This window comes from Calonectris borealis, chromosome 3 (genome assembly GCF_964195595.1).
Source record: "Calonectris borealis chromosome 3, bCalBor7.hap1.2, whole genome shotgun sequence".
Taxonomy (NCBI): domain Eukaryota; kingdom Metazoa; phylum Chordata; class Aves; order Procellariiformes; family Procellariidae; genus Calonectris; species Calonectris borealis.
Window position 1 is genome coordinate 121545429 of NC_134314.1, and position 51932 is coordinate 121597360.

Sequence of the window (51932 nt, forward strand, 5' to 3'; positions counted from 1 at the left end):
CAGGCAGTGCCATGGTTTGAAGGTGCTCCCCATTGACTGCCTGACGGTAAATGCTGCTGAGGACAGCGGGACACAGGAATCCCTCTGTCTGCAATGTCAAGTACATTTGCACCTTTCCCGTCTTCTACCTGACGCAGAGAGCCCTGCTCAGCCAGATAGGGCTTTTCCCAAGGCCAGCTGTGCCCTGGCTCTGTTTTTTGCGGCTGAGCAATGTCCCCATCAAGAGCTGCCCCTGGGAAGTGGGGAAGAGGGATGGCTGCAGCCTGGCTTTGGGGACAAACGAATGGGTTAAGCACAGCTGTGCAGAGGCAGGAGCCAGCCCGGGAGATGGTGCTTGGAGTAGGAGCTGGTTCCCAAGCCTTCTCTGCTCCCCAAACTTTCTGACTCACATCCTGCGTCTACCACCATGGTGTGCAGATGCTGTCCCTTGCTTCAGGCATGTCTCAGAGTCACACCAGAGCCCTCCTGAAATCCGGAGTGAAGCACTGTTCCACTCCAAGCGAAGCATTGTCAGGCCCGTAATAAACAGCAAACTCTGACACTTAACACATTTAATGTTGTTTGCCCAGTTTTGAAAAGGAAATATTATCTAAGCAAGCGCTCCTCTGAAAACTAGAGCCACTCACACTCAGTTTTGTTAGGTTTGGCTGGTTTGACCTGTGTAATACTGCTATCACTTCCGGAATACAACATTCTGAATCCCATATAAATTGTGCATTTTACTGAATGAAAAGCTTCTCTGTGTGTTTAAAAAGCCACCCCCCCCCAGCTCCTTCTTGTGATAGAGAACAAACAAGGAAAAAAATTCCTAACTCCCTAAATTGGTAGAAAATTAGCACAGTCATAAAAGGTGTATGTGGCTTTAGAAATGCAGCTGAAAAGGAAAAATGAATAAACCTGCCACTCAGAAAGCAGAAGACAGAGCTGAAGAATGACTGCTGCCATTTCAGCTTCCCGGCCCTTCTCCCCACCATGCAAGTGCAAAAAATAGCCTCAACCCCCTGTGCAGGCCGAAAGGAAGCGCTCTTCTGTGGCTCTGTTCCTGCAGACACTGCACTCGGCAACGTACTGCTATAAAGTGCATGACTAGAGGATATCCTAAATTAATTTACATAGATATATAAATATATGCATGTGTGTGTATTTTGTATGAAATATGAAACCAGTGATTTCTTAGCCAACCCCTTAATTTGTCTGAAACAGTGCAGGCATAATGGAAACTGCCCACACATTTTTCCATTAAAAGTTACAAAGGGAAGGGAGGGGGGAACTGGTGATAGAAAAACACATGCTCTCTCAGCTGTCACATACATGCCGTGCGGCCAGGCAGCAACATACACTCACACCAGTTTGCTGGAAAAAGTGTCATCTTTATTCTGGTGCTTACGGCTGGTCGTCTTCCTGCTCGTGCCCTCCCTCCTAAGCGCTCTGGGCTCTGTGTGTGTGTGGAGGGGAGGGACGTGGCCGTGCCTGTGCCTCTGCAGGTGCAGGCAGCGAGCTTAAAGAGACCCAAGCTTGTCCATATCTGTTTTGCAGGCTTCCTTTTCTGGATTAAAGAGAGCGAGCCTTGCTATGCCATTGCCCCTCACGTGGTGTCCGATGACAGTGCGGGTGACTGTATGCAGCCTGCACAGTCACTTTGTTTGGGCAGGTTATCAACAGGCTCGCTGCCCTGCCAGCTTCTCGACCCTGCTAGGAATGGCACTCGCCAGGTTTCCATGTAGTCTGTCCAGCGTGAACGTGAGTAATTTTCTCCAAGGAATCGGATGAATGTGTGACTCTGTGCTACTGAGCGTAAGCCAAGGCAGTGCCGCCCAGCAGGCACCCACCGCAGCGAGCCACACTGGCTGCTGGGTGGCTCCGGGGGCACCCTGATGGAGAAAGCAGGAAGGGGAGCAAGGGGAGGCCAGGGATCTGGAGGACGGCAGATCCCTGGGCCGTCATCACGAGGTGCAGGTGCTCCCTCATTGCCTTCCTGCTGCCGACCAGGGAGACCACCACAGGTAAGAGACTGCGGCGTTAAGGCTCTTTGTGGCCCGGCAGGGGCCTCCCCTTGCCAAAGGCTCACATATGTACTGCACTCCTCCGCCACGAAGGTGCAGATTCTTCAACTGGGAAGGGTTACTTCTCCCCCTCTCCCGCCTTCGACTGGCCTGACCCCACTCAATTGGAAGTGTCAGGTGCATCAGTTATTCATTGCAACCAACCCGATCTCAATGAAAATGCTATATATGGAAAAGGCAGTCCTATGAACTCACTAGCATTTTTTGAGAGAATGCGTTGTGTTGACAGTGCTAACCATTTTGCACAGCGGGGGGGAAAAAATGCAGCTGGTAACTAGTGCAGGACTGTGGGGATTCATGAATGTGTGTATGTTTTTGTTTTTTGCTATATTGTCCTATAACCCGTATGCATCACTGCGGGTTACATTAGTGGAATTTTGCTGCTCAGCAGCTGTCCGGGCCATGTGAAGCCAGGCCCACTCATCCTTTTAACCATCAAAGGTACACATTCAATCCATTTACGGCTGCCTCGGGGCGCTGCTCCACACATCTTTCTCAGCAGCAGTGCCAGCTTAAGGCGTTCCCGCCAACTCGGCTCTAAAGCTGTGCGGTAATCTGTATCTGTTGATTGATCAGGGTTAAAAATAACTCGGATGGCTTGACTGGTTCCTTTTGCTGCACAAACAGCTGTGCTTGCCCAGGAGAAAGGTAGTGCAGAGGAACGAGAGGCCAGGAGGTGAAAACACTCTACTCTGGCTTTGCTGATGAGAAATAGGTAAATGGAACTGCTCGGATACGGAGAGGTTGCTATCAAGTCTGTATTTTAAGTTTCCTTTTGGGAAGCAGGATGGCTGCCGGTGGGGGACTCTCTGAGGTTTTCTCAGCATTGAAACCACGAGCCCTGTTTACTTCTGCTTGTTTCAATCCCCCTCATATCTTTGGTTGGGTCTTCCAATATGCCCGTTCTGTGGTAACTCAGAAACATAACAACAGCTTCTTCTAACTACTGGCCTGTGCCTAGGAATGTAAGACCACAAACCCTTCCTCAGGTCTCACTCTAATATGAAGAGTTCTATATTTAAGAGACTGAGCCAAATTTGGCCACGGTAAACTCCAGCACCTTGCTAAGGACTACTACACAACGTCATTCCAGGCACAATTTTAAGTCATTGGAAAGGAGATAAAGAAAATAGAAAAGAAAAAAAGCAGCCCACCCCTGAATAGATCATAATTTATTATAAAATAGGACTGACTTTGTTCTTAATAAAGACCATTGCTTAAGACTGCAGAAGTGTGAATACTCTCTTGATCTGTGCTCCAGAAAGACTGGTAGGTCCTTATCAGCGGTTATTAATTAGGCTCCCTCAGGGTTTCCAGCCTTGGCAAATTATGAGTGGTAACACTCAAAACTTTGTGCGTCCTTTCATTTATTAGAATAATTTTTCCTCTTCCCCGATGCTTTATTTGTTATGTTCAGTAGTAATGGTGTAGTAGCATTTCTCAATAGCACCTTAATTTACTAATCCGTAAACTGCAGGGATGTGTTTTGTATTTGAAGAATTGTGACCGCCCTCTCATCGCCCTCCCAGAGAAACCTGAGACTGTTGTTCCCCCCACACTGCTGAGTGAAGTAAAAGGCAGAGCTTTCTCCCCCATGTTGCAGAAAATACCTGTCTTCCCTATTAAGTGACTGAGCCTGGAGTTGCTTATGCCTTTCATCCATCTGCTGTCAATTTAACTGGCTCCGCTAGCTAGTGGCTCCTTCTTATGACCTTGCAAGAATTTACAAAACCTGGTTTCTATAAAAATTAAGGGGCGATCCCCATGTTTACCCTCTTGCTCAACTAACCATGCTTTGTTACTACCAGCTAGTGCTAGAATATATCCACATCTCCCCCCACCTCCAACTCAAGCCTGCATCTGGGACGACCCGATGACTTGGCCAAGATTTCCAGCTGCTGGAGTTACCTCAGTGGATCCGTTGCCGTGGCATATCTGCAGTAGCTTTGCCTGGACCGCTGCGTTTCTGGAAGCCTGGAGCATAAGTACGGTGCTGAGGCTCTGCGGCCTGTCAGACTAGGTCTGGCAGATCCGGGGAGAGCCTTCGCAGCGTACGCACCACACGTTTGGTCAGAGTGGGTGTCCAGGGCCCAGGCTGCTTTTTAATCCCCTGATTTGCACCACCTGGGCAGACCAACACAAGCCTGACGCTTCCCTGACTCAGTGGACTTATCATGCATATGTTAATCTGGGGAGACTGTGCACACGTCAGTCTGGGAAGTCGCAATCAACCAGCACCTGAAAGGCCGACAGAGCTAGAGAAGAGATTTATAGTATTTATGTGTGTATGTATATAGCAGAAGGCATTGTTTTTTGTGGCTGTCTTGAATCTTTCAGCTAAGATTGACTGCAATGCAGGATCGGCTTTACCGCTGTGTGAGGTTCCACATGCAGTGCACATATGTGTATCAGACCACATAACCGAAAATAGGCTTTTCTCTAGTAACATTTAGCCTTCGTTTTCCAAATGAAGACATTGACTTGCAGCAAGACAGCCTTTTACAGGATGGAACTGTAAGTATTTATTTACCCAGGGTGTAATTTTTTATCTTTCATAAGAATGCAGGTATCAGCTGCTTAATTACAGGATTATGTACGTAAACTTGCGCTTTATAAAAATTTGGAAGTAAAACCTTCGCCTAACAACAGCCTTATTCTTGGCAATCAAGTTCCATCTACAGAAACCTTTCATGTTAGAGACATGTCCCACATGTGAGTTATTGTTACAATTCAATAAATACTTTACAAAAATAATGCTAGCTTTTTAAAAAAATTAAGACATTTTAACTCACCAATAGTTCCTCCCAGACATCTTCCTTAAAGAATAGCTTCTTCTGTAGGACACTGTGCACGATAAATGGGGGGAAGGGGCTGGTTGCATGCCTTATCTCAGGGAACTTAGAAACATGTATTCCACTTTTTGTGTTCTTTAAAAAAATAACCTACTTTCTTTTCTTAAAGAAACAAGCAGATCTAAACACTCTTCACATTAAAAATCAGGAAGTAACTGTGGTTTTTTTTCTTTCCTTTGACATGGTTTCCTTCTCTGGCCTCGCTCCTCTAATGACTTATGGCATGCTTAGTTTACAGGTAGCTGCCCTGAAGATCTGCTCCCCAGCCCAAGACGAAAGCCCTGACAGCTGTAGCTCCGTATCTGAGATGTCTCCAGGAGTGGGCTGTTTGTTTGCAACTCTTGAAGAACCACTGCATTGGGACGACTTCTGCTCCCTAGGAAAACCACGGCTATGTCTCCCTGCAAGCCTACCCCAGATGGACTGCAGAGACCTGAGCTAGAAGGTAACAGGAAGAATTCCAAGAAAAAATTGCTAGTAACTGTCTATATTCACTTTTGAGTATTACCCTTCCAAAAAAAATGTCTTCCTTTCTTAGATATGACTAGTCATGAAATCAATTATAGAGAAAACTGATGCTGTAGGGGCATTAATCTTGTAAACCATTCCCATATGGAAGAGTACACTCTTCAATCCTATTATTTATAACAACTTTTAAATATGTGTCCTCCTCAGCTGGGGCCTTGAGGCCTGATGGTGATGGCAGCTGCGCCCCCTGCCCCCCCCCATGTTACAGTTGGGGAATAAAATGAAATGCACATTATTAAATGAACATTATTGCAGTATAAGATCCTACCAGGACAAGTTTTATGTATGTCTGTATGTAAAAATAGGTGTGTGTGAGGACAGAGAGATATGTGTTTATAAATTACACACACTATGAAAAATACTTATGTATTATATTACAACTATATACATTCATTAGAAAGAAACTGATCAACCCCTGTCAAGGAGACAATGCAGCAGCCGTTATCAGTTCTTTGGCATCCAGGAAATGAATGCTATTTTGTGCCTGAAGAGGAGGAAAATCTTCTCAGTATTCCCTTGCTTCTTGAAATTGCTTGTAGTAGTCTTCGTCTGAAGGGTTTTCTGTACACTTCTGCCCATTGTTTGGAGGCCGAGCTTCATTGTATCGGCTCCAGTCACCTTTGCATATAATCCAAGGCAGAATGTCCACTTTGTAATGGAGTTCTGCTGAGAATTCGATGCTGATCAGGTTTGGTGTACCTGCCCCTTTCCCTCTGGTAATCAGCTGCATATTATCATCATAGCAGCAGTGCTGTGCTGCAAGCGTTGTGCTTTCCAAAGAGAGCATGGAGCGGATGCAGTATCGTGCAGTGGGCTTATAGATCTCCAGTTTTTCCTTTGGACCACTTGCATCCTTCCAGCGAAAGTTTTTCCTCTTAATTCGATCATAGATTTCAGCAGTGCTGTATGCAACTTCTCTGGGGTAGGAGCATGGGCAGCTGGGAAGATCGTTGACCACTTTGTGCATATATTTCTTCAAGAACTCGCTTTTGCAGCTCATCCATCTTTCACAGCTATCAGTATCTGTTTAAGGGCAGGAAATGGAAACTTAAGATACATTATGCAGCATCCCAGTTCGTATGATCAGTGATAACAAATGAGTAAAGCGTAACTGTTCAGCACCAGTGCTTTGCTTAAGAAAGGAAGGGCAGTCAGAGCTTGCCTCCCTGCCTGCAATGTGTTAATGTGCTGTCTTGTCAGATAAAGAAATCACACGTGCGACTGGCTTTAAGGCCTCAGGCAGTGCTAGTCTGAATTGCCGTGCAGCACCACGCTAATAAGAATCTCTGACATTTCTTCTACCTGGCAAATTCTAATTAAGCTGCTGAGATCCCTAGGCAGCACAAGAGACACTATCACGGGTTTACAAGCGACAGAACTGAAATAGGGAAATCACAGTGATTTGATGCCAGTCTCCCATTCAAACCCCTAGTCCACACGCTCAGCAGATTCAGATGTTGAAGGATTAAGTTTCTCATGACGCTAGAAAAATCGAGATGGCAAGCAAGGCCTGGATTACTTTTTCTGAAGTTTGTTAGTAAGCCCTAATTCAGTCTTTCTTTTAACTAACAAATACTTTTTTCTATTTGGTCTCCATCTTCCCAAAGGAAGTATTTCAAGCAGCTGTAGTTCAAACATGGAGACTGACATCTTAGCTGGCAAATGCAGCCAAAAGTGATTCAGATGCTAAAAGGGCATAATGTGACATAATATCAGAGTGTCTGCACCAGAGCCATGACTTATAGCTGGGATTAAAGACATTTATAGACTAGTAGCATATTTAATACTGGCACTTTATTATTTTGCAAGAGACTTGGGAGAACCCGGTTAAACGTCTCCTACCTAAAACATTATTTAAGGTGTCTGTATCATGCTATGGGCTTTCAAAAAAACCTGCACATCTTGCTCCACACTTACTTAACAGGACTCTGAAGTAAGGCAAGGACTGGGACCTAAAACTCTTACAGCAAACATTCTTGCAAAATATTTACTTAGTGATCTGTGTCCTGTTTGTCTATCTCCTTAGAGAGTCCTATCCCGGCTGTCATTTACTATTGTGCTCTACCACCATAGGAAGGAGGTGCTGGATTACATTATTTATCCAATTAGTCCAGCATCCAGTGTCTAAGAGTGGCCACATTATGGTTTCATTGGAGGGATGAAATCAGAATATTATAGAGGCTGGGCTGAGTTTGAGATAGATCAGTATCAAGTCATGCCCTATACAATTGCTTTGGCTAGCCCCACCGCAGCACACACAGTTATAAAAGCTATGCATGCTCACAAAAGTCACTGTCATTTTTTTTAATGCGACAGCTGTACCTAAAATGCTTTTATACTATCTTCCATTCGAGGCTATTTCAGCAAAATGCTAAACAGTGTTTGATTTTTTCGCCTCCATTAGCGTGGAGCCTTACAGCTCTTTTCTGAACGAGGACAGAGAATCACCATTTTATAATGAAAAAAGCACAGAAATTTGCTATGACTTAAGAGGAGAAAGATTCTACGCCAGAAGCAAGCTAAGGTTCAGATCGTAAACTTAAGCAATATAATACATGGCCATTATTACTGACATTTTTAATGATAAACTCAAAATCTTGGTCCCGCAGTGAGAGTCAAAACAGGAAAACCTAAGGAAGTCCTTTATCTATTACTGAAAGATGGGCTAGGCTGCTTACCAACTTCAAACAGTTTGGTAGCATTGAAGTCTTCACTTCCTGCAAGTAAGCTCACTTCTGTGGCAGCTGTCCGGAAGGTATCTTCGATCCCTAAGGAAACACGCGTTAGTGGTGGTAGTGTTTTCCTATTAGAACACAATGCAATCAACTGCCTCCCTGCCATCCCCTCCTTCCCCAGTTCTGCAAGGTGCTTTTGTTTGGCAGGGCAGTAATCTGAAGTTCCTGCTGGAGGGAGCGTTCATTTAAAAGTGTAATGACCAAGGCATCTGTGGTGTTAGGAAGATAAAGCATTAGCTTAGCCCAAAGGTCAAAAGTTTTCAAGTTTTAGAGCTTAGGTTACATTTAAGCAACAAACTGGTGAGTTATGAGCCCAGTGCAGGGACAGCAGCGCGGGAACCACTTCTGCTCCTCCTCTTCCCAATGCAAGGCTTGCCAGCATCTCCCAGTCATTCAGGTAGGAGCTTTGCACGCTCTTTACCAACAGCCAACCTGGTCAGCTTTATGTGACCAGTGTCTTTTCCAGAGCATGATTCACAAGTGACTGACAAGATAAAAACAAGCGTCCTAATGGAAGCTCTAAAGCCGTGGGTAAAATGTGACGTCTAAAGGACACAGCCTTTGTGCCCCTTTCTCAAACACAGCGACATGCCTGAAGACGGGTGATTAAGTTTATATCCGTATGTGGGCAACCATTTTTCAGGAAGTACGAGGAAGAATGATGCTGTTACAAGAAGACTGGCGCTTGTTGGTCTCTCCCAGTGGTAGGGAGTTGAAAGGCGTGAGTAGGCGAGAGATAACTAACCTCTCCAATTGAGCCCATCCCTCACCACCTATAGCAATCAAATAAAATACCAGGATCTTAAAATATCAGGATCTTCCAACAACCTCCAGTTAAGTGTTTGCTATCAGTAGAGAGAAACACGGATTGCTAGAAAATGTATTAATTGATCTTGCCAAAGCAAACATCCTTTCATTGCTGCTTTAGTTTGACCTACCTACCAGCCTAATGCTTCCCTGACGTTTCTGTGCCACGTAGCCTTAAAACAAATGTCTCTTCAAAGAAGCATTTGAACAGGTTTCGTTTTTTTTTTTCCCCTCTCCATTGAATTAAAGACCTCCAAAGAGAGCAGAAAGCTCTTTAATACGTGATAACTATATGGTTAATAATGAAGTCTGCTCACCATCCATCTTCTTGCCAATGAACTTTCTCCTGATCTCCTGAACTGGGGCATAATAGTGGCTTGCAAAGCTTCAAAACAGCCTCAGGCAGCTTTTCAATAAAATTATCATAGGGTTTTGCCTTAACTCCAGCAGTAGATGCAGAATAATAGATACCCAAGTACCCATTACAAGGCAGTAATTCACTGCTGGAATTATAAACAGCAGAAGCTGAGCTTTGCCCTTGTAATTTTAAAAATGTCAGCACAGCCTCAAACAGTGAATATATTTTGCTTGCTGATCGTTGGGGGTCTGTTATATGACATAATATATTCTTTCAAGTTTGCCACTGTTTGATGCTAGCTGGTAATAAATACTGGAGAATATAACTGGGGGCTACATGCTTTCTTCTGGAATTAACCCTTTATTACTGAGGTTTTAGGATGTATGAGAGCATCCAGAAACACTTTCCTGAACTGCTTAGCAGCCATTACCTTGCAATGGACACATGCATCTATCTGCGAGTGAGAAACTTCTCTCCAACTCTCTCACTGAGGCTCCTAAGTCTTTTCTCCAGCACTGCTGACATTTCATTTCCCATCAAAAAAACCTGACCTCCAGTTTAAGAATTTCTGCCTTTCTGTGTCATTAAGTAAACTCGGTGAACTGCGTACCATCGCGGCATGTGTTTTTACTTCTCTCTGACCTTGGGAAGTAATGCAATTGCACATATCCCATGCATTGTGGCAACTACTGCATCACTGCATTACAAACTTGCCTAAATCCAAACACACAGCAGCATTTAAAGAACATCATGGGAAAGTTTTCCATAGCAGCTTTAAATTTTTATGATGTAGGCTTGAGTGCTCAGCCCTGCTTTCACCAAAGCGAAAACTGCATGATGGTAAGGACGCCTCCGTTACTGGCATTTAAATGTCAATGACTGCAGACGGGTAGGAGCTAGGGTAAGGCTCCTTGGCCATATTTTCTGAATACATTCAAGCCAAAACTGTATATTCCTTCATCCCATTGTGCACAGCTGTTGCAGGACCAAACTTGATGGTTATAATTCTCCAATTATCAAGCAACATGTAATGAAACAGAGATGACATTTCCACCTTAAAATTGACTTCCTATGAGAGGAGATTTTGTAGCTTAATGCCCAATAAACCCTAAATCTCTGGGGTGAAACGCAAAGCAGTAGTATTTAAAGTATTTTTTTCATATTAATACACATGGAGTCTTAAAGCAACTCTGTATACATTAGACACAAAACTTAAAAGCCATGTAACGGGGCGGGGGGCTATTTGTTCACAGCACAAGCATGCCCGTTCACTGCACAGCAAAATATGAGCTCGCTGAGGTAACAGTCAGCACGGCTGTTTTGAAATTCTAAAATTAATACAAATTTGTTTCAAGAGAGTAGATTACACCCTTTGGCATACGAAACGCACTGTGCACAAAAATGACTGCCGTAACCTAAAGAAAGCCTGTATTTGTCTTTGAAGTCCCAGGGGAATGTAGACTGCATCTAGCAGCATATTATTACTAGCCAAGAACCTGCCATTTCATGGCCCTGAAAACCAGCGTGTCTCTTCCCACCGAAACTCTTACCTAGCCAGGGAACAAAGGGGCCCTGGGCTCTGTGTACAGGAGGGCTCTCCTCCCCGCCCTCGACCGCCTCTCCCCACTCCCCTCCGACAGCGGTTCACGTGAACGTGATCACACCTGGGCAGTTGGGCCTGTCGCAGGTCCGTGACTCGGTGGCAGTGCAGGCGTACCCGCAGGACCTCGTTCGCTTCTGATTGCCGCTCCCGCAGGTGACGCTACAAAGGGACCATGGGCTCCAGTCTCCCTCACCATCAATATAATCTGTGTAAGAACAAAGATGAGGAAGGAAATGAAGAAACAAAACTCCTACTACCCAAAACTACTGTGTAGTGTTTTTTATTAAGAAGGCAAAACAAGAATGGAATCCAGATGTCTCTACCTGAAGCTCGGGCTAAATGCCAGGCGTAAGCCTGCTGTTTAAATGGTTTTCACACTTGATGCTCCTCAGGGAAATGCATGCAACATTATTTGAAAAAATATTTCCTTTCTCTTTTGACCTTTTGGCAGCTGAGAATCCTCAGCTGCAAAGCTGGGTCATGAACTAACAGTACACATCTATTCACATAACTTCCCTGTATATAGGAATATGTTTTCTGACCACAGATTAATCAGGCACAGGACAAATGAAGTTTTCTTTTTCTTCTTTTCAAAACACACAGCAATGGCACAACAATACTCACTTACTTAATTTTTAGGACACAATGAATGTTGGACTATGGGAGGCTGAGGGTCACGCGTGAAAATCGCAATTCTGTTTTTCAGTCCCTTGAACAGGAAACCGATATTACAGGAATACCGCCATGAATACAGGGAACCGCATACGCATCTTGCACCCAGAACAACATGCAATTTGTAGTATTTCACGCAAATTGTTAAATAACATCAAATCTGACTGTTTACTAGCAGGAACCTTCTGAAAATGAAATGCGACTTTATTCTCTTCTGGTAGACAGCCAAGGGCAAACAATACCAAGGCTGCACCACCGTGGCTCGGTGCCACTGTAAGTATCTAAACCTCTTAGAACCAGTCTCCTTTGTTTGCAGAGTTAACTGTTGCACGTCCCACCTTGTGAAGGCCACCAAATGGAGTCCATGAACGAATCCCAGTTTTCTTGCCTTCCCACCGGCCTCCCCAGCTGAGTGTTGTCTCTCGCTAGGGAATGTCTGGCTTAATGCATTTCTTCGCAACCTACAGGAGATGTTTAACTGACCCTGTGATCATAACTTGCAGACTTTGCTCATTTGGCTTAAACCAGCACCGGTAGCAAAGCAAAATCAGGTTTAGCGACTCTGAGCCAGCCCTGCTCTATAGCTATAGGCTAAACGTGTATGTACAGGCAAGACACAGGGACAGATCCCTGCCTGCACTGGCCTCTGTGCTACATGCGATTCCTGCTCCCCCCCCACTGCCATGCTGTCTGTGGGCTTCCTGAGCTGGTTAGTAGAACACGTAACTTGATTTGTACCATATGTAATGACTGACGACAACTCTGTGGGGTGCTATTAAACATTTATTGCCAGGAGTAGGGGAAGGTTATATATCTCACTCGTAGCAAGCTGCCTAGATGCGAGTTCCTCGTGGCAGGGACCTTACGTGCTTTTCCTCCTTTTCTTACACTGCTGCCGAGTGGGAAGCCACCACACTTGAATCAGGTGTCCATGGTGTGATGTGCGTGGGAACATGGCTACCGTCTGTGTGAAAGACCTGCGATTCTGGGATTTGCCAACAGGCGGGCACTACAGCAGTCTGAAGAGGCATAAGACGTCTTAGGAAAATGTGATCTGCCCGCTCTCCTTCCCGGCGCTTTTCCAACTCTGAATTTTTTTCTCTACGTGGCTGCACGTTGAGCAGGCGCAACACCTGTCAAAGAGCCCAGGCTGGGAGGCCCAGGAAGGGCAGGCAGAGCCATGCGGTGCTTTTTGGCAGGGGCAGGACGAGAGAGAGAGCCGTGAAACGTGTGAACAGCTCAATGGGTGGAACTAGCATAAAAGCCCCACACGGGCAGGATCTGCTGCTACATCCTCCTGGCCAAGGCCATGGCACATGTCATTTTAGGTTAGTCAGAAGGCCAGGAGTCTTTTCCAATTAGTAGGGTGCTCTGGTGTACGCCAGAGAGCTCTAGGATAACTTTTAGGCCTACCTACCTAGTGTTTATACTGCACTATGAAACACACAGTATCTACTATGAAATATACCACGTTAGATTTTTCAGCTGGAGCTCAACCTGTTCTTCCTATTTTTACATTTGTAATTCTTATTATTTTTTCTCAATTATTTGTGAAAGCAATTTTTTTTTACCTAAATAAATAACTACCTAATGTATGAATTCTTGGCAATAAAGTGTGCCCACAAATAAATGCAGGTGCAAAAAGAAGGGACAGACTTTAATCTTCTGGCCATAAAATTTAGTACATACGTATGTGTTTGAATACACCATTCCACGAAAAGTCTCTCTCAATTGTTAAGGCTCTAGGACTTAAAGTTAACCAAAATGGGAAAAATAAGACTGAATCAGTGCATGACAGCCACTCTGCAGTATCAAGGGAACGCAACAGAAGTGCCAGGGTAGAAGTTCTGTGGCTTTGAAACCCTACTAACTAAAAATCTGCTGTATTTACATACAACTTAAATCGCAGAGGCTCCGAGCTACCTGTGAGCACATATTAGTTCACCACCCCTGAGTTACTCCCATGTGGTAGTTACAGCCTGTTGGGGCAGCGAATAACTGTAGCTCCTCTCTGTTTCTAGTTTCTGCAACTGTTTCATACAACAAGCTGAAAACAATTGTTTTCGCCATGACACATCTGGAAGAATTACACACGCAAATACACAATGTTCCTGCTGCATATGCCACTCCCCACACATGCACCAACATAATTGATCTTATTTGTGTATCCACCAAATACTACCATGTTTTAGATCTTGCTTATTTATCCAATAATTATATTTTGGTTCCCAAACCACCGCATGATTCTAAATTTGTACTTATCCTTACTCTAAAAATAAATATGAAACCTTGTTTCCTTTGCTTTTAAAAAAAGTACACTTAGGACTAAAAAAAAGTCCTCTTATGGGATAACTGGTATGATTTTCAAGATTATAGACTTACTAGTGGAATGCAGCTACCACAGTACAGCTTGTGCATCTGCACAGATTTGTATTTAAAAGCTGATGAACAAAAGCCACATGTTGAAAAATTCTATTTTGCTTGGCCTACTTTCAGCGATGCCTCACCATTCTCATTTCCCCCAAACTCGTTTTTACAATCCCAAGATGCCCATAAGAGGCCTGGAACGCAAACTTACCATACTCTGGCTGCTCCTTGGACTCAAATGTCCGGTGACTGGGTGCATGACTATCCCACCCACCGAGAGGGTTTAGGAAGTTGCTGTCCTCAGTAGTGCTGTCATACTTGTAGTCCTGGTCACCGCTGCTCATGCGAGTCAAGGTGGAGGACCTCTGCCACCAGTTTCTCCAGTCAGGTGATGGGACTGGCCAGCTAGGCTTGCTGCTCTCTTTCTGCAGATCCTTGTCTGTCTCGGTGTCGGGGCCATCCACCACTTCAATGGTAACCTACGGGATTCAAAATAGACCAGCCTGTCCGTCAGTATCTCCTCCTAGTCAGTGGGAAACAGCGAAGACAAATGACTGGTGTTGCCTTGCAGAGGGGCTGTGTAATATACCGTAGGGTTCGCATGTTGTAAACCATATGCGGATTACTGAGCCCAGAGATATGCAGCGGCTGAGTGATTCCTTCTGCTACCTCTGCTGAATCAGACCTTGGAACAAAGGCTAGGAAAAATCCCGCACAAAATAATAACCCATGCTGTGCCTAAAACCTTTGCAGCAGAATTTTCTGCCTTATGGGGAAAAGATGTTTAAACCCGAACATATATGACCAGGAAAAAGAAACCCAAATCTGTTACTCTAATTACGCTGAGGCTGAATTTGAAGCAAGCATGAAGCACACCAGCGTGCAGAGCCCGTTCCAAGGACTTGGACTCACTCAAGACAGGGCTGAGCAAGTCCAGGAGTGCGAAGGTGGAAGACGCAGAGCCCAGGGTCTCTGCCGGGTGTGCATCTGCCTTGCCCTCTAGCGGCAGCTCAGCCCTTCCCCTTGCGCGGCCTCCCCGCAGCACCAGCGTTTCCATCGCACAACGGCGTGGGCTGTCACCGCTGTGTGAAACCACACTCTGCGGTGATGAGAGCCAGCAGCTCTTTCAACCAGCGCCGAGTAAGTCACTTGCTGCTAAGCCCTCTGAAGTAGGTCCTCTTTCTGTGCTGGAGACTATAATGATACACAACCCATTTACGGTTTCTACAGAAGCCCAGAGCCAAAATTCAAAGTTTGCTGCCCAATTCCCTCACAGACGTCGTGAATGTAAATGTAATTCTGCATAGGAACAACCCTCGATTACTCCTTTTCTGTGCTGAACAATGTGTAATTACGAAACTCTTGGATAAATACTGTGCATATATATAGGTGGCTATTTAGATAGAAATAGGAACTCACTATCAGAAACCTTGGCTCTGTGAGTCATGCAAGCATAACGTGGCCACAGATAAATCATAAAATGCTCTGATGCTTCATGCTAATGTGACTCAGTGATTACATTGGACGGGCTAAACAACCATGATACAGAATTGGCTATCAGATATACCTATAATGTTTAATAGGTACAGAGGTATTCTCCATGTTTTATAGATTTACAAAGGAGTCTTTCAAGAGAGTATTCCATGAAAATTGGGTTGTGTAAAACCAAGAAAAACAGAATAATGCACTGTTATGCTAAAAGTCATTTATATAGCTCTATGGATTTGCATTTTGGATAAAAGGTTTAATTTTATACAATTGTTATGAGTAAAATCACAAGACACACGCAAAAAAAGGAAGAAAAGAGTGTCTGTGTTTCTTCAGCTACCTGTGATCTACAGAGGAGTGTGACATAGGAAGCAGAACAGAACTGCTGCCATAGCTTCGTAGCTGCAGACACAGCTGCACAGGCAAGACAATGCCCACACATCCTTTTTTGGAGAAAGGAGACACTGCATCTATTTCATGCTTTGCATTTGACCATAGACCAAGCCATTGAAATGAAACAACTTTGAGGCTACTAAGAAGCTCCACTGGGAGAAAGAGCAAGAGCGAGGGAAAGTGCAGTTGTCAGCCTAATAGCATCTTTACACAAGAGATAGTTTACTCCCAGACTAAATATGGAATTGGAATGATTACTTCATTAAACCTCAGTTTCTACAGACCAAGAATTAAAATGGATTTCATAAGTTTGAAAACATCAGGGTTAGTTCAGGGACTCAATATTGTTGCATCTATCCAAGCAAAACAGAGTTTTCACAATAAGTGAAAGGAAATAGTGTTACCGAGCGGCTAACACTGTGCACTGCTGGCCAGTCGCAGGGCTTTAGTACTGCCCATGTGAAAAATAGTATGACTCTAGTACTTTAATGGCAAGTGTTTTTAAGACCACATTAACTCTGTAAGCAACAACTCAGCAAAGTGAAAAAAAAAACCCAACGCAAAAAACCCAAACCAAACAAAACCCTCTCATAAAAAAAAAGGTAGGGGGCACCTGATAATCATTCCATTTGCTTTGGTAATCTGTAGTTATATGATAGTGAATCAGCATGAAGTCGCATTATTTCAGGCAGGTACAGTTTGAAGAACTACAAGGATTTGATTTAAAATACTTATTCAGGACGCCAAGTCAGTTTAAGCAAAAGAGGATTTGTAGGGACAGAGAAGCTTGCGCTGAGCTACGTGCTATACTGGGGAGGAGAGGCAGGTGTAACGCACAAGCTTCCAGGGTCATGAGACCTCATCAGACCTCCAACAGCACTGCCACTAACTTACTTTCAAGACATGTCTGTGCAATCAGATATCCCTCTTCAGTCTGTTTTTACTACCAAGGAGGCTTATTACAAAGGCCTTTAAAATGAGTTTTCCAACACACAGCCTATTTAAAAACTGAACATAACAAAAGCAAAATCCAATGTGGTCGTCTGACACACACCTATATTCCTCTCTCCGCTGTTTTCAGCTTTGATTACCAAGTTGTTTGTTTAACATGAGGCATAAAAACCATAGAGTGAAAGAAATTCTATAAAGAATTCTGGGATTGTCTGAACTGCCACTCTTGGAAATCAAAAAAAAAGAAAACAGCTTCAGTCGACTCTAGTTCTGTCTGTTTTCAGGGACTCAGCTATGCTCTGCCCAGCCCCATTTAACTCTAATGGACCTTCCAGAGGCAGGGAGGAAATCAGTGAGTAATCCCTCCATGGTATGACCCGAAAGTTAGGGCAGAAGTGTGAGAAGAGGCCGCTGCTTTGGGCGAGCAATTGCTCCCCTATCCCAGTCTAAAATTTTGAAAAAATCAGCATTCACTGGATTTTTCCCAGTACTTACAGATAGGCTTAACAACATTATCCCATGACTATACATATTCATATACATGACAGACAAACACGTATCTTGTTTTATCGGTTTCTATACTGGGTGTTCTTTATAAAAAGGAAAAAAAGAAATCAGATCTAGAACTAGAGTCATTAAAAATGGGCATTTAAAGCAGCTCTGGAAAAGCCTTCATGCTGTATAACTACTCCAACAAAAACATGTTCTCTCAACTCTTTTAAAGACTTCATTTCTCTGATTTCTTCTTCCAGTGATTATCAAAACTGTAAAGATTATTTTTTTTTTCTCAAGCTTCCCAAAATGTCTGTGGTAACATCGTTCTTGTATAAATCCACAATCATCTCCAGAAGTACTCAAACCTAAAATGAAACCACTTCTTTTATAGTTGTGTGAGCTATAAATAAGAATGTTCCCCTAAAAACTGTTAAAAACAATTGGCATAGGTACATTAAAACAACAGACTTGCAGTCAATTTCTAATGAAACAAATGTATCGAGCACAGATGTCTTGAAACACCAACATCCAATTTTCTCCTGGCCAAAAATATACAGAAGATAAATATTTTCCCCGCCTGCTGGAGTGCACAAAAAGTTCTGTGTACTTCGTCCTGTTTACTGAGACAATGTTTCTGAATTCACTTTAATGGTGTAAACATTGCCCTAAGCAACTGGAAGATTATGTTTCAGGAAGAACTACACTTGCAATATTTGCAAGCAATGGATTCTACGACATTTCTATCCTCTGTTTCCTTCACGCAACTGATGCAAATTTGCAGCGCAGAACTTGCCATTCCGTAAAGGTGGGTATGTGCAAGTCAGCAATGAGGTAACTATAACAGCAGAACAGAAATGAGTTCATTAGAAGATATCGGAACAGTAAATTTAGATTTAAACCACATAACAACTTCAGTTAAAATGGTATCAGTACTGACTCCAATTTACTTCCGGTTATGTCATGACAGCTCACTTTTAGAACAGTTTTCTGGACTTGATGAAAAGAAAAGTGAAAGACTCAAAATTTGCTGGGAGCAAAGCAGACAACGGGACTCAAAACCTGAAATTTGTATTTAATGTTGTGAATCCTAGTTGCACTCTCTGATGGGCCTAACTGAACCCCAGAATTAAAAACCTGATCCGAAACCCAGCTCTGAATTTTGCACTCTGCAGCAAGCTCTCGTTACACCATCACATTACGAAATCCGTGCAAAGGTAATAACAGCCCTGGTATTGAAAGCGGTTTAACCATGGCCCTCTGGCACCCTGCTCTGCCTAGACCAGTCTCTCCAGCTTGCGAAGAGGACTAGCTAGTTCCCGGCATGGCTACGCCGTGCTTTTGGTACTGCAGCTAGCTCAGCAAAGCAGGCATGCTGACCGGGGAGATGATCTTGGGAGCAGGGAGTTCTCCATGGTACAGACCCAGCCCACGGACGCAGAAAATGAACACGTGCTCTCTGCTTTTCTGGGTCTTAATTTAATGATAGAGGCAATTGCTTTGCTACTACCTTAAACTATTAAGCCTTAAAGGCATTACAAGAAATAAGCACTACCAGAGCCCTCCAATTCTTACTGTGCTAGACTGGGGATGAGATGTACTGGGCAGAGCTCAGTATTACAGATACTGCTGAGTCTTTTGTGACGATACTGAGAGGGTGTTGCTTTCCAATGCAGTGAAACCAGCAGCTTCAAATGACAAACATATACCTAAAAAATACATCTAATAAAATGTGTTAAAAGTGACATGTGCTATAGATGGAGGTGAGGGAAATGGCCATGGATGAACCCAGAGAAGAGTTGATTTGAAGTCTGCAGTTCTTTTTCAAAAGCAGATCATACAGCCTTGTTTCTCCGTAGCTATATAAGTTCCTAGAGTGGGTGGTTCTGTGTAGATGTTTTTTTAAGAGAAGGTAGAAACTGAATAGATATCAAAGAGAATAAATAAAGCTAACACAGCAGCACTGGAGTGGCATGACTGGTGGATATCGCCCACAGGCCTTATGCAAAATGATAAAGACAACACAACACATCACCAAGCACGCAGCAATAACTTCCTCTGGCTTAAAATCGCTCCCATCAATTATTACCAATCCCGTGACTCAAAGCGAGGATAATAAACACAACAGATTTAATCATATATTGATTTACTTCAGTTTTCCAGGGCACATCAACATGTTTTTAGGACAGGAATCCTACCTAGCTCTGCACAGTTTCTACTTGGAACTTGGCTCCTCATTCAAAATGTTTAACACATCCATCGCAACTGGAACTCACCCAGCTGTGTTTCAGGTATACCGTTGGGAAACCAGGAGTAAAAAGAAAAGGGGAGGGACAAGAGCAAAAGTTCAACTGCAAGTTGAAGCATCTGGCTCCAAACAGAGGATCGACTGTAGAGAAGAGATGAGAGGCTGTACAAGGCTGGTTGGAACAGACGAGAAAAACCCATCAGAAATGGAAAACAAGCAGGTTCCTATACACCTCCCATGTGACTTCGTTCTGTTACCCAGGGGTAAGAACAATTCTGTGTTACTCTGAGTAATAACCCTGCCCAATTACAAGGTCTGCATAGGCATCCCTCGGCTAGTTCATCAAATGAGTGCAAACCTACACGAAAGGGATTTTCCACTTGTGAAAGGAAATCCAAAGAAAACCTGTGATCAGTTTTTGTAATTACCTTCTCATCCGGAAGTCTTCCAGGCATTGACAGAATTATTAAAATGTTAAAACAAAAAAGAAGAAAGCAAAATACCCCAAACAGCCAGCCTTTGCTCAACAGCCGCTACTAGAGTTACTCTCAAACAACCAGTGTGGAAGTAATGCTAAAGCATAAAATGCCACTTGAAATGATGGGAGATTTTACAAGGCTAGAATGCCACAGGAAGACCATTAAGTGTCGTCCTGGTCTTGCATGCAAAGAGTCAAATTGCATTTGGATTACTGCAGCTCCGACTGTTGTTTCTGAGGTTTTTCTAGAAGACAGTCCACTATACTTACATTTGATTATCACCTGACAAATACAGTAGTACCCGGGGACATGTTCATTTTCTAAATTCCTGTGATGGTGTTCTGATATCCACCACTTCGTCCCTGGAAGAGCACACAACCAGGGCATAATACAACAATCGCCATCTTACAGGAAACCAGAGAAGGAATGGCCATAAAGAGAACTCACTGGAGTATCTTTTCGACCTGCTTTTTCAGGCTGAGTTTTATGTGTTTAAAATTTCCAGGTATAATTTCCCTTAAAAATGTTATTTTTAGTCTATGCAGGTTTGTACTAGTAGAAGGGAAAAGAAGTTGTGGGTCTTTGAGAAGTAAATGAGGCCATTGTGCTAGATTAACACACAAAAGCTTTCTTCTCCTTTCTAACCACACTGTCCTAGGAGGACTTTTAAATTAACACCCCAGGAGTGCAACTTACAGAGCCCGAAACCATTGTGCAAAAAGAAAAATGAGTATCGATTCTGCTCTCACCCGCCAAACAGCTGATGAGAAATTTGCAAGTCAACAAGTGTCATTATTTCCACTCAGGTCAGTATGGTACTGTTTAATGAGCAAGAATTCACTGTAATCCTGTTTCTCCCGAAAGAGTAGGCCACCTTTTACAACCTTTAAGCAAAGAAATAAACTTTCATTGACTCTGTAATAAATTAATGGGAGTTTTATCTCCATGAGGCCTAACCTGCTGCAGGACTGTCAACCAGGAACTTAAGGAAGCTTTGTATATCCCTATTTATGCACCTAAGTAAGCAGACTAAATACAATGCAGAACTTAGGGAGCCTGTTTCTGAAAGAGCTGATCCTTGTGCACAAGAGCTTGGGGATTAACATTGCCCAATGTTTTCCAGTTTACAGGACTAGGCTTCTCAGTTCTCAGAGTCCAGCAAAACTGCTGACATAGTTGGCTGACACATTTCCAAGATCAGGTGGTGGAAAAAGAGGTCATAGCAGAAGCAGTTACTATAAAGACAAGCCAGGGAAATGTTTCCATCTCATTTATCTATTCCTTGGGTCTAAACATTAAATGCTGTTACCAATCAGAGAAGGTTTTTGTTTCCTCCTGCCCTCCTCTGTAGTTTACATACTGTTCAAACAATGATGTTACACTATTTACCTCATGCCACAATCTGGGGCCCCTATAGCTTCCCTACCTTCCCTTCCTAAGGCTTTCTGGAAGGCTTCTCCTAGCGAGAGGGATGTGTAGTCACCACATGTTGAACATGTTTACTACCTTGGCCTGTCAAGTGTTGGACCCACACTTGATCCAAATCTGCTAGGCTTCGGAAGGTTGCAAGCCATCTATGACGTAATGGAGTGTCAACTTGGAGACAGCTTGTTCTCACCCGATCACGTTGGTCTCTCACCAACAGATCTATTATATCTTTACGTACGTACTTCTTAGACATATCAAAAGGATGGTAATTTTGTGGGCTGGGGGACTATAAGAAGCCAGGAATTAATTTAACCAGAAAACCAGTTCTATTAGTGTATTGTTTTTATAAGCACATCTTAGGCAGAACAACATTTCAATTTATTGTTTTGGTTAAAAAAGACTGCTTATTAATGCCAATTTCGCTTTAAGGCTCTGAATTAAAAACAAATCACTCATTTTTTCCTCTTTCTAATCCTTGAAGTTTCAAGATGCAAGTGGCTTGTCAGAGGCCATTCCAAACCCAAGAACAGTTTGAGGAATAACATATAACAAAGTTTCTTGCAGACAACTTTTTTTTACTCCAGGCAGCTGCTGCAGAAATTAGCTTTAAGACTTGGTTCCACACAGAGGACCACATTTGGAACTGAAACTTAAAGACTTGTTCTCTTATAACCTTTGGGGATGGTTGCATTATAATAGCATACCAAAAGAGAATCTGTTCACAAACAAATTTTGCAACAGAGAATTGAAAACAGGATTTAAAATACCCATTTAATATCAATGAAGAGAATATGTTCTAAAATGGCAATAGCAAAGATGGCTTTAGTATCATAATATAGGTGTAAATTGATACCCACACTTATGCAATCAACACTATCCAAAGAGAAATTCAGAAAAAAATTGAAATCTGGGCATTCACTTAATACAAAAAGTATATTATATATTTTGATATATTATATTATATTATATTATATTATACTATACTATACTATATCATATACATTCTCTCTCGGTGCTATGGGTAGAGAGACAGGGTGTTCTGACTGGATGTCATGGAAACCAGGCTGAAAGTTCTCTTGGTTCAGTAAAATAATTTTGTGCAGCTCATAAAAAAATCACACGTTAACATAAATTTGTACCTGAATGTTGGGATTCTGCCCATTGATATCTGCTTTTGACAGGTCAGGGAAGTTTGGGAGATCCAGGAGGAAAGATCTGGGTCCATCTCTTTGCAAGGACGTATGCCCGTTTTCCTGCCTGAATCGCTGCTTAGGGAACGGCCGGTGGGCAGCCTGGAGATCAGGGTATTCTCTTCTGTCCTCGGGGTTCAGGGTGAAGCTGTCTTCAGGAGAACGGTCATCTGCAGTGAGTGTGTTCTGGAGAAAAAAGCAACGCGCTATAACAACAACTGAGAGAGCGTGCAGTCCTGCCAGTGCCCCCGTGTCCACCTTCCTGCCAATGATGGCTGCAGAGTGCGTACAGAAAGCTTTACAGCACACAGACCCACGGCTCCTTGCTGAAACACGCAGGATTTACGACTGGTATTTTCTAGGGTGCTCATGAGTTTGGCATCTGACTCTCCCTGAAATATCCTTAGTTACAGCGGTGCAAATCTGTAACCATCTGACACAAGATAAAACTGAGTCAGACTTGGGTGCTTAGCTCTTTCAGGTTCCTGAAACATTCCAGCCTTGCAGTGAGCACCTACACATTGACACAAGCATCTAGCTTAAAGCAAATCTGGAAACGTGAAGCTGTGAAGCAACCCCTGGCAAATCAAATTATATCGCATTAAACGTGTCCCTGAAATAGTGAAAGATATCTTTGTTACAAATCGTTTAGTTTGCTTTGTTCCAAAGTGGAGCAAAAACACTGACTGCCAAGTGCATGTTGAAATTTATGGTATTAAAAGATCCTACCGCTGAACTGGCAACCTCCCCCTCTCTCTCCTCAGTCTGCAACAACTTCCATCGTTGTCTGTGTTCCTCACCCAATTTCTCTGGTCTTGAACATCTGAACCTTTCTTCCTCTGGGATCTCATTTTCATGTTTGCCTAATGGTGGGATTGAATTTCACCAAGTTGTGGGTCAGCGGTTAATGCTTTTGTTATTGTTGAGCGTACTTTCGGGTTTTGTAGTATATTACAGCAGGCTGCCTTCGAACCAGTAGCACTGCTGCCACTGCCTTTGACCTCACCAAGGAGATACATTTAGTATCAAAATACTCGCTCCCTGGGTTAGGACTGGCCTGGGGACTCGGGGAAAAAACCAGCAGAGAAGTCCGACCTTCTTATGGCTACAAAAAAATGCGTGGGGCAGACTCAGCACAGGTTTTGCTTTTGACTCAGCTGAAAAATTTTAGGCTTGAGGTCTTAGTATGACTGCCTGGGGAGCTTTTATTTTCAGTTCATAAAGAGACAGCAAGCATGGAGAGGGTAAATGTTAAAGACCTATCTTTTAAAACAAGCACAATTAAAGTGGAATGGCCACATGTGGTTCTGGCTCTACTGAAGCATATTTTTGCCAGCATTTCTGGTTAAACGCAATCTCCATCCAGCACCCCTGGCTCAAATTAAGCTAGCATACCTTTTGTTAAGCTCTCAGATAGATAACAATTCCAATGCCTTTTCTTTTATTTTGTGTTTATTTGCTTAGAAGGTTCTAAATTGACCTTTGAAGAGATTTTACAATATAATCTGTGCACATTACAAGAAAATACTCAGTGAGTTAAATAAAGCAAGATTTAAGAGTTAATCTGGGACTAAGTGAAATTGTCTCAAGGAAAAATTAAGGTGGTTCTCCTCTCCTCTTCTTGCCGCACTGCATTTGTAAAGAGCAAAATCAGATTTAGCAGAATTAACGTTGTCTTGGTATTTTCATGATCAGAATGGTTAAACTCTGAAAGTGCCAAAAAGGTATTATACATCTATCTACAGCACAGATGCAAAAAGTTCATTCTGAATTAGTGTACGTGTGCAGTGCTAAAAATGTATGTGCTCCTGACAGTCTGTATTGCTTGAAGGCTAAAACAAGAATGCTTCTCTTTGTTGAAGACCAGGCAGGACTTTCAGATGTCTTTGGTGGGCCACCCATTAACACACCCCGATTCAATATAAAGTAGAAAGCAAATCACACAGCAGCAAGCTCTAGGAAACAAAATTGAGGGCCACTCGCCTAACTTCAGCTTCCTTACCCATGTGCTAGTGCTTTAACATAAGAATTATGAAACAGAATTTAACTGCAAACTTCTTGGCGCATGAGGATTAAATGGCTTCTCAGTTACGTCTGACTAACAACAAGGTGTAATTGTACTGTTATTAAATTACTTCAGACAAGAACCAAAAAAAATGTGGTACTTAACTACCTTTTTCTGGGGTATCATGCACATAATCTTACCTTTATTAAAAATAAAGTGAGATTTTATTAAAAAATAATAAAATTCTCACATACAATTTCATACTTTCCCTATCTGCTTGCCACTTCAGGAGCACCCTGATTCTCCACATTAACATACCATACAGCTAGAGCTGGCCAAGGACTTTAGAGACCTACATTTAATTCTCTGATAAGACTCACTGTGTGATCTTGGCAGGTCACGGTCTCTCTGTGCCTCGGTGGGGATAACAGCACTTCCCTTCCTCACTGTGATGTTTGTGGGGAGCTCAGCAACTACAATAATAAGGGCTATATAAAAAGTTTTTAATAGTGTCAGACAGATGGAATATCACATGGAGTTAGTTAGAAAATTGTCATGGTGAAGTAATGACATCAGGCTGATCGGGCCCACTACCAAGCTGCTTGGGGCAGGGACTGTCATTAATTACAGACTGAATGAGTTGGGGTTGTTTAACGTTAAAAAGAAAAACGGAGGGGGGACATGATAACTGCCCTATACCAAAGGCTGCTGCAGCGAGGCGGGGGATGGACCACTCTGCTTGCTCAGAGTGGACACGACCAGAAGACCCTGATCCAACGTTAGGTACACATTTCTAATGGCAGTGACAGCCAAGCTCGAGAGCAGACTTTGTGGGGGAACACCGGGTTGACTAATGCCTGGCAGGAATGACACAGGTTCAATAGTGTGTCCTCTGCCTAAAAGCGGTGTTACCTCTTGCAGGCCCTTTCACGCTCGGACAAGCCCACGCTACGCCTCCTTGGGGCTTCTGTGTCATACTGCAACATAAGCAAACAGAAATGCTCAATGTGCATGATCATTTCAGGTATCTGCTCATTGTACCATGACTGAAAGACCATTTGTTTCCAGTTACCAAAATGAATAGAATGCCTATTTTTTAGGTAGATAATTCTTGGTGTAGTATCTAAGCTGATTTGCAGTATTATTAGAAATGGATATTTCTGGTAAAAAGATAAAAGAGGCTGCCATCAATAAAAAGTGAGCTTGAACTGCATGTGAAGAGAAGAATATGGGCTCACTCTGTCCTACTGCATTAACTCAGGCAAAGGATCTTCCAAGGCCAATCTAGGAGGAACAATTACTGCAATGCCAGCATCCTTTCTGAAGAAAACAGGGTTTGTGTTCCAAAGCTAATAGATGAAATTTAATTTCTTTTTTTTTTTTTGGGGGGGGGGGGAATATCCTTCTCTTCTTATTTCTATGTTATTTCACAAGTTTATATCTCACACTATTTAGTTTTAGGTGTACACAATTTGTATTCCTGATTGCTTTTGGGAAAGCAAAGTTGCTTGCCTTCCTTTAAAAGCTATGTCACTTCATTCTGAACTACTGACAGCTTCGCTGAAGTTATGACATTTCTAATTCAGGCACATTGGTTTCTTACTCAAATGATGCATCTGCTCTAAAGATTTAAGATAAATTCCTTTTTTTCCTTCATTTAACAGGATTATTCACAACTTTTAAACTTTCCATTAAGATGATTTTAAGGGGTTACTCATGCTTGCTGTCAGCTACAATTCTGCTGCCCCACGGGATCAGATATTTATAGAAGTTCCTAATACAAAAACAGCTTAGGATTTCTGACTGGTCTAAGTGGGGACAGTCTATAAGGGCAGGAACACATTATTCATAGCTGTGCGACAAGGCAACAAAATAAACCCGAGAGAGAGAGAGAATCTGCCACGTTGTTTGTATTACAGAATAACACACCTTGCCACACCCATCACTGAAAAAGGGAGAGCAATAGTTCAGTACATATCAATGGCCTCCTGTCCATCTATACACCAGGGAAGATGAGCAATTCACAGGGATTTTTGTGAGGATAACTAAATGTGGGTGATCCAGGTGGGACTTGCACCATGGCAGGGCTTAAGGCACCAAGAGACAACCCTGCATGCAGGAAAAATATCCTACCTGATGCTGCAGTTTAACTTTTCAATAATCAAATGGGTATTTTAACTCCCTCCATTGCCTTCCTATTTTGCTTCTCCCTCTGTCACATTAGACATTTGCTGCAGGGAAGTGTACCGTCTCTCTTACTCACAGAGAAGTTAAACAGAAACGGGAACTTGTAAAAATACCAGACTAGGGAAAAAGGGAATTTCTCTGCATTTTTAGCAAGTGAGGAATCCATCTCCCTCCTCTCTTCCTTATTTTAATCCCATTTCCAGTTCTGGAAAAACAACCAAGACAAAGAATAAGTGATGAATGACTGGAGCTACAGAAAATATTCTGGAGCAGCTGCTCTTTCTCTGTCATTCATATTTCTTACCTTCCTTCACTCCCTCCCCACTTGCCAAACTAAGGGCACATTTGCAAGCACTGCTAATTACGGAGTTGAAAGAATTTGGGAAAACTGATGCAACTTATATCCCTAACAGCTCCCAGACAGCAAGGGAATCTATTACTAAATCCCTGCTGCAGCTACATTGCTTTTTTATTTCTTGTATACTCCTTTGAAATATCTTGTAAAATGATCTTGACAAGAGGTCTTGAATTGAAAACCGACAGTCTGTCAATGCACTTTCATGATGCACCTGTACAGCATCTTCAACCACCAGGAACAAGGAACGTTTATTTATTAGGAAACTTCACAGACGCTATAAAAGATTATATTGCTATCAGAGACAAAATGAGGCCTGGGGCCTTCACAGAAAACCATTATAGCCATTAGGACTGGTTTCATTTCCCACCTGCCTAAACAGATTGTTTTGATTTTGAAGGCTGTCGTGTGTTTCCAGGTTAGTGCTAAATGATCACTTTAAAATTAACCGGTCTGGGGAGGCTGAGTAACACACCGGGATACTACATGAGACTTTCACCTCTGCAGATCCAAGATCTGTAATGAACTTGGGTGATCTAATTCCTGGGTTTTATTTATTTTTCTGTCTGTCATGAGTATAAGCAGCACAGGACCCAGCAGGCAGAGGTACGAGGACAGTGTTAGATAAGCAGACAGTGAAGTTAACAGCTGAAAAACATTATGAAAGATACATGGGAGAAAAATCGCTTGTATGATTAATGCCACATACAGCCCAGGCAGTCAGAAGACGCTTGTTCTGTTCTTAGCTCTGTCTTGGCTTTCCCATTTAACAGGCAAATCACTTGGGTTCATATTTAACGTCTGTGTGACTAGCTGAAAGCATGCAGTGGTACTGAGCCCCACAGCTCTGGTTCACTCCAAGGAGTCACTGATGTATCCCCAGAAGTCACACCGGAGGGGTGTCACATCAACCACTCAGCTACTGAGACACTCTCATTTTCTTAAAACGTGCTTGTCCCTCACGTTCACATGTATCAATGAAGCGAAAGGCCTTACTTATCTTTAGAAAGCCACACAAATTAATTGTTGCAATAATTAACAGCACGTTTTAGATAATCACTGTTCATAAATCATTTAAAATGGACTACATTGGCTTGCATGTACACAATTGTTTTCACTAAGGGGCTCCAAAATACAGCATCTGCTTTAAGCATTGTGTAAACAGAAGATGAATCACTGATTACAGCTGGTAATAAAAAATAATAATAATTTTAAGAGTTCTGTTTATCGGGGTCTATTTTTTAATAATTCTCTATTTAGTCCAGCAAAATTAGTAAAATGACATTGTATCCAGTTCTTTCTAGCTTGCAGTACATCTGCATGTGTCACTAAGTGGCTATGCAAAGACCAAACCCAGTCACCCCACAGGGTATTGCTATGGGACACATTAGCTTCAGGGGCTGTACGGCTCTTGAAGAGATTTTGTTTCTGTGCAGAATAGGATGGAGTCGCAAATACTGTTGCAATTAGGACAGCAGAAATTCAGAATAGACATGTCAATCTGCGGTCTCTGTTGGAGCTAGAGGTCTTCTGTAGACAGCTTAAATGTTGGGTGCTAGTGACAACATAGTTAGGCAGTGAGGTGCTTGGGACACCCAAGTATATACCCAGCCCACCACAGCTGATTTTCTCGTGTACGCCGAAATAGCTCTCAGGAGCTGCGTACAGCAGAAGCAGAATCTCAAAGCATCTGGGCACATTTATCTCAGAATTACAGCTTTTGAATTTTAGGGTTTTTACACTAAAAACTTCTAGCCCTCATAGCTACACAGAAAATCTTGAGAACTGACCACATAGCCAGGACTTATGCTATGACTGCAGAGATCCTAGGGTGGTAGTGTTGAGGCCCCCTTCACATCTAAGGTCTAGTAAGTCCCAGACCACTCTTTCGAGGCACATGGCCAACACTACGACAGGACCCTCCGCAGTGGAGGAAAAGGCCGTTGCCTTGTTGAACCATCTGAACTGAAACATCCTGAGCGCCGGAGCAGCCCTACCGCCATTCCTCCCCTACTGAGCCTGTTTATTCACTTGCAGTCGTCAAGCTTTGGTCCATCCTTCGTTCAGCCTCTGGTTGGGCGCTTCTCTCGCCAAGCTCCCTGTCTCTTCGACACCGTTAGTAAACAGCGGGTCCACATCTGAACTGCTCTGGCAGACAATACTTTTTCCTCAGAGCTTAAGGAGAAAATCAACTATATTATACTCGGATCTGGCAACCTTTTGCTACATGTTGTGGACATACATTTCACAGCACAGCTATTTTTTATGCTCTGTTGTTTGCTTGTATTTCATGTTTTCCTTCAGCTGGAAAATACAAACAGTATGGCTCAGCTTGGAGGTGAAGAACTGCCAGTTTGTATAAACCCTTTGATAATAAAAAGGACTTGGTGGTGATTACAGCTCAATGTCTGCTGGAAAAAACAGAGGCCCTTTAGCAAATTTTCTAATATAGTACACACTGGTGCTTTGCTCTTCAGCAGATATCAGCCATCCATGGGATGGCCAAGTGCAGAGAATTAAAATTGTGTAGGGCTTTGACAGATGTTCAGTGCCAAGTTTTCCTTGTAGTTAACAGGTATTTTCAGTTGCCTAAGCTGGTGGTAAACAGCCCTTCATGACTCTGAAGACCTTCCCTGTAATCACTGCCTGGCTGGAGCTCTCCATACAGGACGCATTGATTTAGCAGTTGAACAGGCAAATGTACAACTGAAGAGTAGCCCAACTATTGCACTCCAATAATCTTTGGTGCCAAAATGCAAATTCTTTGAAAGTTCTGATTCTTTTTAGGCTTTATTAAATACTTGCATAAAATCAGTGGTATAATAAAGCTTTAAATAGAATCCATTTATACCATGGCTAAATTGAATTGAACGAGTCTAATCTCACCCATCATTTGAAATCTGCATCATAATTTACACATCGGGTTCCAACAGAATGGGAAAATCTGCCTTAAGCTGCAATCAAAACCGCAAAAGCAAAGGAAATCCAGAATATTAATACTTTTTGTACACAATGTTTTGGTCAGGCTTCACAGGCCAGCACACACAAAGTCAGTGTCAATGAAAGAGAACAAACATACATCTGAAATTATTTTCATGGGTTTTAAACTAAGTCCTTTTGCAAGTTTATTCCACTAAATCACTACGACTAGGATTTCACTAGGTGAACCAGCTTTAATAAACGAAGTTTTCATCTCTCCCTAGCTGAAAGAGTAACCTTACTTGAAACCTTTTCAATTTTCAAAGTTGCCTTCAGCTGTTGGTTTCCAAGAAACAGCTATTCCCAGCCTCTGTGTCTCCCTCTCATATGCCACTGAATATCCACCCTATGCTTTCAAAAGTGTCTATGACTCTGGCTGTGTTAGCTGGCAGATGTTTTTAGAGACTAGAAAGTGTTTAGTCCCTGTGGACTAAAAGTTACATGATGACTTCATCACATAAGCAAAAGCTAATAACGGGAAAGCAAGAAAGCAGACAAGTGTTATATTCCAAAAACATGATGTTTCCTGTGCTTCTGGCAATACTACTTCTGTGCCTGAAAAAAGGCAAATCACTTGAGTCTTGATGCTCAAAACATGCACACCATTGAAACGCCGCGAGATAATTTACTTGACCCTCCCTTAGCTGCCTTCCCTGCCAACACTCCTTTTTCTTTTGATGGAAGTTAGGGGGTGAAGGCAGAGGAAAGGCAGTGTTTGTTTACATTCAATATCTATGCACCAACTATATGCCTCACAACACTCTCTGGAAGGATTGTTACTGCACCCAGGAGTTTACAGCAAAACAGGAGCAGAAATCTGAGCGGCTGCCTCAGGACCACGCACCTCTGCTCCTGCAGTGAAGTATTCTTTCAAGCCTGAGTGTACGGTTTTACCCTCTCCAGTTAGAAAACTTTGGAGACTGATACATGAGCAACTGGAAGTCATTAGTAGAAATGGCATCTGTACACGCAGTGCAATAGCTGTCTTATTTTTGAATCAAGACATCAGCAGTGGACATTATGCCCTCTCTCTACATCTCCGTGAACTGCCCTAATGACAGAACAAGAGAAAGAAACAAGAGGAAGCAGATAGACAAGAGAAAGGCCTCCCTCCAGTGACATTATGGGGAAGAAGAGAAGCGAGTAGATACGCAGTACACCGTGACAAGACAATGTGAAGACCCTCCTCTGTTTAAGAGGGGAGAGAGAAAGGATTTGCCCTGGAGAGAAGTGTGGGCTTTTTGTATTATGAATTCTATGCATGTATATATAAATTTTCTTAGAACAGTACGGGAGGGGGGCTATTTCCTAGAGCTGATTAAAGAAGCATGACTCGATTTTCAATTTCAAACGACTCGGGGGGCATTCCAATCGACTGCAGACAGGAAATGAATACCATACATGCACTGAACAAGGCAGATGCTTTTGAATCTGACACTTACGTGAAAAGAAAATATCTTCATTTCTGTCTCCCCTCCGCCCCATGATCACTAGTTAGTTCTGAGCTATTTTTAGGATAAATGGTTTTATTTTTCAAACTTGTTATAATCTTAGCATGTGCCTGAAGCCACCCAGACGCCACTGACAATAAACTGTATGGAGCAGGCCAAATGCATCTTTAGATTAGTCCCAGCAGCCAGATGCAGCTGCAAGGTAGAAGATAAGCGGTTCAGGTTTGAGATACCCTAACCTCCTCTGTTGAGGGACAGAGATGGGACTCTAGCTGATACGCCAGATCCCAGGGAGGGAAAGCTGCCTCTGTACAAAGAGAGATTCCAAAGCGTGTACAGCAGACACACTGCGGAGCAGGTTGGAAGAGCATTTCCTGGTAGGCTGTGGCACAGAACTCACTTCCAGCTACTTATCTGTGCTAAAGAGGTAGATATATATCTTTTCTCCTCATACGGCTCTTACAAGTAAACTGCAATAATTGTCATGGGAGCATTACGGGGTTTATAACCTGATTGCAATATACGTGTGGCTCCTTTTACCAACGGCAGCAGTGTGTATTGGGGAATTGGCACATACCGCTCTCTTCCCCCACTTAGTCCGTATGCATGCAAACATACGATTTCAGCTGCAAACTCCTCTTGTATTTTATTGTGGGAAGACTTCAATAGGATCAAGAAAAAAAAATCAGAGAGGTGGTATTAATATGGCCCTTACTCTGATGTTATGCAAATAATTAGTTCATTTTACTTTGATGTTAAGACTGCCATAGCTATATTCCTAAGAACATGAAAAAATGATCCTCTTAGGAGAGAGACAGGAGAAGAAGAAAGAGGGATGGGTAGGTGAGAAAGGCAGCTCTGATTTAGATTATTCAAAAAGCCATGAATGGTACATCAAAGAAGAGCAAGAATCAAATTCACTGCACTGAAGGATTTCAGCAGCTTTTTCAGAGCTATTGATCCCTCAAGGGCAAACTCTTTTAAACACTAGGTGATGCCTCTAACTAGCCAGAACTCCCACCTTATACTGGCTAAGCCTCACGTAGTTTGCTTTCAGCGGCTGGTATACTGGGGAAAGCAGACAGCTAAGACACTGCTGTATCTGGGCCTGATGAAGGAGAAATACAGAAGAGTGCAGAAATAGCATGTGTGCATTTTCTGCACCAGATGTTGCCTTTTTAATGGCCATCATGGTAGATGTTAAATAGAAGAACAGATTCCTCAGTGAAGAGCTGTGCGTTTGGTGACCACTGATACCGTGGAGTGTTTTGTCCAAGGACAGAACGCAGTCACCCTGGTGAGAGCCCTCGGTAGGCTGGTTTGCTCAGCGCTGACTTGGTGATAAATATAAAATCACCTCATATTTTCTCGTGGGATGAAGGTGGGATAAGATATCTAAGGAGCTACCGCAGCTCAGCTGGCAAGCAGTGACTTGTTCATGAGTTTGGACTCACAGGTCTAATCGGAACACCCAGAAGGCACAGGATCCAACCCTAAATCAGGCCCTAAACTGTCAAATGCACTACAGATTGGCATCTTTCTCCCCCCCGCCTTCCCTTCCTTGGGTCAGGTGTCTTTGGAGTCTGATAGAGAAGCTTCCAGGTGTTCTGCCTTGTCGGGACACTTCAGGACCATGCCTTAAGCAAGAGCCACTGGAATTGGGTGCAGTAAAGCAATTTCACCTGGTGCATCCCCAGATGGTCTCCTAAGAGCTGCCTTTGGGCTTCTGATACAGATCCACTTGCACCGGGCTCATTGCTGCCGCCATCATCGCGTCCCTGGAAACGCTTCATTCATCCTGCCTTCCACATCCGCTATGTTACGCACACGGCTACAACAGCACATTACAGATTATTCAGCCTTTTCCAAGTTCTGCTCACAATTCAAAGTCTACCTACTCCCACTAGCACTTGGTACCTTACACATTTTCATGAAATGGACGACACTTTTCCTTCTGCACGTTTTGATTGAGAGCTAGCGCTGCTACCATTTAAATGCATATCAAAAGCTCCAGGACTCTATCAGGCTAAACAGTTCATTTGAAACCGTTGGTGCTATTGTTCCAGTACGCCTGAAGACACAGGCATAGTGTGGCTGCCCTAGGTTCCCTTTTGATATGTATTTTCACAAATGTTAGACATATACATATCAACTCCTCTATTCTTTCCTAATAAAAGCTTGGACTGTAACGCACAAGGTGAGGAACAGATACTCTATTGGCCAGCTGCAGCAAGCCTTTCATAAATAACATGACAATCAACACTTGCAAAGGAAAATAATACTCCAGAAGCTCTATCCTGACATACATCTGTTTTCCTATTGTAGGAAGGAATAAGAAGATAGAAAAAGTTAAATGCTGAATGCCTAAACAAACTCTGAATTAAGAAGAGATGGTAGTGGTAATGATGGATGAATTGTAAACCACCTGCAAATGTTAAGATTGCTGCACTCTTCTGCAGACCATTGCATCTATACTGCAAACCTCCAATGGACATGGACTGTGCTCTATAAAAATCACGATGAATGCAGACTTGTTTTTATATTATGGAGGTCCTAATCCTCCTCCTCCTCTGCCTTTGCTCTATTGTTACAACATCAAAGACCAACTGCTGGCCGAGATACAGTCAATATGAAAAGGGCGACCAGCAAATTTACTGCTTGACTTCATTCCCTTTAAATGGAATAGGCACCATGGCCCTATTTCAAAGTCCAGTCACAGACATATATCTTTTTTATTGGACATCATGTACAATAAAGTGAAGCTATAACTTGGAAAAAAAAATAGAACACCTTAAAAAATCCCATGAGGTGAACATTCCTTTATAAAAATATCACTGTGGTTACGTGTTTTGAAAAACTCCGGGCACTCTGCAGTGCAAAAGGCATGGACTGGCTAGGTTATAGTTTAGCTAAGATACATACCCATGCCTAATATCTAGTTGGTTTCCAAAAAAGAAAAAAAAACCACCAAACCCTAATAAAAAGTGATATATTTAAGACAGAATGCCAGTGTCATTCAAATAAACTGAAATGGCAGCATTCATGTCACAAGAATCATTAACTGCTTTGTTATAGCCTGCTCTGTGCAGTGAACCTTTACAGACTTCTTCAGTCCAGAGAATCTTAAAATCAGTGGTGCAAAATGCCAATATATACACTGCATCTTAAACAACTGCAGTCTGATTACTGAGGTAATTTAAAGAGACACTTTCAGATGAGAGTTGTATCTGTAGACGTTAAAGACAGGGACAGTTTTATTGCTCTTGTGTTGCTAAATAGATGCTAAATAACTCCTTGCTATGAAATTAAATAGCGTATAAGCGACTCGTATGATGTAGGAGGTGAGTCTATTGGGGTGTTACAGAATCCACGCTAGGTAGCTATGGTTTTTATTTTTTAATAAATTATATGTCAATATTGTGGTAAGTTCTTGTTTTAAACTATTTAAACTATTAACCCTTTTTGTTTCTTTGGGTAACTTGTGCAAACAGACATTAGTAAGTATCTGATTACTAATGTTATATCTCGATCAAGTCCATATTGATTTTAAAATCCTGCACTGATATATATGGCCAATAAAACCAAGTAAATTTACGTTTTGTTACACCTATAGCAACCTTGGGCAGTTGGTTCCAGTGGAGTAATTACGGTTTCCTCAGGGCAAAATCTGCTGCTGCTGGGTTACTTCTAAGGCAAGAAAGATACCAAAGCTATGTGACTAATTTTTGAAGCACTAGCTCCAAAAAATAGGCGTCTTATCGCTGGGTCCTCTTCACTGCTCTTTCCCTTACATCATGCTCTGTTGTCACCTCCTCTTTCCATCACAGCCTACAGCACAGACCTTCTAGTGCAAGGACCTCGCCTCCTACTCAGCCTTCCCGAGCACGTACAAGAAAAGGTGTTTCAATGATAGTGTTCAATTGTTCAATACCTGAATGCCCAAGTCAATGGGAATGCAAAGGCAAGACGCCTGAAGGAAGCTTTCTGGAAGTTAAAGCTGGCCCACGGCAACACTGACTCAGTAACTGCTCCTTAGAAAGGGAGGAATCCACTTTTTTTAGAGTGGTACTGTAAACAGTGGCAGAAAAAGAAGGGGCACGTTATTTGAGTGATTTTAATAGATACTTACACTGTACTCATAATGGTATTGTCACATCTCAGTGGCCATGCAGGCAAAGAGGAAATTTCAATCTTTCCGACAAAGAAGAGCTAAAACCAGAACCAAAGCAGTCCAGGATTTTTTCAGTGCGTATGAAACTAACAATGAAACATAATGGATGGAAATGAATTCATGCAATCTGAAGAAAGCCACAGGCCAAAGCCCAGCTTGTCTTCATGCATGGAGGTCCAGATTATGTGCATATCAGTTCTGTAGAAAAACTGAGCTGTGAAAGATTCAAATCCAAGAGGAACTTCGTCTGAGTCTGCAGCCCACACAAGTCATTGACTTGTCTTGCTTTGTGAAAGTCAGTGGAGCAAGGTCAATTTAAACACACTCAGAATGTAGGTCTAGCATGGAGGCATAAAAGCCAAGGACGTTTGAATTTCTCCTGCCTTCCAACATGGACCGACTCCACCAAGAGTGGTGAGAGAAAGATTTCATCTCTGATTCTCCTTTCTCAACTTTATGAGCACCTCTGTAAGATTAAAAGCACCCAAGTAGCCATTACTCTACAAGAGCTTAGAGGTGAACAACTCCAAGCCTGCTTTCATCCTGCTGACTGCTAAAAGGGAGGAATAAAAAAATATGACCCATGCAATGAGTTCTCCAAGCACTGATAAACAAGGGCAAAAGGATAAAGGAACTGCTTACCAGTACCGCCCACACCAGCTCCTCTGACCGAGTATTATACTGCCACACAACTGACCGCTGTGGCAAGCCATCACTTATTACAATAATAAGTTACATTTTACTTTGTTTTCTTTCTTTTTCTGGTATTTCAAATTGAAAGTACATGGAAATGCCAACACTGGAAACATTCTGCTCTTACTGATGTATCAGTGAGCTCACTACTCTATTTCTTGGAAATGTTATTCATTTCTATGCTTTGGACTATTAATTTAGCCTGGCATTTTCTGTCTTCGAAACTTGTAAACTCGGTATCCTGGAGGCACAATGGTATTAAAGTGCAATGCTGCATCATTCAATGCTTCCTTTTGCAACTTACTAAAGCACTTTGTATTTTTCTGCTCTAAGTTATCACTTCATTATTCACTTGCGACAGTGCTTACAGCCTCCATTCAGGCCTGGAGACCTATTACGCTACACGTTGTATGCAAGCAACACCACCACAATGGAATCTCAACCTCAAAGAGCTTGGGTTGAGATTTAAAAAATAAAATAAAAAATAAAATGCATCAGTGACCTAGCTCCGCCACCATTGAAAAATAATGCTTAAAAAAAGTCATCTTTTACGGAGACTATCATTCAGTCAATTCAAAGAGCTTTTAAGTAGTGTAGTCTTAAGGCAGACAGCAAGATAAGAATCATAACAAAAAGGCCAAACAAGCCTGAACAACACTGTGAACAGACAAATGAGGCACAACTGAGTACTACCACATTTGTTTGCAAGGAAGACTGGCAAAACACACAGAAGAGCTGAAAGCAACCAACTCAGACAATTAAACCTGCTAAAGCTGCTAAATCTTGTCTATCGCTATACTTTCAGGATATAAGCACAAAGAAAAACTACGTTGTTTCCATTTTTTAGTTTATGTTTGTCTAAGGAACATCTAAATTGTCTGCATATATATTTTCAGTATGAGTGCATTTCAAGATTTTAAAATGATGACTCAGAAGAATGTAAGCACAAAAAAAGTATAGCAAAATAATTTCCTACCATTACTTGCATTCTGTGCACTTTGACATACCGATAACTGGGTTTTCAGAAGTCGTGTCTATCTCTATCACATATTATTTTATAAAGCTTTTCAAACATGACTGGTACATTTATGTATTTGTTTGGCAGGCAAAGATAGCATAGTCTGCATCATTATCAATACTACTGTCTTCTGCACTTCACTTTCTGTAAAGTTTTCAGATGCTGCGACACAACACAGCCAGAGTTTTCACCTAATCAATAATTCTTTCATTCCTCCTTGTTTTCTTTGAAGACGTTTTCCACCATTTTGGAACAATAAGGCATTGATTATTAATATACAGATGGAGTAGATATAAGTAGAGACAAAAGAACAACTGCTGAATTCAAAACACGGGTCCCAATTTACATTTAGTGTAACCTGGATTGGTTAAACAGATGTCTCCCCAGCAAAAGAATTCCACAGCAGAGCAAGGTGTCAAAAAGAATAGTATGCTGAAGCACTAGGGCTGGGTTACCTATTGATTAACAGGTCATAACATGCATGTTAAAATCACAAGGGAGTACACAGTGACCAGCTCCAGACAGTAAAATGATGATGAAATTGTTGGGGTCATAAAGACCTACAGCAGAGCTTCAACTCTAGGCCTCCTGTTTTTGTGGAGAGCTGGCATTACGAAAGGACAGAGCGGGGAATTGTGACTGAACCTAAGAGCTGACAATCAAAGCCGGAGGACCGAAGGAGAGATTTTTGTGCCAATGAGATAACGACAAGGGGTCAGTAGCAGCGTGGCTGTACTGCTGTTATACTGCTGGTATAGCTGTGATGGACCAGCTGTGTTCTTCCTGTGTAGAACAAACTTCTCTTTACATGATCAATGAAGACTGCAAAATAAAAGCTACTCCAGTACAAGTGCTGATGGTTCAAGTTAGATGAACCAACATGAGAATCATAGAATCATTAAGGTTGGAAAAGACCTCTAAGATCATCGAGTCCAACTGTCAACCCAACACCACCATGCCCACTACACCATGTCCCTAAGCGCCTCATCTACACGTCTTTTAAATACCTCCAGGGATGGTGACTCAACCACTTCCCTGGGCAGCCTGTTCCAAGGCTTGACCACTCTTTCAGTAAAGAAATTTTTCCTGATGTCCAACCTAAACCTCCCCTGGCGCAACTTGAGGCCATTTCCTCTCGTCCTGTCGCTTGTTACTTGGGAGAAGAGACCAACCCCCACCTCGCTACAACCTCCTTTCAGGTAGTTGTAGAGCGCGATGAGGTCTCCCCTCAGCCTCCTCTTCTCCAGACTAAACAACCCCAGTTCCCTCAGCCGCTCCCCATCAGACTTGTGCTCCAGGCCCTTCACTAGCTTCGTTGCCCTTCTCTGGACACGCTCCAACACCTCCATGTCTTTCCTGTAGTGAGGGGCCCAAAACTGAACGCAGTATTCGAGGTGCAGCCTCACCAGTGCCGAGTACAGGGGCACGATTAGAAGTACCAACCCAGCTCCTTCCAGGATCTCTATGTACCCATGTCTTGTCTCTCTACTCTCATTGTCACCACGGGTGATCATTACAGCTCTAGATCTTCTCAGCAACCAGACTCAAACCTACCACTCCTTTCACCACCATGAGTCAGCTGCCCGACCACGACAGAACCACATACTAGCAGGCTTCCCTTTAACCACTTTCCCCCACACACAGCCCCAGAGCACAGGTAAGGATGGACTGAGAGAAGAGAATGGCAAAAGCAGGAATGTCTCTGCGGCCTCTGCCCTGTAGTAGTCACTGTGATTTGTGTCTGGCTCCAGGCCCACGGGAACGGACACAAAGCCACCATGATGGCCCACAATGAATTTAGGATTACATGCACTGTTTTTTTCAACAAATACCCCAATACTATAGAGAGCTGGAAAATGATCCTAAATCTTGCTCAAAACAGAAATAAAGTACTCCAATAGACTCATCTGTATAAGGCACCAGGAAAAAACTGCTCCGAGCTGTAGTTCAGAGACAAAATTGAGAGACACTCTGTGATTTAATGCCAGGTATTTATCAGTGATGATCCAAGATGAGCAATACAGTAATTGTTAGCTGTTGAACTGAAGAGAAGTTCAGCAAAACATGCCTCATCCAAACATCCTGGTCAAATCAAATGTAGGAAGTTACATTCGTACCTGCCTAACATTGCTCCTTGCAGCCATAACTAAATATAACTTGGATCCCTGTTTGAAATTACTGCAGTAGTCTTAGATACTAAAAAGCTTGCCACATCCTACCCTGCAGGTGTGGTAGCTCTTTTCCACCAGAGATGCTTTAGTTTGCTAAAAAATGAATCAGAGATAGGTATGAAGAGAAGCTTAATTAATACTTTCTGGAGTTTTCCTGGAGCCAGGTTTGGGAGGTGGAAGAATTTCTCCTGGGAGCCATGGACAACAGCAAATGCTCCACTCGGAGCAGTGGTCTCACTCCTTCACCCTTGTTTCCTGCTTTATCCTTTGCTTCCACGCACGCAGCAGCAGCACACGTAAAGCTAATCACCCTTCCTTCCCCCTAGATCCTGGAACAAGCCACAGCCCACTAGCAAAACCACTAAAGAGCACACATAATTCTCTCCCTTGGGAGATGAGAGAATGAACTGCACATGGTGTAAGTAATTCGTAAAGCTTAGTGCATAACTGGAAGAACATATGCTAATAGTAAGGGTGAGCTTTAGCTAGGAACGTATACAGCAAAGCCTGCTGAGAACAGGCAGGTTTTACTATCACTGTCCAAAAGCACGAAACAGCATCCTCTGTGATGAGTAACAACCTCACCAAAAGAGATTTTGGTTTTCAGAGAATCAGCCTGGTTCATTCACAAGCCACCTGCTCTGAAAGTTATTTGTATAATGTATAAACTGCTTTTAAGGCAGAGAAGGATTTAGTGCTTGTATTAAATATATGATGTACATCCACTTATTGGCATCTTATATAGGCTAAGGACTGTCTGGAAAACATGAATGCAAAACGTTGAATCAACAGTCTTTCAAAGATGATTTAGACAATCAGTTCCTATTAGAACTAACCAAATGTAAAGCTCCAGAGCTCGAATAAGCTTTAAAAAACTCAGTCTAAAACTCTCCCAAAGTAAACAGCTTGAGTCCTACTTCAACTGAGAAAGCCAGAAAGCTGAAATATGCCACTGTATCTGACTGGAGATCATTTTGCAATTTGCCTGAATCCAGTACAAGGGGCAGCAGGAACCTTGAAAAGACTGAAATGCACCTCAGCAAAGGTAACAGACAGCTGTTTCTGAACTTTTGTGGATTTTAGGAGAAAAATTAAGAGCTCAGCACTGTAAAGGACTCCTCACACAGCTTGGAGGGTGACTCTGGTGCAACTGTTTATAAGCAGCAGAATGTGTTTCTTCTGGTAGGGCTCAGAGAACATTTCTGACACGCTCTAATTACTTGCATGCTTATTGAGGAGGGGGGCAAGGACAGGAGCGAGGAGATTAAAAGTAAAAAGCTGTTTACAGCATTGTGCTTCTTTTCAAATTACGTTCTCTTATATGGCTCCAGCTTTATGCACAACTACTGAGTTTCACGCTAATGTAATACTGCTGCAAGTACCGCAGTGGAGAATCTGACTTCATGTGCTATGGCATATATTGTTGGTGGCTCTGTTACTACATTTTACAAGGTCATTTTTCTTGGTGTGGGAACACTGTTTTTCTTGGTGTGCAAGGCCTGCTACGGAAAAATTAGAAGTGATGGGAATAAACTTCTCGATGAAATATTTTCTCTCAGAATGAAAGCACAGATTTTAGAGCATCGTAAAGTATTACAAACGTCTTTCAAAATTTATGTTCAAGCCTTCCCTTCATTTTAGAACTATGTAAAAAGATAAAAACATACCCAAGCAGCATTTTTCCATCTCTTAATATAGCTTCACTTGCTTTTATTCAGAAGCAAAAGTTTGTATTTATTTATTTCATAAATATACTCCATAATAGTTTCTGAATGCTAATTAAATTATACCTAATAAGAGTTCTCACCAGTAAAAACAAAATCTCCCTTGCCTCCCCAACTCTTCTTTTTTTCTTTGGTAGATTTAGAAGAAGGGAATAAAATCTGATTGAGAAACAAAAGGCTGACCCCCTCTCATAACTCAAAACTGCGAGATGTTTTACAACTCCAGTTTGGATTTTCCATTTTGCATTAGTTTTCACTACCACAAACCAATTCTAACAACAGCATGAAACTGCAGCAATGCAGAGGTCCAGTGCCTATTTCTGCAGCAGTGAACCGAGGAAACCTGTGCCTGTATCTCACCCATCCCAAAGAGGACCAGCAAAGTACATCAGGATTTTCTCCTCGCTGCTGCTTCATTACAGCCAGTCACAGCGGCACAACATGATCCCAGACATCTGGGAACTCTAGAGACATGCACATCACGGGGAAGGGCACCAAAAGTAAAAATAAGAGGAATGAAAAAAACCTTGTTGAATTTTAGGATGGAAGTTTTTTCTGGATTTCTTTCACTATCAGTCTAATTATTTGCAGGGATTAACATAATTGAAAGGCCAAAAGAAATAAAAACCTATCCTCCAAAATCCTTCATTTGAAGGACCAAGGGATGGGAGAAAGAGAAGCTCTTCCTGCCTTAATGAATCAGACTTCAAATGCATACGAATCTGTATTTTAGACTATTTAAATCTCCAACAATATTTTAAGATTACTGAGGATTTCTCCTGAATCTGTTTTATGTAAAAAGGCTCAAAGATGTGCTAAGTTTTGGTTTTTTTTTTTTTTTTTTGAACGAAGACTGACACTTCAGATTTTCTTTCAGACACACAGGACCAAGTTACGACCACTTTATTTGTGCAAACAGACTGCCTAAGTCCTAAAATACCATACCCTGCATTTGATAATAGCCAGTTTGTTTTTATACAAATTTGCCCTGTCAAAATACATCTATAAACAGTTGCTGCAAAGATTACTCTTTCCGGGATTTGCCACAACGTGCGCAACAGACTTCGTCAAATGAAATTTCATCAAATGAAACACTGACCTAATCACTTCTTACAATCTTTTCTCTCCATAGACCCTACCAAGACAGAAAAAACAATAGGGTCTTTTTCAGTATAAGCGATAGCAACCTGAGAGATTTTTTGTTGCTTATACCAACAAATCTGGGTTTATGCAGTTTTGCTTTCCACATTGATTCTTTACCTGGGAATGCAATGCACTAGGATTTTGCATTTCACTTCAGTATGTGCCACCGTAACAGCCCAAGAAACCCCAAAATCTGAAGATCCCAGTACAAACTTGCCATCGAGATCTATATTGTGATGCTCTGAATGGAAGCATCTGCCTGTCAGAGTACAATTTTCTAAAGCCGGTTACAGTATTTTCCAGCTAGCAATAGAATCCATGAAAGTTATAAAACCAAATAATTGATAGATGTCCATCTGTTTAACTGATTGCTCTAATCAATATACCTTCCTCCCATAATGTCTTGTACAGACACTCTCTCTCAAATACATAACTGCAGAATCAATTCAGTTGGGAAGTATATAAAAATTTCAATTCTACAAATGGCAAAACATGATGAAAATATGAACTGCTAAAGCTATCATGATGCTTAAAGGCACAGAGTTTTATTAAGTGATCTGGAAAAACTCACCGGACAGAAAAAATTCTTGAAGTCAACAATCAACAGATTTTCACGAGACAGCCAACTACAATGATAATACTCTAGGATAATTATCTGAAGATGATTTTCCTCTTGTTTCACCCTAACCTTACAATAGTGCTCTAAAAAGACCTCCTCGGGGAAATGGCATCACCCAGAGTTCCCACTTGCCCAGATGTTTCCCTCATTATGTTACAAGCCTGTCAAGAAAAGGCAAATTCAGGGTTATTCTAATGATAGCAAACACCTCATAAAAAACCTCTCCAAATTTACTTTTCCAAGGAACATCATTTTAAAAGGCATTTCAAGTGCCCATGAGGAAAGAAAGCATCATTTATAAAACATTATTACCAGAAATCTTGAAGATATTAAAAAAAACATCCTGGAATGTCAAGCCCGTGATAAAACTGCAGCTCAAAGAGAAAAAGCATCATGGGGCCTTACCCAAAGCACGCGGCCAAGCACTCCCAAGCAGGATTCCCACCAAGACCAACAGAAGGTTTTCTGAGTTAAGAGGACCTGATTCCAGTTTGTGACTGGGATGTTGAGTCTGCAGACCTGGGTTCCCTCCCGTAGCTAGTGGTTTCACTTTGTGGACCACCAGCCGGGGATCCCATGCAGAGTGATCGTTACAGCCTGCACTCTCCTTATTTTGACTCATACTTCATAGAAACGTGCTGTGCTGGTACTATGAGTCTTTCTGAGATGCTAAAAGGGTTTACATAAATTTATGGTGATAAGAATTATACATTTTCTGTTAGTTCTTTGCATGATTTGGCAGTTGATTTTTCTTTAACACTTGGATATAGGGGAAAAAAGTTGGTCAGGGCACATGGAACCAGCCAGAGATTTACAAGCTTTGCCTGGGGATTTTGATGCTGCTGCAGCTTTTAGCACTGTCTCTAACCATTTTAAATGAATGGCAACACGTGATACCGAATAAAAAAGAACCACCCGCAAAAACAAGGAAACAGAACAAAAAAAGTCCTTTACCTCTGCCGGACATAATTCACCGGTGGTTTCATGGGATCAGAAGATGGGAACAGTCTGGCTGAGTCACAAGCCCAGTCACAAGCATCTATCACCCTGTTTCTTGGCTATTTCAGGACTGAACACCTCTACCTGTTTCTCGACACTTTCCAAGGAAAGCCATGCATTTTGCTCCCGTATTTCCCAACGCCATACACCTATTTGGTCCTCTCTCGCCCTAGAGAACGCTGCGTCCTCACAAGGGAGGCCCTGGGTGGGACATGCCGCGTCTGACACGGCCCGGCCTGCTTCCATCCCTCGCCTGCCCCCATACGCGCTCCCCAGGTAAGATGGCCGCCGTCTGCTGTGACCTGTCTGCGACGCACCAGTGACGCGCACGGGAGCTGCCCCGACGCCTCCAACACGGTGTCAAAATGTGGCGCGGGGAGCAGCTCTGCCTTTTCTCACCTCTGTCCCCTGAAAGAGTGTAAAACCAAGGGGTGGAGAAGCCCTCGAGCGGGTGAATACCTGGCGGTAGCGCCTGCTGGTGCCTCGGGCTCGGGACCGGCGCTGAGCGGCGGAGGGAGCCCGCGGTCGAGGCAGGTGCATGGCGCCGGCTCCCCTCCGCCCGGCCGGCCCCGTCCTCCCCGGCCCGGGGCCGAGCCGCCCCCCATGGCCCCGCCGCGGCGGCCCGCGCGACAGCCCTCGGGGGCGGCAGGTGGAGACCGTTGGCCGCGCGTGAGGGAGCGGCCGTTGGCGGGGCGCGGCCGTTGGTCGCGCGCGGGCGCGGAGGGAGGGGGGGGAGGCGGGGCGGCACTCACCTGCCGCTGGCTGTGGTTGCCGGCGCCTGGGGGGGCGTGGGGCTCGCCGCCGCCGCGCAGCACGGTGATGTGCAAGGTGAGCAGGAGGAGCCCCAGCAGCAGCAGCAGCTCGGCCGCCAGCCGCACCATCCTCTTGAGCCGGGCGGCTTTAGGGCCCCGCGGCGGCGGCGGCCGTGGAGGAGGCGGAGGAGGAGGAGGAGCCGCGGCGGCCGCCGCCGCCGGGGCCGCCGCCGCCGCCGGAGCGTCCCCGGCCCCAGGGCCGGCCGCGGCAGCCGCAGGACGGGCGGCGGGGACCGCGCCGCTCTCGGCGTCGGCGGGGCGGGCGGCGGGCGCGGGGCAGCGGCGGCAGCAGCAGCAGCAGCAGCGGGGGCCGCCACACCACGGCGGAGCCACGTCGGGGCGGGACGCCGCGGCGGCGGCGAAAATCCCGGCGCTGCCCGGCTGCGGCGGGGGGCGGCAGGTAGCCGCGACGGGGCCGCGGACCGGCGGCGTCTCTGCGGGCAGCCCTGCAACCCAGAGTCACCGTGGGCCGTCGGAGGGAGGGAGGGAGCGGGCGGGCCGAGCCCCCGCCGCCTCAGGGAGCCGCGGGCCGGCGGAGAGCAGCGCGGCTCGGCTGCCGACGGGGAGACGCTGCGAGGACAGGGGGGAGCCGGCAGCGTGTGTGCGAGTGAGAAGGAGGAGGGAAGGAGGGAGGGAGGGAGGGAGAGGCGGGGGGGCTGGGGACGACTCTCACATGGCGGGGAAGCCGGGACGCTCCGAGGGGAGGAGAGAGCTTGGGGCTATCGCCTCCCTCCTCGCGAGGGGATGGGGGTGGCCCCTGGACCAGCTTCCCCCCTCCGCCGTGTCCTCGCCCGCCCCGCGGCTCCCCCCTCCCCTCTCGATGCCCGTCGAGGCGTCGCCCTGGCCTGCGCGCCCCGCCGGGTCCCGTCCCGTCCCGTCCCGTTTCCCTGCGGCGGGGGTGTGTGGGAGCGGGGCCGCAGCGCGACCCCCGCCGGCTCCCAGCCCTCGACGGGGCGGCTGCGAGCTCCCCGTGGGGGAAGAGGGGCAGATCGCTGCTTCCCCCCCCGACCCCCCTTCCTCCTCCTTCTTCTCTCTGCCCCCTGGGTCGGCGGTGGGGAATGGGGAGGGGAGGGGGGACGGAGGGCGAGGGGCTGCAAAAAGCTTCAGCTGCCTGCTGTCCCTCGGAGCTGGATACCTGGCTCCATCTCTCCTCTCTCTTCCCTCCAGTGGCCCTAGGGCTGGCAGGGGCAGCTCCGCACTCTCTCCTGCCACCGTGCGTGCGTGTTTGCAAGCGGCTGGCTCTCCTCCTGGCTCCTGCTGCTGCTTCCAGACCAACTTTCTCGCCCCCTCGCTCTGTGTCGGGAGAGGTGCGTGTCGGATGCTTTTATACTGCCCTGCCTCCCTCCCCTGCTGTCCTCCCCTCCCGCTCCCCCCCTTTCCCTTTTCCCTCTCTACAGCTCCTGCTGCAGCCTAGCATCGCCCCCCCTTTGCCCTGCTCCCCCCCTCCTCGTGCCGACCTGCCCCTCTGCAAGCCCTGGTTTGCCAGGGCACCCTGCCGCAGCACCCGCACCCCGTCCTACTCACGGCTGCACCTCACGTAATGACTTCCACTGGTGCTTGGCAGGGACAGAGCTGTACTAGAGTGTCAGGTCCCCTTCAGCTGGTCCGTGCATCCCCGGCAGGGCACGAGGCACGGGAGGACTCAGGCCACTGGGGTTTTACACTCCTCAGTGTGGTTTCCCTTCCTCTTGGTTGCTGACTGCGTAAGTACAGTGGAAAAAACTTTCTCTCTCGGATGGGAGGCCCCCAAATTTTAAAATTAACGTGAATTTGAAAATGAGGGTTGGATTATCACTTGCTGTAAATCAATATGTTTGCATCCAGTCTGATGGAGCCAAACCTCTTTCCAAGTGCTGAAGATGCAGCTCAGTGTAACAAGAACAAACACAGCTCAAATAAACTTGAAACATAAAGTCACCTAACAAAAAATGGGAGTTTTGGAATCTTTGTTGTCATTCTTCCACAATTGGGAATGTTACGTGTAAAAATGAGGATACAAGCGATCAGGGCCCGTACGAGTGCGTGACAGCTGGGAGGCTGAATTGGTATCAAAATGTCTAAATGGGCAAATTGGGGAAAAAGTGTTCCCCATCCAAAACATTTTCAGTCTGAGACCGATGTCCTCAGCAGGGTTCCTGCAACGTAAAGGTGAGATGTGCTTCCAGCATGCGGTGCCAGCAGGGGCCGAGGCGCATTGCGGGAGCCTCTGCCAGCGGTGTGCCCGACCCGGGAAGCTGGCAGATTTGGGGCGCGAGGAGAGTTGGAGCTCGTGGGAGGTCTCTTGCAGGTCTTGGTGCATCTGAAGGCTTGGTGCAGTCACGAATGAGTCGGAATGATGTCTCGTACCATTCCAGTCAGATACGTTTCCTTTCCAGTGATAACCACTGTAAATGATTAACCATCAGGCAGGAATATGGTTAAAATAATTGCACTGGAGTATCGTTAAAGATGTTACCAAAAGCCACAAAACCAAAACCTTCAGATTTAAGGATTTTTAATCTGCAAACATGTTCCGTATTAGCACTGCAGGAGGAACGATTGGCACAGATGATCGTGCAGGGTAGGGACTCCTGCTGGGCTGCCCTGAGTGCATTACAGCAAGGTATAACCCCTCCATCTCGTGAAATCACTCGTTGCTAAATACCCGATATCACACCGATGCTCTCGTTACGCAGCAAATCATACAGAGCTATTCAATATCACATAAAGCCGTAACAGCCTGTGGGACCGTCACGTGGTTTTTAAAAAATGCGTTTGTTTTTTTTTTTTAACCCAAACATTCCTTGGGCTAATCAAAATATTGAGAAGATAAAAACACTGATGTACTTCAGCTGTCATCGCTCGGCCTGGGCTCTCCTCCTGCCGCCATTGCTGTGATCCTGGCAGCCGGTGGCTGCGCCCCCAGGCAGGCACGCCAGTGGCAGCGAGCCCGAAATGGGGCGGTTAAGGAGGCAGGCTCGGGGAGATGGGCAGCGAAGAGGCAGGAGAACTGTCCTCCAGGTTTACCGAAGTCTGACCCTACCTAGTGGCTGTCAGTGGATCCCGGCTGTTGAAGAAAAGTGGAAACTTGGCACATGAGTTCTGTATTTCAGAGCTTAATAGTACAAATCGACAGCCAGAGCGAGACTGAAGGCTCATAATGCGAAACAGTCCAAGTGACAGCCTGGTGAAAAACACACACATGGATCTGCCGCTGAGCTCTGGGTAGTGTAAGTTCTCCCTCGCCTTATGAAAGAGACTGAACCAAAAGACATCTTTAATCCAGATGAGATGGGCCCGTACTGGTGCACGTTTCCTTGTGGGACATAAAGTTTTATGCATTAAGCTGTTGTGCAAAGACAGTGAGGGACAGAGCAATGCTACTATTAGCAGCGAGCGGACGGCAGCAAGAAACCGAAGCCTCTTCCCACTTGAAAAAGTCAGCGTAAAAGCGGCACTTGGGTACGGCGATATTGCCTGCGTGGCTGCGCTGGGGACAACCGGAAAGGAGAGTGTGCGCACGCGTGCGCCGTAGATGCCAATTTAAATTCACAAACACTGTTAAATCAGCAGATGACTTCATCGATGAATCCAGACGGCTGAATCGCAACCTGTAGGGGAGATGGACTTAAAAGCTAAGGGAAAAGCTCTCTTTTCCCAGCGGGGCAAACATTTGCTCCAGCAGCTACCATCTAGTCCCTGGAAAATGAAGTCAGGGTTCGCCTGGGGGAGGAGATCCATCGGTAGCCTGAGGGGGATGCTGCTCCTGGGATGTGGTTATGGGCAGCCAGCAGGGAGGTAAACCAGCAAGTGGGGCCAACAGTAGTGCTGGGGTAAGGAAGGTGTGTTCCTTTGATAGCTCCTTCCCGAGGTTCAGACCTCGCCCCTCCACCCCCAGCTTTTACCTTCCATTTCTCTTCCCTCTGACGGTAAAGGCAGACTCAGCTCTTGTGCACTCCCAGCCCCTCGCCAGTGCCAGGAGAGACACACTGAGCCCAAGCTCTTCGAAAGGGAGTTAAACTCACATGTTTTTATGCAGCATTTATGATAGGACAAGCACACTACACGGTCAAGTAGTGTAGCTCAGTGTGAGGAGTCAGTAGGCCATGGTAGCTCATCGTCCGATGCCCTGCCTCTCTCGAGCCCTGCAGATCCTGCTTTCCTCATTGCACAGCTTCAAAGGGGGGTTGCAGCTGTCCATGTCGCAGCCTCCATCGGGTGGTGAGAACTCTCGCGTGGGGAGGTGTTTCAGGGATCTGTTGGCTTCAGTCGTGGTGCTGCCAGGTGAAAGGCCCCATGGTCTCCTTTACATCAGCCTGTCAACAAAAATGCAGAACAGTTATCCACGGCCACCATGCCACCTTCAGTGCTCAAGGCAGAAAAATTGTGTCTGGGGCTGAATTTGCGATGTTCTCACTGGCATGTCCTGCTGGAGTTGTTCCTGTCTCCTGCTGTGGCCATCTCGGTGGACCACATCGCGTCCTGAGCCCACCACATTGCCGTGCAGGCACCTACACTTGGTGTTACGAGTCCTTAAAAATGAAGACACAGCACTTTGCAGAGTCTGGGTGGTCCTAGTGACTGGCATGAATAGTATGTCAATTGTACCCGCTCACGTGTGAAAAATTCTCATTTTGGATGAGTGCTGCCAGATGACATCCTTCAAGGCCAATGTGAGAATTGCTGGAGAGGGAGAGGTGGAGAAAAAAATACAGTATGGTGTAATACAACACAACAGAAGTCACTTTACGTGCTTTATCTCAGAAGTGAGGACGTAGAGGTGGAAGCAATAGATTAACTGGTGTGAATGCCACTGCGCCATGGCTCACGTGGGTCCTGCACTCCAGTTGTCCCAGCGGTTAAAAGATATTGGTGCTTACCTGCTTGTCCACTTTACCCCTTTATTGTCAACCCTGCTATTGCTCCAGGACTGTGGAGGCATTCTGTCTGTAAGATTGATAGCTTTTCAGAGGAGCGTGGCTGGTAGAGCCCCGTCCGCTCTCCTCAGCTCGCTCCTGCCTGCGCCCACTCCCAGGATGCCGTTGTTTTATCTGAAAGCCTGGGGGTTGCTTTAAAATTATCTGGATGAAAACCTGGCTCCACTGAAGTCGTTGGCAAAGCTCCCATTGACTTCAGAGGAGCCAGGATTTCACCCTAAGACGCTTTGTAGATTATTGGTGAATGGAAAGCATACGTCTGGCTTCTCGAGGGTTATTATTGTTGGTGGTGACCTCTGCTCTGGCGAGCATTGAGCAAGGCTGGGTTAAGACAGATGGCTAAAGCTTTTCCTGCGTCTTCCCTTGCTTCCTCACAGGGGCTTTGCTTTACGGCTCATCATCTTGGATGCTGCTTATCAAGGAATACCTTCCCGTCGCCTGCCGGTGGAATTTAATGCCTGTTTGCCCACATTCCCCTTCCCCCAACGCCAGCAGATCAGCAGATAGGAGACAGAATGGCTGATTAGCTTCTAGCTCCAACCTCTTAGCTGTAAGCTGCAAATGCACACACAAGGGTCTTCCCTTAAAAAAAAAAAAAAAAAAAAAGAAAGAAAAAAAGAATAACCTTCCCCTGCAGGCAACCTAAGTCTTTCTGTGATGCATGGTTCCTTTATCTCAATAAATTACAACTTGAATAGTAACCACCCTCTTTTTAAAAGAACTGATTAGCTTAGAGTTCTCCATTTTCCTGCTTCTCCTAGACTGGTGCTTTCCTTCCCGTCTACATATTTTGCCACCAGCTGGGCCTAACGGCTGGGTCAAGATTTCTGCATTCTGCAGCGCCTTGTGTGACAGACTGGAAATTCAGCGGCTGCTTTATTAAAACTTGAAGCAAAAGCGGAAATGTATAATGAGTAGTCTGAATTATGAAATATGGAAATGGAGAAAACAGTCCAGCCCAGTTTCCCGCCTGTTATTTATTTTTTTTAATACCAAATTCTGTTTATTTTACACTCTGCCACATTTTCACTTTTCAATATGCTGCACATTTTTGTACTGATGATGTGCAACTGCACTGTAGCATTTGCCAAGATGTGGCAGTACGGGACTGTGGGAATCAGCACGCCGGGCAACATTTTTCAAAAGCGCCCAAAGACCCTAAATTCTGCTGACTTTCGTAAGAGCTTGCCACAAGGCAATTTTTGTCTCTTTAGAGAAATACAGTGAAACCAGCAAACCCCTTTCCCCTGAAAGGGTTTTATCGCTGCAGAAGTGCCCGGGCTGGTTTAACTGAGACAAGCGCTACAAATGGAGTAAAGGCTCAGACACCTGATTGAGTTACCTTGGTTCAGCGAGTCGCAGCACATCAGCTGAGGCGAGCATTTTCCTGGTGGTTTTTCTGGCTGCGGTGCCAGCCATGTGGCAGAGCTGGCCCCCTGGCCCGGAGCAGGGAGGCAGCTCTGTGTTTTGGCAGCAGTGAGCCATTAAATTGGCTCATCCATTAAATTGGCTCAGCCAAATTTATCATTAAATTTAAATTATTACATGTAACAATGAATAATGTGACAGCTCACCCTGTGCGTACCTATGTAGGCCATCTGCGGGTGCATGGCAGCGGGTACTGCAGAGAAGGAGCTGTACACGAACATGTCTGGTGGGAGCTAAGAGCAGAGTGAGGAGGTGGCCCTGGCCCAGCTGGTGGGTGAAAAAATTGTAAATCACCGTAAGGGGTTGCGTGATCGAGGCTTGAGTTGGCTGATCACTTCCGACAAGTCTTGACCTATGTTCAGCAGCATAGCGGATGAGCAGCCTTTCTGATAGTTAAAAAAATAAAGAAATAGAGATAAACAGAGCAATTCGCACCTTCCACACCTATGGTTTTCAACCCTTCACTTCCCCAGGAAAAATATCATATTACCGGCTTGTAACTGGCTTTTTTTCAAGACTACTTTTGTGACTCTAGAGATCAGAAACTTAATTAAAAAGAAAAAAAAAAGAATCAGAAAGCCAGCTGAGTGGCTGAAGGACAGCTCTG

At 44.4% G+C, this 51932-nt stretch overlaps 1 protein-coding gene across 1 annotated transcript; it reads right to left on the reverse strand.

Annotated features, from left to right (window-relative positions):
- Window positions 1-5877: 5877 nt before the first annotated feature.
- ISM1 (isthmin 1) lies at window positions 5878-46126 on the reverse strand. Its single transcript, XM_075147711.1, has 7 exons — window positions 46117-46126; window positions 44922-45427; window positions 22604-22840; window positions 14197-14464; window positions 11008-11151; window positions 8122-8211; window positions 5878-6466 (listed from the first exon to the last, which is right to left on the reverse strand). The coding sequence occupies exons 1-7, from the start codon at window positions 46124-46126 to the stop codon at window positions 5949-5951; spliced, it is 1773 nt and encodes a 590-aa protein (XP_075003812.1). The 3' UTR covers window positions 5878-5948.
- Between the last annotated feature and the right edge of the window lie 5806 nt (window positions 46127-51932).

Excerpts from the sequence above, each read along its gene's own strand:
- ISM1 (XM_075147711.1), bottom strand. Across the intron at positions 22,841-44,921 it reads GCAACCACAGCCAGCGGCAG|AACACACTCACTGCAGATGA; the intron begins GTGAGTGCCGCC and ends TTTTTTCTCCAG. Across the intron at positions 6,467-8,121 it reads TACCAAACTGTTTGAAGTTG|ATACTGATAGCTGTGAAAGA; the intron begins GTAAGCAGCCTA and ends GCCCTTAAACAG.